The sequence below is a fragment of the Callospermophilus lateralis genome, chromosome 12 (assembly GCF_048772815.1).
Source record: "Callospermophilus lateralis isolate mCalLat2 chromosome 12, mCalLat2.hap1, whole genome shotgun sequence".
NCBI lineage: Eukaryota > Metazoa > Chordata > Mammalia > Rodentia > Sciuridae > Callospermophilus > Callospermophilus lateralis.
Window position 1 is genome coordinate 80,822,294 of NC_135316.1, and position 61,297 is coordinate 80,883,590.

The window sequence follows — 61,297 nt, forward strand, 5'->3', positions numbered from 1 at the left end:
CTTGTCTGCATATAAATTAAACTAAGGAAAAATCTTGGGTGGAAGAACTAGCTCTTTTAAAAGAAAAAAGCCATAAAGAGATGATAAATGTTTGAGGAGATAGATATGTTTAATGAGATTTTCACATCATACAATGTGCACATGTATAGAACACTACACAGCACCCATTAGTGTGTACAATTATTATCATTTTATGTATCAGTTAAAAACAATTAAATTTAAATTTAAAAAACCGAAATTCTCAATACCTACTTCTATCCTAAATTTAAAATTCTAAAATAGTCAATATCTTATTTTAGTTGGTAAGAGCAATACCAATTATTCAAGCCAAATGAAGCTATTGAGGGGAAAAAAAATGTAAATGCTAGTTTGATTTCTCACCCTCATGGAAATAAATCTTTGTAGCAGTGTTAAAAAGATATAAGATTTGTTTGTTTGTTTGCTTATTTGTTTTGGTTGTATACAAAGTATATTCACACCAATTTGTGTCTTCATACATGTACTTTGGATAATGATGACCATCACATTCCACCATCATTTCTAACCCCATGCTCCCTCCCTTCCCTTCCCACTCCTCTGCCCTATCTAGAGTTCGTCTATTCCTCCCGATGCTTCCCCTTCATACTCATGAATCAGCCTCCTTATATCAGAGAAAACATTCGGCATTTGGTTTTTTGGAGATTGGCTAACTTCACTTAACATTATCTCCTCCAAATCCATCCATTTATCTGTAAATGACATGATTTTATTCTATTTTATTGCTGAGTAATATTCCATTGTGTATAAATGCCACATTTTTTAATCTATTCATCTACTGAAGGACATCTACGTTGGTTCCACAATTTAGCTATTGTGAATTGTGCTGCTATAAACATTGATGTGGCTGTGTCCCTATAGTATGCTCTTTTTAAGTCTTTTGGGTATAGATGGAGGAGAGAGATAGCTGGGTCAAATGGTGGTTCCATTCCCAACTTTCCAAGGAATTTTCATACAGCTTTTCATATTGACTGCATCAATTTGCAGTCCCATCAACAATGTATGACTGTGCCTTTTCCCCCACATCCTCGTCACTTATTGTTTTTGTATTCATAATAGCTGCCATAGAGATACATGTTTTTAAAGTTTTTATTGCTCTAGGAAAAATAACTTTTTTTTGAGCTACTGTAGATTGAATCTAGGGGTGAGCTACAACTCCAACTTATTTCATTTTAATTATGTTTGAGACAGGACCTCCCTGAATTGCCCAGGCTGGCCTCAATCTGCTGATCCTCTTCCTTCAGCCTCCCACTTAGTAGGGATTATGGGTATGGACCACTATACCTGGCTAGAATTTTATTTAAAAAAAAAAAAAAACACTAGCAATTAGAAACTCAAACATGCAAAAAAAGACTGAGAAATGCAGACTGTTCAGGAATATGATTTAATAACAAAGAATTTCTGGGAATCATCATTTGATTTTTTTTTACTGTAAAGATGCAACCCTTGAAGTATTTTTTTAACCAAGTCTTATAAAATAGTAGTAGTTTTCTTTTCTCTAAGAATAGTATCTTTACCTATGAACTCTTTGAGCTGATGCACTTGTTGAGCGCTGGGTTTCTGGTCATCATCTCTAACATTTTATTTGAGCAATCAGGCTCAGATGGGTCAGCCCCAAGAATAGACATCCTGGTGATGGAATTTCTGCATTTAGATCTTTCCATTAAACTGTCTGCATATTGCCAGAAAAGCATTAGATGTTCTGGAATAAGAACCCTCCCTCCTCCACCTTGGTCCCCCAGACAATGAAGGATGTCCAATTATGAATTTGTGTTGTGCAGTGGATTTTATCAGCAATCCATCACTTCTTCACATATATTTCTTCTTGACCACCCCAGTAAATGAGCTACACAAGAAAGAGAAAGAGGTAGTGTTTGGTGTTATAGCCAACCAGCAGTAAAGATATTCTCTCCTCTTTGTTGTTGTTGTTTTATTTTTGAGACAGGACCTTGCTAAATTGCTGAGGCTGGCTTTGAACTTGTGATCTTCCTGCCTCAGCCTCCCAAAATGCTGGGATTTCAGGAATGAGCCATTGCATCCAGCTTTCTCTTTGTTCTTGTAATCTGAAATTATAAGGACTTGGAAAGCTTTTATAAGTATATACTGACTACATAAATATAACCCTATTCTAATAATGCATAAAATCTAATCACTTTGCTGATTTTTACCAAGGGGTTCTTTCACATTCAACTTATAGAATCCTTCTATTAAAAAAATAAAAGCAGTGTTTAAGCAGAAGATCTGTAGTATGACTCACTGCAAAGCCACACATACAGAGTGGGACACTTCCTCTGATTCCTCTGTCTCAGCAGAATCCCCACCAGGGTCTCAAGGCCACTCCTGCACATTCTTCTGAGAAAACTACTCAGTTTTCATCAACTCACCTTGTACCAGCAAAGAAATCTCACTTGTCAGATCTAATTTTTGCTCCCATCAGGTCTCCTGTTGGTGATGTCTATCACTGTGCAAGGAGCCTGGATAGAAAAACTTTCATTCATGCACCTACCTCCTCAGGAAGCAGGTCCCAGATGAGGACCATCGACATTTCCAAGAACAAAACTATTAGCTATCCATAGGGGTAAGAGCAGGAGTGTCCACACTCTGCCCCCTATCAAGGAGGATAATGGTGATCCAAACCCACCATACCCCAGAGCATAAACAACTCTGAGAATCTGTGTTAGAGCTTGAAGTTGGCATGTCCCTCAAGGCTCCTGTGATGTGGAGTTCACTCTGCCATGATAACTTTATACAAAGCATGTGCTGGGAACCCACATACCCAGTTCTGTTCTAAAAGCCATTTTAATTCCATTATAGAGCAAGAGTTTGATACACAGCAGGTTCTTAATATCATTTGACTCATTAGGACTGAATGGATACAGTCCTAAAGCAGACTTAATTTCTCTCTCTCAAGATGGTTTATTGGAAATATGTCTTCTTTGACTTTGTCCTCTTTTTTCTTTATCTCCATTTACTTTCCTTAGCTCCAGTTACTCCTTTAGTTATTAAAGAAGATTGAAACAGAAAATTATTTTGTTATGGACAAAGAGGATGTAAAGAAATAAATCCACATTGACTAGAACTGGCAGTAAAGGGAACACACACACACACACACACACACACACACACACACACACAGTGACAGAGTGAGTCAGGGCCTTCCCAGACCACACTCAGGCTGGGTGATTCAATAGGAGGACTCCCAGGACTTAGAAAAACTATTATACTCACGGTCACAGTATATTAAAACAAAGGAATTCAAATTAACATTAGCAGCAGGAAATGGTGTGGGGGGCAAAGTATGCAGAATCCAAATGCAAACCCAAGGAATCCTTTCCCAAAGTGATTAGCTTTTCTAGATAAGATGTGTGAAGGGTTGCTGACCAGGGAAGGTCAACTGGGCCTTGATGTTCAGGGATTCTACTGGGGGTCAGTCATGTAGGCCTACATTGCCTGTTATGCTTGACTGAGCAATTCAGACTCAGAACCTGAGAGCAAAACAGGTGTCCTCCATGGATCACCTTTTAACATAAATTATCTGATGAAATTGATACTGCAGGGTCCAAGGCCTCAGGCATAAGGCACACAAAGGCACTCTTATCAGAGAGACTATTCCAAGGGTCAGAGCTCATTTCCCAGGAGCTGGCTATTCAGTTGTTAACCTTGACCTGCACAGAAAGATTATTGTTTTAAGGCAGTCATGGTCACGGTCAGAATCTTATAATAAAGAAAAACCTTCTTTATGCTTCTTTTGCTATACTTTTCTACCTTCAAAGGACATCAAATAGATGTCTTTAGTCAACTAATTGGCAGATTAAAACATGACACAGTTCAATTTTTCTTTTAATGGCATGATTCAAAGGAGAAGAATAGACTTTAGTCAACCAGCCCTTCAACCTGCTGAAACTATGTAACCCAGATATCATCTAAACTCATTCCACTTCATAAAATCTAGATAAAATCTGTGAGAAAGGAAAACAGTAACCTGTGACATCTGGGAGCAGGCCTCGTACTATTGACCAGGTTTTGGTATTGCCGGGGGCTGGCCTGTTATTTAAAGCTAGGCTTTGGGGTTATCCTATTAAACATAGCAGCTGCATAGAACACGCACATCAGACAAGGCTCCTCTGTGACTATGAAGGATTAAGACAAAAATACAACCACTCTGAAATGGTGTCTGAACAGGGAGCATAAATGTTGTACCACATACAAAAACAGCCAAACACCCCCGTATCCTGGCTAATATGAATGACTTCTTAACCGATTGTTGAGAGCCACAGCCGAAGGGGCTCCAGCAAACTTTCAGACTGCCAGCTGATGATTGGCTCACAGCGGCCCCAGCAACACCTAGCTGATTGGCTCCTCTGTGGAGATGCTCATTGAGCTGTTTCCCTGCCCTTTCAGACTACCAGCTGATGATTGGCTCACAGCGGCCCCAGCAACATCTAGCTGATTGGCTCCTCTGCGGTGATGCTCATTGGGCTGTTTCCCTGCCCTTTCAGACCACGGAGCTACTCATTGGGGGACTTTTTTGGCTCCGCCCATGCAACCCAGCCAATCGGCCTCAAGAGCAGGAGGATTGTGGGAAGAAGAGGTTGTGGGGGTGTGTGGCTTGTGGGAAGCCGGTGGTGGCAGTTGGGCTCTGAGGGTTTTATTCCTGAGGAGCTGTTTTGTTTATCTTGTGTAGTTCTAAAAATAAAGTTAGTTTCTTTTGACAAGTGGCTCCTGAATTGTGCCCAGCCAGACTGCGGCAACCGATAGTTTTAGTGTGGTTTTAGTCCTCTCTCCTTCTAGATGAGATTTATTAAGAGCCTCAATTGTATAATTATGTTTACTTCCTGACAGCACCCAATTTAGAGCAAAGTCCATCTTCTATATATCCACTTCCAAAATCAATTAACACGGGCCTAAGTCCCATAAGTCCTTCCCTGCCGCAGTCTGGCTGGGCACAAAATCACGAGCCACTCACAGCTTTGTAGATTCAAACAGCAATTCTTTATTCCCGAACTCACACCGGCGCTCTACAAACACGTTCTGGCGAAAAACACGTTCTGGGGGAAAATCCCAAATACTCTCTGAATCCCGGGAGAACTCAATGGGAACTACAGGAGTCGGCACGCCTGAGGTAGCAGGATACGCCCTATTCCCAGCAGGGTACACCTTAAACCTGGAACCACCCTAAACCCAAGGAGAGCCCTAAACCCTGATCCACCCTAAACCCGGATCCGCCCTGGTCCTTGAGCAAGGTCACCTTACATGCAATGTCACTGCAGATGACCTGGGCAAGTCCATTTCCACGAGTCCTTCCTCTAAGCAACATGGGGTACGCTGGCAAGGAAATTGTCATACCTACTTGGCTAATGGCTCTCAGCATCTCCCCCCTTCTGATTAATTAAACAACAAGCAATGTGGCTTAAGGACCATGCCTGGTAGGTTGTCCAATTCAACATATGGTTCTTACCCATCATGGGAAAAACTGACCTCTAGGCGTCAGCCTCCTGTCTTAGGTTGATACCACTGCAATTGGATCATACCTGTCACTGACTACCGGTTCAGCATACAGCCCCATTGGGGGGGTGAGGTTCTTTGCCTCACCTCTGTTGGCCCCCAAATTTGGCCTTGGTGCCAGTGTGGGGGGGTGAGGTTCTTTGCCTCATCTCTGTTGGCCCCCAAATTTTCGACCATCACTACCAGAAGGGAGGAAGATACAGGAATGCCACGACACCAAGCCAATTGACGGCTCCTTTGGAAAAATTGCATCACTGGTGACACCATCAACAAAGATATGCCAGCTCTACCACAATTAACATGGGGTGCGCTGGCAAGGAAATAAAAATTGCATCACTGGTGACACCATCAGCAAAGATATGCCAGCACTACCACAATTCGCTGCACCAAATGATGGTTACATAGTCCAGGCAAGTTCTGCAAGCAGTTCAAAGCGGAGGAATCTATCAATATGTCCGTTTCCTCCCAAAGTCCGTTTCCTCCCAAAGTAAGTTGACTCCTTGATTGAGCATTACTTGTTAGGTGATATTCATTGATGCATCAGTTTATACAGTTTACTGTGATAGCTATCATAGAAGCTGTAGTTTGGTTTTATCTTTGTCTTCACCGGCACTGGGATGAAGATAGGAATTCTGGCAATGATGCTAAAGAGACATTATCCTGAAAAGAATTAAATATAATGAAAAGGAAAGGTGAAAGTAAACAAACAGATCTGTTAACCTCCTTTAAAAACAATCCTTAACAGCTGTTTACCTAATTTAAATTAGTAAACAAACAGATCTGTTAACCACCTTTAAAAAACAATCCTTAACAGCTGTTTACCTAAATTAAATTAAGCCATTTAAATCACGTGAATAAAAATAAAATAAACAAGAGGAAGTGAGGGGAAAGGGGGAAAAATATAAGGGGGAGAAGTGAATTACAGTAGAGGGGATAGAGAGAGAAGAGGGGAGGGGAGCGGGGGAGGGGGGATAGTAGAGGATAGGAAAGGCAGCAGAATACAACAGACACTAGTATGGCAATATGTAAGTCAATGGATGTGTAACTGATGTGATTCTGCAATCTGTATATGGGGTAAAAATGGGAGTTCATATCCCACTTGAATCAAAGTGTGGAATATGATATATCAAGAACTATGTAATGTTTTGAACAACCAACAATAAAAATTAATTAAAAAAAATAAATAAAATAAAATAATTCGGATCCATTTTTTCATGAGCGCTCCTCATATATGATATATGGACATACGCACACACAACATACAACACAAAACACAAATGTGCACACAAACGTACAACACATAAGACAATAGAAAAGGCCTTGTAGCTTTACCTAGGTGAAATCTCCATTGCAATGTTTAAAAACTCCACATTCAAAAAATAAAACTGATCAGAAAAACATTAACCTAGGTCTGTATGAGCTCAAAAATAAAAATAGAACCTTATGATGTGGAAAAATGAAATAATAAAATAGATATTGAAAAAAGCACCCTGGTTAATCACTGTCACAGATGTAAGAATAGCCAAGCTGGAGCTCTGGATATCAGCTGTTCTGGATTTGAGTCAAATCATCTTCTTTTTGATCTGTAGAAATTGTTTTGGTTAATCTCTCGGAATCCAAATCGGCTGCTGTTCTCCCTGTGGAAAAACACAAACAGAACCCCGAGTCCAGACAATCACTGGGTCAGGACCTTTCCATTGTCCTGTTAGAATATCTTTCCAAAGTACTTTAGGCTTATGTACATTTTTTGGATACATATGCCTTTCCACAGCACTAAGTCCTGATGAATCCAAATTTAAAAAGTTTGGAGTAAAAAGCATTATTTTAAGTTTATCTTTGGGGGATATATACCCTTTTCCAATTCCCTCTTTTTGCTTTAATAAGTACGTTTAATTGTTTGATGAGTACGTTTTAATTGTTTGATGAGCTATGTTTCAACTATGCCTTGTCCCTGTGGATTGTATGGGATTCCTGTTATATGAGTAATACCAAATGATGAGCAAAATTGTTTAAAAGAGGTAGAAGTATAATCAGGACCATTATCTGTTTTTAACTGTTTAGGAACGCTTACAGTGGCAAATTTTGTAAGCAATGAGCTATAACATCTTTAGTTTTTTCTCCGGCATGAAGGGAGCCCACCAAAAATCCGGAAGAAGTATCAACTGTAACATGTAAATATTTTAATTTTCCAAATTCTGGCAAGTGTGTGACATCCATCTGCCAAATATGGTTAGGTATCAGTCCTCTAGGATTGACTCCAAGATTAACTTGTGGTAAAAGGTCACACAATTTTGACATTGTTTTATTATATGTCTGGCTTGTTCCTTAGTTATTTTAAAATGCTTTTGTAAAGTATTAGCATTGACATGGAACCTTTTATGAAAATTTGTAGCTTCTCCTAGTGTAGAGAAAATATGTATGTCATGTGTAATTTTATCTGCTAAATCATTGCCCAAACTAAGGGCTCCAGGCAATCCTGTATGTGCCCTGATATGTCCTATAAAGAATGGATCTTTTCTGTCCCACATTAGACTTTGTATAATGGAAAACAAAGAGAAAACCGTAGAAGAAGGGGAAATCCTACCAGCATCTTCAAGAGATACTATAGCATTAACTACATACTGACTATCAGAAAATAAGTTAAATACAGAATCTTTAAACATCAAAAAAGCTTGTAAAACTGCATTATGCTCTACCTTTTGAGCTGATTGTTTGGGTACTAAAAATGTAAAAGTTTGATCAGGGGTAACTACTGCTGCTGTACCATTATTTGACCCATCAGTGAATATATTTGGAGCATTCATGATAGGGGTTTTTCTTGTCATTTTTGGAAAAACTACAGGATGCTTAGACCAAAAAGACAACAAAGGATTAGATGGTAAGTGATTATCAAATGTAACATTAGATTTACACATGATTATTGCCCAAGTATTTAACTCATTAGCTAACTCATCAATTTGATCCATAGTATATGGAGTAATAATTTTATTGGGAGAAATTCCAAACACTCCCTTTGCTGCTTTTATTCCTTTGAGAATTAATTGTCCTACAGCCTCAGGATACCTAGTAAGAATAGTGTTAGGAGAATAAGATAAATGTATCCACAATAATGGACCTTCTTGCCAAAATGCTCCTGTAGGAATATTTTTTGTTGGTAGTACAATAAATAATAAAGGCAAACTTATATCAATTCTATCCAAATGTATATTTTCCATATATGTTTCAATAATTTTTAATGCCTTTCTTGCTTTAGGAGTTAACATGAGGGGTGAATTTGGATCTGATTGACCTTTTAGAATATCAAATAAAGGTCCCAACTCTCCTGTTGGTATGCCTAGATAAGGCCTTATCCAATTTATGTCTTCCAATAACTTTTGAAAGTTGTTAAGTGATTTGAGTTGATCTACTTACTCGTATTTGAATTTTTGGTGGATGGACCATGGTTGAGGATAATAGAACTCCTAAATAATTAATTGGAAGATTTAATTGTACTTTATCTATTGTTATCTCTAGATTATAATTTTTTAATAAATTTGTAAGTTTGGCATAACATTCTAGCAATGTGTTTTTATCTTTATGTGCCAATAACACATCATCCATATAGTGAAATATTTGTAGTTCAGGATTTTGATTTCTAAGTGGCTGGATTGCTTTGTTAACATATATTTGACACATAGTTGGTCTGTTAGCCATCCCTTGAGGGAGTACTTTCCATTCATATCTCTGATCAGGACCTTCATGATTTAATGCAGGGATAGTAAATGCAAAATGTGGACTATCCACGGGATGAATTGGAATTGAAAAAAAACAATCTTTAATATCTATAGCTAAAATATGCCAGGTTTTTGGCAAAGCAGACAATTGAGGAATCCCTGATTGAGCAGGTCCCATAATAACCATCTCATTTTAATGGCTCTTAAATCTTGCAATAATCTCCATTTACCAGATTTCTATTTGATGACAAAAATGAGAGTATTATGGGGAGATACGGAAGGTTGTATATGTCCTTCCGCTAATTGTTGTTTGACCAGATCATGGGCTACTTGTATCTTTTCTTTAGTCAGGGGCCACTGAGGAACCCACAGTGGTCTTTCTGATTTCCAAGTAATTTTGATTGTCTCAGTGGCCCTTTCTGAAAATCCAACCCATGTCTGTCTGTTCCTTGATCTATTTGTATTGGTGCTGCTATACCTTGTCCTTGTTCTCCTAATCTTTTTTCTTTCCTAAAACCTTGTGTAGCCCTAGTAGTGGGCGCATTAGGATTGATCTTATTTGTTAACGTTAAACCTAATTGATCTAGAACATTTGTCCCCATAAATTTATAGGAAGATGATTCAATATATATGACTGTATAGTTCCTTCACATCCTTCAGGATCCTTCCAATCTAATATCATTGCACTTCTATGGGGATTAGTCGCCACTCCTAGGCCTCGAAGCGTTTGAGTGGCTTGTTGTAATGGCCAATGTTTGGGCCATTCTTGATGAGATATGATGCTAAGGTCAGCACCTGTGTCCAGTAGCCCATTAAACTCATGTCCTTGAATATTTAGTTTTAGCATTGGGCGAGAATCTAAATTTAAAGACAGCTAGCCCAATCTACACCTGTGGAGCCTAATCCCCTGGAACCTCTTTCTACACTACGACTAGAGAATTTATTATGTAGGCTGGGTATTATTAACAACTGTGCTATTCTTTCTCCAGGTGAAATTACTGATATACCTCTAGGAGAACTAGCTATAATTTTTATTTCACCTACATAATCAGGATCAATTACCCCAGGACTTATCATAAGTCCTTTTAATGTAGATGAACTACATCCCAATAATAAGCCTACTGTCCCTTGGGGAAGAGGTCCTTTTACTCCTATGGGAATGATTTGAACTCCCATCTCTGGCGTTAGTACTGCTCTGGCAGAGGCGCAAATGTCCAACCCTGCGCTCCCTCGGGTTGTCTGATGAGGGATTTAATGGACAATGTGTCCTGGGCACTACCCTGATGGTGTTGCTGGGTTCCTCCACTGCCCCGTATATTTGTGGTTGTGGGCCCCGGAGCATTGGGCCCCCTAGTCCGTTTTTTGGCAATGGAGCCTGATGCCTTTCTCCACGATATCGTGAGTAAATACCTGGTCCTTGTCCGTTTTTTGATAAGGGAGTACCCTGTATGGTGGTTTGAGAATGGTATTCATTAGCCCAATGTCTCCCTCTACGGCATCATGGGCAAATACCCGGTATTCTATTTCTTTGATACCTAGTTTTGTTAAACCCTCCTCCTATGGGGCAACTCCTTTTAAAATGTCCTGTTTGTTCACAATTATAGCATGTTTTTGGCCTGGCATCTAAAGCCTGTTGTACTGCAGCTGCCAAGTCTTGCCCTTGTTCATTAATGTCTCTACATAATTTAATATATGTGTTTAAATTTTCATGTCTCCATGGTCTAATGACCTCTCTGCAGCAACGATTTGCTTGGTCATAAGCCAGTTGTTTTATTAATGGCATTGCCTATTCTGTATCTCCCAAAATTCTGGTAGCCGTTTGAATAAGCCTATCTACAAAGTCAGCGTAAGGTTCATTAGCTCTCTGTATTACCTTAGATAGCTGACCTTGTAAATCTCCATGTCCTTGTAAAGTTTTCCATGCCCTAACTGCGTCTGCAGCAATTTGTGCATATATAGTAGGATCATATTCAATTTGTTGCCGTTGACCCTCATAAGGTCCTTTTCCTAACAACATATCTAGATTTCTTTTAGGGTAACTGGCTGCTGCATTTCGCCTAGCTGTCTCCGTGCAAAATTCTTCATTGGCAACCTTCCATAACAAATATTGTCCTCCATTTAGCATAGATTTACACATGCTAGCCCAATCTGCTGGCATCATGTCCAAGTTAGTAATGGACTCGACCATGCTTACCGTGAAGGGAGCTTGGGGACCATAGGTTGTTACAGCCTCCTTTAACTGCTTCACTGTTTTAAAATCTAAAGCACGGTGAATTCGCTGCCCTCCTACCTGTTCAAGTACAGGGCATGCTAATCTTTGAGGTCCTGTCTCAGGATCCCATTTATCAACTACGGGGTTTGAGGGCCACTCAGCTGTCTCCATTGGTGGGGCTGTTGGTTGAATTACGCCCTCTGGTGATAAAACGGAGTTAGTAACAGCCTCCTGTTGTGGCCTTTTTCCTAATAACCCCTTTTCCTTTAAATTTTCTTCCTCTGTCTGACTAGTTCGAGAGACCTTCTCTTTTGCTTGATCTAAAATGTCTTTCTCCATGGTCTGAACCTCTAACAATTTACTTAACACCTTTTCGGTTTGTTTTTTACTAATTTCTAATCTAGTATAAAGATAACGAAACCCAATAAGATAACACAAAACAAAACCGAAACTGAATGAAACAAAGACGGAATAAAAAATCATTGTATCAATTTTCTCTTCCTCGGGGCTGACAAATTTCAAACCTTTAGCCAACCATTTTTCCCAGTTTGCCTGAGAAATTTCCAGGGATAGGCAGCTTGAAACAAAAACAAAATAAATTAAAACAAGAACGCACTGTTTTTTGAAATGGTCACCCATTCTTTCGCTCTTCCTCAGGGGCGAACAATTTCACTTACCTTCTCTTCAGATATTCCGCATACAGGCCACCAAATGCCGCAGTCTGGTTGGGCACAAAATCATGAGCCACTCACAGCTTTGTAGATTCAAACAGCAATTCTTTATTCCTGAACTCACACAGGCACTCTACAAACACGTTCTGGCGAAAAACACGTTCTGGGGGAAAATCCCAGATACTCTCTGAATCCCGGGAGAACTCAATGGGAACTACAGGAGTGGGCACGCCTGAGGCAGCAGGATACGCCCTATTCCCAGCAGGGTACACCTTAAACCTGGAACCGCCCTAAACCCAAGGAGAGCCCTAAACCCTGATCCGCCCTAAACCTGGATCTGCCCTGGTCCTTGAGCAAGGTCACCTTACATGCAATGTCACTGCAGATGACCTGGGCAAGTCCATTTCCACGAGTCCTTCCTCTAAGCAACATGGGGTACACTGGCAAGGAAATTGTCATACCTACTTGGCTAATGGCTCTCAGCACTTCCCAACACCCTCTTAATGTCCCATAAGTCCTTCCCAACAGCCTCTTAATGAAATGTCTCATAGCTCCACTGCTGTGTGTTTTACCTTGCTTCAATAACTAATAAACACGAGTTTTTCAAACTTCACGTATGTTGTTGGGTCTTTGATCAGAGGGCATTGCATTTGATTTGAACCTGGATTCCACACCTCTAGTAGAAAATTCAATACCCTCTTTAAAATATCCAAAAGTTCCCAACAGACTTACAGCCTCAAGGGTACCTCTGGGTTCTGATCATTTGCTTTTCCTAGTTTGGTTTAGTTCATAGATTCTTTCAACATCATTCTTTGTCTTGCTCTGTATATATTTGTCTTCTTTTGTACTAAGTTAACAAAATGGATATTAAAGCCTCTTTTCTATATTTAGAGCTAAAACAAAACAAAACAAAATAGAAACAACTTTTTTTTGGCAAACTGGAAATTTAGGCTTCTTATATCATGATGCATATACAACCTCAAATGTGACATTCAAAACTCTGTCCTTCTGAGTCCTTGTCAATCCACAATATTGTTTAGTTTCTCTCTCCTCACTTTTTACTACTCCTCATTCCCTACTCCACCAGTGCAGATTTCTGCTCATTTCTAATGTAGTGACAATATTCTTTCATTCATTTGTCTCCTATCAGAGCCTTGGAGACTCATCTTAATTCTAGATGGCTTACCATCTAAAGCCATTCCTAAAGCCATGTAATTATTATGAGAAGAATTTGATGTTTGGTGTTAAATTCTACCCCACCATCCTAATGTAAATAGAAAATAAGATAGTTTACTGAATAATCCACTAGCTTCTTTATAACATAAAAAGTACAATCAGACTAGAGCAAAACCAAATCCAGATTAGTAAGAAATATCACCTGAATTGCTTCTAACACTTACCCCAAGAGATTTTTTTAAAAAGTGAGTGTACTTGCTAAAGACTGAATACTTTATGTGGAAATAGGAAAACTTCAAAACCTGATTATGTATCTTCAATTCTGTTTTTAAAGATTCTCTTTTATACTAAGGATTCAGTTTTTTTAAATGTTGCATTTGTCTATCAGCCACTGTATTTTGTCTGCAAGGAGAAATTATGCTGTTCTAAGAACATCACAGTCATTGATCTTTTGTCAAATTTATGCTTGTCATATAACAAGGGATTTAAAGGAAGAGAAAATGCAATTATCTCATAGATTGATGACCTAACCTCATGTCAGACTCTTGAAACATTATTATCACATTAGCCCTCAAAATAATGTGCTCACTAGGAGTTTTATTTCACTGAGTCTCTATCGATTTCAACATGAGCTCGGAGCAATTAGGTGACAGCACCATGATAACCTAGATCATCAGTTCATGAGATGGATGCCCTGACACCTATCTCAATTCATGGCTAAAGTAATTTGGACATGTCTCACATTAATGTCATGCAACATTAAATGTCATTTAATGGTTTTTCTAATATCTGGTTGACAATATCATATAATAAATGAAGAGAATATATATATATATATATATATGTATATATATATATATATATATATATATATATATACACACACACACACACACTTAGCATGTGGATAAAAGTAACTAGGTAACCTGAAAATGAATATAGTATAATTTATGATAAATTTTTTTATAAAATTCATCAAACTAAAATGCAGGCTTCTATATAAACTTTTTTTTACAAACTTTTTTTTGCATAATCATTCATGAGTTGTAATCACAATGGATGTTACATACTTACATACCTAAATAGGCATATATCACTCCTAAAGCCCACTATATAGGTAGACTTTTCTTCTAAGCACACTCATGTAATCAAAATAATGCCATATATTATTGTTTTTGTGAGTGGCATTGTGAGACAGTTAAAATAGTATTTATATTTACTCTTTTCTATACTGTGAAGTAAATTTGTAATTATGGAAAAATAACTTCATCAATTTATGGAAGACAGAATTAGATGGAAGAAATAACTCAGGTCTAACAAAACCATTCTTTGCTGATCATTGAAGAATTTTAGCAAAGAGAGAATATCAAATATCATTATGACTGAGCATGATGGTGCATGTGTGTAATTCTAGCAACTCAGGAGGCTGAGGCAGGAGGATTGAAAGTTCAAAGCCAGCCTCAGCAGCTCACCAAGACACTGTCTCCAAATAAAAATGAAAAACAGTTGAGGATGTAGCTCAGTGGTAGAATACACCTGGGTTCAATCTCCAGTACAAAAAAATTATATCTATATATCTTATGAACATTTGAGTGCCAACTTTAGATGAGTTACTTCAGTTAATTCATACAACCCTAAGAAATTGATCCTGTTATCACAGTTTTGTCTTACAAATGAGAAAACAGGTTCATAGTGATTAAGTATTTGTGACAGTGAGATGAGGTAAATTTGAACTCAGGTACCCCAAAGTCAGGGGTGCTCAGCTATAGATACATGATTCATACAATATTTTTATCTGGATTATGAATACTGCTGAAGGTATACAGAAATTTACAATACAGAAGTTTTAAGATAATCAATATCCACATCCTTAAAGTTTTACGGGGTACTTCCTAGCATCTCTTTTTCTACATCTTTCACATTAAAATTTCTCTCACTTTCCCCAAGAAATGCACACTTCTACCTTCCTAAATCACACTTTAGTGCATTATTCAGGATATAAAAACCTCAAGAGTGTCAAATAAAAGAACAACTCAAAATATTTGGTGGAAGCCTCTTCCAAACCATCATAAAGCAAGCTTAGAACTTTTGTCTTTCCCCATCTAGACACAATGTTTCAGGTAAGACCTTAGAAAAGAGGAATACTTTTTTGGACATTACTAAATCAGAAATATTGTGGCATGCAGGGAGTATGTGAATAATGATAATTTTTATTTGAAAACTTTCAGCTACCTCTTTAAATTCTTCATTATTATTAAAGAATGCTTATTTATTTGTGGTTTGAGACAGGGTCTTACTATGTTGCCCAAGCTAGCCTAGGATTTCTGTGCTAAAATGATCTTTTTGCCTCTGACTCCCATGTATCTGGGACTTCAGACACATAATACCATTTTTGGCACAAAGACATTACGTTTTAGAAGAGACTGACAAGAACAAAAGTTAAGTATTCACCAGCTGGTCCATAACCAATTATTCTTAGCCTGGAATGCTCAAGTAGAAATGACCAAATCAAAGCTCCTTCAAACATGCTAACTGGAACAACATATATACAGATGGAAAGATAATGGAAAGTCCTTGTGTTTGAAATGCTTTTAGCTGGGTACACTTGGGTTGTCCAGATGGCTTAAAGCACAAAGACGTAGTATTTACAGAGAAACATATAATGGCCCAGTAGAAAAATGTCAGTGTCAGCTGTATGCTTACATAAGTATAAAATGGAGAGAGGGCATGACTGAAATAGCTGTGCTTGTGTAAGGGCTAGCTGGCATACCTCATCTAGAAACCTCATTGCTTGGTCATAGGTCAGAGTGTGTTCTTAGGAGGTAGAGGGGAGATGGGTTGGCAGTTTCAGACATCTTATTTCCTTGTGACTGGGTAAAAGTGCTGATTCTTGTTGGCCTGATTAAAAAATCTGAGACTTTGTTTTTATCTCAGTAAGATGTATTAAATGTTAAAAATTATTTTCACGTTTTTAAATATAAGCTATTATTTTCTGCTAATCTCAAAGCACTGCTTCAGCATAAGCAGATCCAAGTTGTATGGTGAATACACTCCACACAGTTACTTGGTATTTAGGAAAATCCCTTTGGCAAGCCATCTAGAGTTAAGATGAGCCTCCAAGACACAGACAATAAAGGACAAATGAAAAGAATACAGAATTAGTTGTTGTTGTTTTATTCTAAAAACACAAAATTAGGGAAAAAGTGAATAAAAAATTACAAATTTTAAAAAGCTGATATACTACAGACACCACAAAATCCAGAAAAAAACCCCATAATTCTTACATTACTTAGGTGTTTGAAAAATATCATGATACCTTTTTTTGACTCTTTGCTATTAAATAAAATTTATGGGAGAACAAGGATTTGAATTGAGCGTCTGCCCTAGAGTTTAATCACAGTAACAGCTTTAGTTGGTTGCAGAAGCCCCTGTAGCCAATTAACTAATTAGGCTGTAAACAACTAGTTAAGCTGTAACAAACTGGATGGCCAACTAAGCTGTAGCTAACTAAGTTCACTTCTGTTTTTCTAAAAACGCTGTCAGATCACATGTTGATTGAATTTTTATGATACTATTCTAGTTGTAGGATGCTTATTCAAAAAGTATTTACCCAAATTTAGAACATATGTAATACAAGTAATAATCATTAAATATAGGATACATCTTTAAAACTGCTTTAGTTATAATTTACATATTATAAATTTCACTCATTTTGAATATTCTATTCAATAAATTGTTTTATATTTACTGAGGTAGATATCCATCATTACAATCTAATTTTAGAACATTCTAACCTAAAAACTTTCTGCCCATTTATAGTCATTTACCATTACCAACTCTAACCCTTAGCAACCATTCATGTACTTTCTCTTCAAATTTGCCTTCTTAAAAAAAAAAATCACACAAAAGACTCATACAAATTCATGTCTGATTTATTTCACTGAGTACAATGATTTTAAGGTTCAGCTATGTTTATCATATATCAATACTTTACTCATTTTTGTGGCTGAACAATATTCAATTGAATGGATACACTGTATTTAAAAAATCCATCCTTCAGTTGATGAATATATGGACTGTTTTTACTTTTGATCTAATGCTGCTGTGAACATTTGTGTACAAGTATTTGTATTATTAAAAATATTATACATATTCTATTTTCAGAATGGTCAGAGGTCAATACCAATTCCATTCAAATTTTAATTTTTAACAATGTAAGCTAAAAAATTCTGTCTACCTAAATAAATTAAGTAGCAGCAGAAGAGGTTTTATAACAGCATCAAACAATTCTTTGAATCAAGAAAATTGAAGACTTGCTCTCAAAATTCCACCTAAGAATGGAATTGCTAAGTTATATGGTACTTCTATGCACCAACTTTTTTAAGAAAAGAAAAATTGTTTTCCAAAAAATGATTGCATCATTTTACATTCCTAACAGCAATGTATGTGGGTTTCAGTTTCTGAACATTATTTCCAAACCTGTCACTTTTATGATTATTATTATTATTATTATTATTATTATTATTGTCATGTTAATGCGTAAGAAATTATCTTATAATAGTTTTAATTTGCTTTTCTCTAAAGACTAATGATGTCATCTTTTCATGGGATTTTTGGTCATTTATACATCTTCTTTGAAGATTTGGTCATTTCTACATCTTCTTCCTCATTTTCATTTGTTACTTTTTTAAATTATTGAATTGTAAATGTTGTTAATATATGCAAGTCAAAAATAGTGATTTGCAGGTATTTTCTCATATACTGTGTTACCCTTTCCTGATAGTATATTTTTTAAGAGCAAAAGTGTAATTTGATGAAGTCCAATTAAACTTTTTTTCTTTTATCACTTAGGCTTTGGAGGTCATATCTAAGAAATCATGGCCTAACATGTTCATGAAGTTAATTTCATAATCTGGGAAGTTATATTTTCTTCTAAGAGTTTTATCATTTCAGTTCTTACATTTAGGTCTAGGATCTATTTTTGGTATATGGCATGAGATATGTGTGCAAATTCACCTGTTTGCTTAAATATCTGATTGTCCCATTTGTTTAAAATATTTTTCCCATTGGATTTTCTTGTCACCTTTGTTAAAACTTAGTTGGCTATAAGTACAATGACATATTTGGGGGATATTAATTCTAATATAATGATCAATTGTATTCCATATGTCTTTACTCACACTAGCACCACACTGACTTTATTACTGCAGTTTTATAGTCAGTTTTGAAACTGGAAAGTGTACGGCCTCCCATTTGTTTTTAAGATTGTCTTGGCTATTCTAGGTCATTTGCATTTCCATGATTTTATGAATTTTAGAATCAGTTGACCAATTTCTGCCTAAGTCTTCTGGGATTTTTACAGGGATTATGTTGAATCTGTGTATCTATTTGAGGAGTATTACCATCTCAATATTAAATCTTTCAATTCAAGAGCATAGAGTATCTTTTAAATTAAATTCTTTGGGTCAGGGCTGGGATTGTGGCTCAGCGGTTGAGCACTCCGCTAGCCAAGGACGGGCCTGGGGTTCAATCCTCAGCACCACGTAAAAAAAATAAAGACATTGTGTTGAGTCCATCTACACCTAAAAATAAATATTTAAAAAAATTCTTTCAGTCATATTGTGTAGTATTCAGTGCACAGATCTTTTACTTATTTTGCTAAAATTATTTCAAAGTATTCAAAGTACCTTATTCTTCCTGAAGTATTGAGAGTGGAATTCTTTTTTTTTTTTTTTTGTACCAGGGATTGAAACCAGTGGCACTTAACCACTTAGCCACATTTAAATTTTTTAGTCAGTCTTTTAAATTTTTGAGACACAGTTTCGCTAAGTTGCTGAGGCTGGCTTTGAACTTGTTATCTTCTTGCCTCAGCCTCCAAAGCCACTTATATTATAAGTGTGTGCCACCCTGCCCAGGTTGTGAATAGAATTCTTAATTTCATTTTCAAATGTTCATTGCCAGTGTATATAAATATTATTAATTTACGTATGTTTAACTTGCAACCTTGATGAACTCATTTATTACTTCTAGTACTTTTGTAGTAAATTCTTTTGGGTTTTCCATATATAATGACTTCACATATAGAAACTTCTATTTTAAGCACTAATCTTTATGGACAAAAGAAATTTTAAAAATTAGAATTAGACTTATTTTTATGCAGAGAAGTATAGTAGATGATCAATGAAAGTTTTCCAAGAATAAAGAAATGTTAAGATAAAATTTCACAGAGTGGAATGAAGTGGGAGTTCAAGGTATGAAGTAAAATTTTCTCCTAATAAAGAAAATTGTGTAAAAAAAAAAAAAAAAGAAAATTGTGTGCATGCAGTATTAAGACTTGATGATATGATTTTAAATTGGTATTTTAGAACCCATCAACTACATTTAAAAGTTACGTGACTTTTATTTTAAAATGTCAATCTTTTCAACTAATTGAGATTACACATTTTGATGATCAATCTAAAATTGTGACAGAAGGTACACAACTACAGTTTGTTTCGGGAGTTTCTGTAGGATTGGTTATTAAAGAAAAATCATTTCAAATCTTTGTGTTGATACACACCACCCTATCAGGGTTTGCTCTTTTAAAATAAATGTTACCTTTCTGAGATTTGAGGGAACTACAAAATGACTCCCAATTTTGAAAGTAACAGATCCTCCTCCCACATCATCCAATAACCCCTATCGTTAATTAATTTTGATTGAGGGAAGCAATAACTCATCTGGAACAAGCCACTGCCTTAATACATGTTACGTAATCATATTTAAACATTTAAGGAACTACAAATAGAGTTTTTAAAGTCAAGCTTATTCAAAAGTATTAATCTGCCATCTATAGCTTTTTACTAACATTAAGAACTTTTGAAGAGAAGTAAAGCATGTTTACTTAGACTTTTCCCTTTTAGTATTCTATAAGCCCATTGATAATGCCTTATCATCAGAAATCTTATGTATTTTTTATTTGTAAAACGATTTAATAAAAAACTTGCATCCAAACCTTACAAAGAATATTTGTAACTCAAGAATATTAAAATAATCCAATCAAAAATGAATAAAATGTGTTTTTTTATTTTATTTTTTTCATCTTTCATACGTTTGATTCAAGTGAGTTATGCACTTCCATTTTTAGCATTCTATAAGCCCATTGATAATGTCTTATCATCAGAAATCTTATGTTTTCTACGACATTGGTACAAATGTTCTAACCTATTGAGACCCTTAGGCGGGCAAACCATTCTCTGGGTCCTGTAGTTATGAGGGCTGGGCTCCGGACCTGCTGATCAGCCTTTGTTCCCAGGTGCACAGCGCCTGCGGCTCCCTCCAGCGGCCACAAGCTGTCACGATCCACTGCTCTTTTCCTAGAGTCTCCAGATGTCTCCCTTTCCTGGGGCTGGTAGAGATTGCGCAGGCGCAGGGGCGGCCGACGTGGCCGCGGAGACCCTGGTTAGGGGGTCGTGTTGAGTGGCTGACCCACGAGGTTCTCCTGGGTTTCCTCGCTCCCTCCTCTCGCTAAGGTTTTATGGTGGTTCCTGGGTTCAAAGCCGACTGACGTCCTCCCCTGCACCGTTTGGAAGGTCAGAGAGCGCAGAACCTACTCTGGGCGGGCTGGTGACGAGTGCGTGGGAAAGACGCCCGCGTGGGCGTCACGTGGCGGCGAGGAGGCGGCGCGTGACGTGGCGCGCGCGGCCTGGAACGCTTTGTGAGCCGCCGACGCGCGCGGGCACTCGCAGCCTCTGGACTGTGGCTTGCGGAGCCCCGGGTTGCGGCGGCCAGGCGGGGAGCTCTCTGGGCGGTGCCGTAGCGCCCGAGGTCTGGAAGGCACAGGTGGGGCGGCGGCGAGCGAGTCGCCCCCGCGCGGACCCCACGCTGCCTGGCTGGTGGCCTGGCGCCCGGGGTCGGGTGGGCTCGGCCTGGCGGGCAGGTGTGGGAGGGCGGGAAGCGGGGCCTAGGAGGCCGGCCCGGTGTCCAGGTCTCAACGAACTTTCGTCACAGGGTGCCATTTCTGGGGAGAGCAGTTCGAGAAGTTCTTAGTGAATCCCCATCCCCTGTTTAAGGAACCGTCGGCCTCCCTTCCCCTCCGTCTTATTGTCGGGATGGTGCGCACCCTCCCGCCCCCGCCACTCCCAGATCGCGGTCCTCCCGGGTTATCAGTTGGCTGTTTGTGCGGCCCCACCTCCGCTCTTCACCGGGGCTTCCCCTCCCTCTGCGTTCTCGGCCTCCCGAGTCGGAAGCGTGTCTTTTGCTCAAACTCCACAACCAACAGTAATTATATTGGGAATGCATAACGTGGGGTTTTACTCTTTCGAATACTTTGGTTGATGTTTGCTAGGGACTGAGCGCCGCAGAGGATCTCTGACCTAGTTGTGTGTCTGGAAAGTTTCTCTCGGAATGCGCGCTGTAATGACAAGGCATTATTGCGTTACTGTAGGGTTGGCCCGTTTCCCACTCCCTTTTCCACGCCGGTGGATTGCTGTAGTAGTCTTTTGAGGACCCTCGAGGTTTCCTTATTTGTTACTGCTTCAACTATTTAAGAGTTTAACATTTTTTGAAGTTGACAAAAGAAAAATAACGGCAATATATAAGAATATTCTCCCCACCCCCCGTCAAAGAATGAATATTCCAGTTTCTGATTCCCTCCCTTTTGTGTTCACTTAATTTGGTGGTTTCATATGACCCCTTTGAAACAGGAAGCCTTTATACTATGTGGTGCTTATTGAAACAATTTGCCCAGCAAGCCAGAATAGGGTAAGATGGGGTAGGATGTTACAGAGGGAATTGCATACAGATAATACAAAAAAACCACTCTCATTTCATTTCTCCACCCCCCTCCCCACGTCAATAGGAGGAATGAGTGATTTTTTTTTTTTTAAGATCTGTTGCGCAGAATGTTGAATATAGCTAATTGACTGTTGTACATTTCAGTATCAGATAAAGCCTCAAATGTTTTCATTTCAAAAATTATCAAATATTTGAGGTGATTGATAAATTAGATGTAATCATTCCATATTAAAAACCCAAATATACCATCACTTCATACCCCATAAACACAACTGATTTGTCAATATATAATTTAAATAATAAAAAGTAAATTGTAAAGAAAAAAACCCTGTTTCTTTTTAAAAGGGCCAGATTGGCTGGCAGGCATACATTAGACTAACTTCTGCTAGCTCTAGGGAGATTAAATGCTGTATTATTAAAAAACTATTTGGCGATTTTGCTTGTTAAACATAATTGTTTACTACCTTCATTATTTATGGGATTGAATTAAGTTGCCAAGTATTTTGGTTCAGAGTTTTACCTCTGCAAGCGCGAGGGGTTTTTAAGGCATATACATATAGTTATATGTGAAATTAAATGCCTTTTTTACTTATTTTATTAGAAGGTTTAAATAATATAACAAGTTTATCATAGTATTTGGAAATAGATTTTGATTTGTCATGACTATTATACTGGTGAAGGTACTCTATTTAATACCTTAGGTTGACTTTTCAAAGACTTTTCCAACACTGAAAAATTAAAGCATGTGAAATCATTTTTTACCTTTTCAAGATACTCAATAACTACTTAGGAATATGATAGGCCCCTGCTTTCTTGCTATTCTCTTACTCTTATCTTTCTTGTACCTTAAGAGGGAGGTGGAATGTAGAATGTTTTCCCATGATTTTGGAAGGAAGAGGGGGTTTGGGTCTGTGTAAAGGGAAGACATTTTGATGACACAGCAATAGGTGTAATTCCAGGGAAAGGGGGTTATCAGGGTTCTTTTGTTTTTTTAGGAGGGTGGGTACTGGGGTTTGAACTCAGGGGTCCTCACCCACTGAGTCACATCCCCAGCCTTTTAGATATTTTTAATTTAGAAATAGGTTCTCATTAGGGCCTCGGTAAGTTTTAGCCCTATTGTTGTATACCACAAGCACATAAACTTTCTATCTATCCATATTCCATCTTTCAAAATGGTTCTTCCATAATTTTGCTAACATCAAGATTCACATTATTATGAATTATTATCTTGAATTATTCACATTCTGGTTATTATGACACTAATCAAAACCGGAACGTAATATCCAATGGTTATTTTTTGTTTCTAGTTTAGTCATCTTGTTTTCCCCCGGAGTTAATAATTGTCTTGTTAAGTATTTCCTTAATTATCCATGTATTTGTCACAAAGTAAACTTTGAATCCTCTTACAATTAATTCTATTATTCTCATAAATTAAAAGTATATTAAGTCTTCTGTCAATTTTAGTTTCTTGAAGAAATCTTTTCTGGAGTTATTTCTACCCTAATCTGAATAGGTTGCATCTTGAGAATTTTCCATCATGAGTCTTGGTTGGGATTCCTTTCTCCAAACATGGAATCCCAGAAACAGGATCTAGTAGCTGGGCAGTCATTTGGCTGGGCTTGAAGTGTTTTTACTAAGAATTATGAATAAATTTTACCATTTTATTTTAAATTTTACTTGTTGCCTTGAGGAAGTTCCTTAATACTCTTATTTTTCTTTTTTTAAGCCTTTTAAGAGGGTCCCTTTGAGCCCAGTTTTCTGAAATTTCATTGTATGTTCCTGATGTGAATCTTTTTTCATCCCATCCTTATGGGTCTTTTTAAATCTGGAAATTTATGTTTTCCAGTTATGGTAAATTCTGTGAATTTTATACTACTCTTTCATCCCTTATTTTTTTTGGCTATTCTTTTTTTCTGAAAGTTTTAGTTTTCAGATGTTGAACTTTCTGGATTTTCTTACCTATTTTTTCTTTCTTTTTTAAATCCCTTTGCTCTGCTTCCTGGACATTTTTTCATGATTTTGTAGCCTTTTTTTATTTGTTTAGTACTGGGGAGAGAACCCAGAGTTGCTCTGCCACTGAGCTATATCTCCAGTTCCTTTTATTTTTTGAGACAGGCTCTTACTAAATTGTCTAGGCTGGCCTTGAACTCATGATCTTCCTCAGCCTCCAAAGTAGCTTGAATTACTGTGCCACCACTCCCAGCCTATAATCTTTATTTTTTTATTCCTCTACTAATTTTTTCTTTCTAGCTATATTTTTATTTAATTTCCAAACACTCCCTCTTTTGGGTGCATTTTCATCTTATTTTTATTTTATGGATTCAGTATTTCTGCATGTTGTTATAAATGATAGGGTTTAATTTTTTCCCTGCATGTCGTTCTTTTCATCCAAATGCATCATTTTTATTTTTATCTTAATGTTAGAAGTTTCCCTCACATTTTGTGATATTTGACTGTTTGCATGTGTGTGTTTATACACACACAGAGAGAAACACAGACTTATTCAGGGGAGATATTTTCTAAGACCCTACATGGATGCTTGTTGTCATGGATGATACTGAACCCTATATATACATTATTTTTCCTGTACATATATGTCTGTGATAAAGTTAACTTAAAACTTAGGCATAATAAGAAATTAACAAATGTTGATAAAATAGCAAAATTATAATATATCTTGATAAAAGTTATATAAATGTGTTCTTTCTTAAAATACAGTGGAGTTTATTCACCTTTTTGTTGATGTGAGATGGTACATTGTCTGCGTGATGAGATGAATGACATAGACATTTAATGTGGTATTATTAGGCTACTATTTAAGTTCTGATGTATTGATAGACTCTAGATGTATCCTCTGCTTTGGGTGATCCTGGACCATAGAATCATGACTATGTTGATTATTGGATGTCAGGAGTTGATGACGTCCATGTTTAGGGTCCTTGGTAGTCCCGGAGGTCTTTTACTGAGACTGTTCAGAAGAACATGTAATTAGAAATTTTTGTATGGCCTTCCATATTTTATGCCACAGTGCTTCCTTTGCACTTGTAGGACTTCTTCAAGAAGAAAGTGGTTTCACCGGGTGCCGTGGCCCAAGTCTGTGATCCCAGTGGCTCAGGAGACTGAGACAGGAGGATTGAGAGTTCAAAGCCAGCCTCAGCAAAAGTGAGGTGCTAATTAACTCAGTGAGACCCTGTCTCTAAATAAAATACAAAGTAGGGCTGGGGATGTGACTCAGTGATTGAGTGCCCCTGAGTTCAATCCCTGGTAACCCTCCCCATCAAAAAATAAATAAATAAATCAAATAAACAAACAACAACAACAAAAAAAAACCAGAGTGGTTTCATTGCAGTTGAAGAATTGTGTTGGATGGTATCCCATTTTCCTTTATTGACTTCTTCAACTCTTGTAGCAGCAATTTCTCATCAGCATATGCAGTTTGGCCCAAAGCTAATGTTGAATCTGTGTAACTACTCCTTATTTGCATTAAGTGATTTTTGATGTGTGTGTGTGTGTGTGTGTATATATATATATATATATATATATATATATATATATTTTTTTTTTTTTTTTTTAGGGAATCCCTTGCTATAGCAAGACTTACTAAGTCTTTCTATAGACTCAGTGCTTTCTGTTGCAACACACTGCCAATTAGTCAGGACACATTGTGTTCATGTCTTCCACCCATAAATTTAATGAGTTTTCTGTCTTAACTCAGCACTTATTGCACACTGTAGCTGTAACTTTTGAATTTAGAGATATGACAGTAATACTGGCATGAATATCTTTTTCCTTCTTTTTAAATTGCATAGATAGAAGAAGATTCATTATTACCATAGATCTTGGCAACCTCAACATTGATTTTTTTTTATTTATTTATTAAGTTGGGAACTTTTTCACTTATATTAAGCACTTTTACAGCTTCTTTTTGATACAGCCAAATTTTTACCAACACAACTGCTTTGTGCTTTGGGGCCATTATTAAGTAAAATAAGAGTTACTTGAATACAAGCACTATAGTACTGTGGTTGATCTGATAACCAAGATGGCTACTAAATGATGGGCAAATACATGGATATGCTGGCCAGAGAGATTATTCACATTCTTGGTGGGTTGGAGTGAGATTTTGTAACACTACTCAAAACAGTGCACAGTTTAAAACTTATGAATTCTTTCTGGAATTTTCCATTTAATATTTTCAGAACATGGTTAACCTTATGTAACTTAAACCATGGAAAATGAATCTGCAGATTAGAGAGAACTGTACATATTTTGGCGCGCGCACACACACACACACAAACACACACACACTCCTACCTGCAAATGGAATTGCTGGGTCATAGAGTAAATGAATGTTCAGCTTTAATAAAAATTGCCCGTTTTCCAAAGTGGTGTGCCATTTTTTCCAGCAGCAAAGTTTCTTTCTTTTTTTTTTTTTTTTTTGTGGTGCTGGAGTTTGAACCCAGGGCCTTGTGCATTCGAGCACTCTACCAGCTGAGCTATATTCCCAGCTCTTCATTTATGTTTTTCTAACAGTTTTTAAATTTTTGCCATCTGAAAATCACTGTGGATTTTAGTTTTATTTTCCTGAGAAATAATGTGTTGAACACCTTTTCACGTGGCTTTTGAGTCTTTGTGTGTGTATGTGTGTGAAAAATGCCTGTTAATGTCTTTTTCTCATTATGAAAAATAGGCATGCCATTTTAATCATCTTTAAAGTCAGTAAGGTTTGGGGAGGGAATAATGCTAACTATACATAATTGAAATTTTTCTCATTTGTCCTTTCTAAAGTATGATTCAACTCATTTTTTTATTAGCTAGAGATAATCTGGATTTATATTAGCAATGAATTTCAGAATGAGATTCTTTTGTTCCAGTGCTAAATTTTGACATAGAGAACTATTTCATTTATTGTAAGAAACAGGAACAAAAAATTACTTAATAGACGTATTTTGATGTGTTCTATTCTGTTTTTAATTAATAAGATATTTGGACCCAAGAGCCTTTATCTGTTCATCAGTTACATATTGGATGCTTTCTCTGTGTCAAAACTAAGAGTAAGCTTAGGGGATGCCATAGTGAACAAGACAGAGAAAACTGTCCTCTTTAAATATATTCAGGTAGATGAGGTGGATACTAGAGAAGTAAACAGTTAAGCAAGATAATTACGAATGTTTTCTATTTTGCAGTTATGGAGCAAGAGCCACAAGATGGAGAACCTGCTGAAATCAAGATCATCAAGGAAGCATATAAAAAAGCCTTTTTATTTGTTAATAAAGGACTGAATACAGATGAATTAGGTCAGAAGGAAGAAGCAAAGAACTACTATAAACAAGGAATAGGACACCTGCTCAGGGGAATCAGCATTGTATCAACTGAAGCTGAACACACAGGCCCTGAGTGGGAATCTGCTAGACAAATGCAACAGAAAATGAAAGAAACACTACAGAATGTACGCACGAGGTTAGAAATTCTAGAGAAGGGCCTTGCTACTTCTCTGCGGAATGACCTTCAGGAGGTACCTAAGTTATATCCAGAATTTCCACCTAAAGACATGGGTGAAAAGTCACCAGAGCCTCAGTCCTTTAATTTACCTCCTCAGCATGCTGAAGTAGATGGAAACACTTCAGCCTTAAGTGCAGGGTTGGTGGCTACACCTTCTTTGTCCTTACCATCTCCAGGCTGTCCATCAGAAGCTCCTCCTGCTTATACTCCTCAGGCTGCAGAGGGTCACTACACTGTGTCCTATGGAACAGATTCTGGGGAGTTTTCGTCAGTGGGAGAAGACTTCTATAGGAATCATTCTCAGCCACCTCCTCTTGAGACCTTAGGGCTAGATGCAGACGAGTTGATTTTGATACCAAATGGAGTACAGATTTTTTTTGTAAATCCTGCAGGGGAGGTTAGTGCACCTTCATATCCTGGGTACCTTCGAATTGTGAGATTCTTGGATAATTCTCTTGATACAGTTCTAAACCGTCCTCCTGGGTTTCTTCAGGTAAGTTAGAGGAAAACATAAAACATGATTTCAAATATATTTAGACATCTACATATCATATATATATAAAATGACATCTTTGCATCATTTTTGACAACATTTATAATGTATCTAGGATTGTAAGACAAGTGAAAAAATATTTAAGTTCTACTTTCTTCTTAAATGTATTTATGAGCTTTGAACATCTACATTTCTGTTTGATTTTCTTTTCCTTTCATTTTTTTTTCTTTTTTTAAGATAATGAGGTCTTGTTTTGGTATTTGTGATGATAGGACCTAAGGAACATCAGAGTGTTTATTATTATTATTTTTTTTAATTTAATTTAATTTTTTTTTTTTTAGTTTTTTTGGCGGACACAACATCTTTGTTTGTATGTGGTGCTGAGAATCGAACCCGGGCCGCACGCATGCCAGGCGAGCGCGCTACCACTTGAGCCACATCCCCAGCCCAGAGTGTTTATTCTTAAGTTTTTAATTCTTTACCTGGAGTTACCTAGTAACTTTAATTTCAAGTTATGTAATATATACAAGTTATGTATGTAATTCATGTGGCTGTGTAATTGTAAATATCCACAAATGTTATCAAGACCCAGCTGAGCGTCTGAACTGGGCTAGAATCAGCACTGTCTAGAGTAGTAGTCCTCAACTAGGAGCAATTTTGCCCCTCGAGGAAACTTTTGAGTACATCTGCAGACATTTTCAGTTATTGCAGCTAGAGAGTGGTTGCTGCCAGCATCATGGTTAAGGATAGGCATGTTGCCAAACATCTGCACAGGACAGCTACTGTAAGCATTAAAAAAAAAAAAAAAAAAAGATCCAGCCCAAAATCTAACATAAAGTTAGAAACTACAGATGAGTTTACCAGAATGTAGTTGGTCCAAGTGCAAAGACTGCCACTAAATCATAGTTAATGTTAGAGGCATTGCTGTGGATTTAGTGAGGTATTCTGAATGTGATAGTTCATTAAAACCTGCTTTTAAAAGGTTGCAGGTAGAAACAAGGGAGATAGACTCTTGAAATAAGAACTTGTTATACATTGAGTATAACAAAGGAGTTTGCATCAATGAGAAATCACTATTTAAGCAAAGTATTTTCACCCAGAGTTCAGATTATGTGGCTTAGTTATAGCACTATTTTTTTCTTATGTATACTAAGTTCTTTTTTAAAGATATGTAGCTTTTACATGGAGTTAACTTGAATGTTGTTTAAAGAACCTAGAAGTTATTAAGGAATTAATATTTTTTAATTCAGGAGAAATTAGTTGCCAAAATATAATGATGAAGAGTTAATTGCTAGAATTTTTCAGTTATATGTGGCAGCATTCTCCCCACCCCCAAAATCTCTTGACTGTTTTTCCTCCATTGAGACTAAATCTCATCTGGATTGAATTATCTTCACTTAGAAAATTGGTATGTTATAACTGATGTTATTGAAAGTTGCCCCAACCCCTTAAGAGTTTTTCTTAGAAAGAATTGGGGATATCCAGTTCAAATAGTCAAGGTGACAATGAATTTTAAAGAAATTGTAGTAAAGTACATAAAGATTTTCACAAACTGTGGTCATTTTACAATAACCTACAATTTTTTTTGTCAAAATTATAATCCTATTACTTTGTTAATATTTTTATTTTCACTTGTTAATTTTATCAAACCAGTAACAACTGAAATCAAGGAAAGCATGTTTTTTTCTTGGTACATATTAAAATACATAACTACTCAGATATTAAGAGTTTGTGAATTACCCAACGTCATTTTGGAAGACTGTACTTTTTTTGTAGCTGTCTGAAGTTTGACTTTTATAAAAGAAGTGACTTTGGGATGAATAGAAAAGAATATGTGAAAGAAAAAGAATTTTAAAGTGCTTATTAGGCCCTTTCTAGGAGTCACTTGAGTATTCTAGTTCTTACATGTTTTTATTTTGTTGGTTAGAGATGATGGTACTGTATCAGAGTTTTCCGTCTTTCATATGAAATTTCTCATGCTCTTTGACTTACATTCATCACACATTGTTTTAATAAATTGGCTTTCCAATTTTCTTTATGATAATAGTGTTCTGGAAGTTGTGCACAATAAAATTTTGGTTACTGAAAGAATGTCAACATATTAGAAATGAATGCATTTGGAAATTCTGATTTAAAATTAATCTCGTGAATTTAGATAGCCATGATTTGAATTTAAGTCAAAGTGTATAAACTGCCCTCCCCAGATTGCATTGCAGGAGCACTTTGTGTTATTTTGTCTTAATTTCATAATACATAGTGAGTACACAAACGTATCTTAATCTCTTCTAGCTCTGTCATGGTTGGTTCTCTTGGGGTTTAAAAAAAATATTTTACGTTATGAGTGCTAGGTTTTTAATTAAAACAGTTCTTTTCTGATTCAGACTGCATGATCTCAAATCCTACCTTTACTTTTTAATTGTTGACCCTTAGCAAATTAGTTAACCTGTTTGTGCTTCAGTGTCAATATGCAAAAAAATTACAATAATACTGCTTTGAAATAAAAACTAAGTGCCTATCAGTTGATGAATTGATAACATATAGTGTATATGCACAATGTAATACTATTCACTGCAAAAAAGAATGAAACCCTGTCATTTGTGTCAGTATTGATGGAACCTAGAGGTCATTAAGTGAAGTGAAATAAGTCAAGCACAGAAAGACAGGAACCAGGATTTCCCTGATGTGGAATCTAAAAATGTTGATCTCATGGAAGTTGAATGGTGGTTACCAGAGGGCTGTAAATGAGGGTGAGGTTGGGAGAGGGATGAGGTAGGACTGATCGATGGGAACCAAATTATAGTTAGGAGCAAGAAATTCTGGTATGCTATTGCATTGTAGGGTAACTACAGATAATAATATAATGTACATTGCAAAAAGCTAAAAGAAAGGATTTTGAAAGTTTTTAGCATAAAGAATGATAAATGTTTGAGGAAATAAATGTTTAACCTGACTTGAACATTGTGCAGGGTATATGTGTATTGAGATATTATATGGTACCCTGTTAATATGTACAGTTTTTATATTTTCATGTTATCATTAAATACCAATTTCATAGGATTGTTTTAAATTAGTAAATAACATGTGTAGTACTGGAAAACAGTTTGAGTTTGTACATTTCCACAAAGGATGTCTAATTTGAATAATTAATTCACTTTGATTCTTACATTTAAAGCTAGAAGCATATTGGTAGCACTCGACTATTTAAGGCCATCAGTTTTAAAACCATTATTAGGGGAGCAATAGCATTTTTAACGTTTTCTTGCAGGAACATCAGATTAGCAAATGATTAATTTTCATTAGGTATTTATTGATGTTGATGGTTCTATAAAATCTTTTAAAATGTGTTTTAGACTTTAAAATTTTTTTATAACAATTTTATTATAACATAGATGAAAATCTATTCCATTTATTGATAATTTTTTTTACCTAATTCTTTCAGGTTTGTGACTGGTTGTACCCTCTGGTTCCTGATAGATCCCCAGTTCTGAAATGTACTGTAGGTGCCTATATGTTTCCTGATACAATGTTACAAGCAGCAGGTTGCTTTGTGGGAGTTGTCTTGTCTTCTGAGTTACCAGAAGATGATAGAGAACTCTTTGAGGATCTGTTAAGACAAATGTCTGATCTTCGGCTCCAGGTAATTTGTATTATAGTCATTAGGGTAAAAAAATCTATTTTAACATAAGCACTTCTGCTTTTAAAGAAATTATTACAACATCTGATGTGATAAGAGTTAGAAGATAAGAATCTATATTTTTCTCTGTGTTCATAATTTCATGCTGGGAATTTGCTGTAAATAGTGGATAAGATTGTGGAATTCACATTTTTCCACTTAATATTGCTTTAACTCAGCTCTCACTGAGCTTATATGGACTTTAATGTCCTCTTTCCTTAAAATGGAGATGTTAAATGCAATCAATCCCAGATAACTGTCAACATTCATGATAAAAAATATTTTACCCCTCTTGGCAAACAGTATGTTTTAAACTTCATGGGGCTGTGGTAAACTTTAAAGCATTTATATTAATGGTAGCAAGTGGTTATGCTCTGTGAATGTTAGCTGTTGTTTCCTTTAGTATGTTATTGCTTGGTTGGAAAAATGGATTAATTGGTACCAAATGAAATTAAGGTAATTTTAGCCTTAGCTGATAAGTTGTTAGACATAAGACGTCTGATTGGTGTTTTACAAATAGATATCAATTGAGTAAATTGTCTTTGTTCTCATGGTATGTGAAGGCCAAATGAAAAGAAAAGAACATGTGATTTAAAATGTGATCATCCTGTGAAGTTTCCTTATTTAATCAGTTTCTTCTGCCCACACACTTAACCTTTCATTGGAAGGTTGAAATAGATTCATCTGAGGTTTTCCAATGTTTTTGCTCATCTACTGTTTGCCAAGAGGGGAATAATGTTTTTTTATTATGAATGTTGACAGTTATCCGGGATTGATTGCATTTAACAGCCTGATAGTATAATTTTTTGTTCTTCCCTTTGGTCAGCAAACATTTGGAATCCATTATTTAACCTGTTTTTTTATTAAATGGTGAGATGGGAAGTCATCAGGACAAATACAAAGATATATATGTTAGCAAACACATGATCACTTGTATAGAAATGTGTAGCCTTGGTGTGTTCATGGGAAAGAATTTACAAACTCAGGAAAATGAGCTGTACTTACATTACTGGGCTTTTGAAAAGAAATTAAATAGACTTTATGTTATAGTATATGTAATTTTCTCTAATTTTAGTTTTTGGTTGTATGTTATTTTTACTTTGCTATATTGTTCCAGAACCTCAACTGAAACAAAAGGTAATAGCTATAATTTTTATTTGTTTTGACTTTAAAGCATTCATTCAGCAAGGTGTATGCTGATAGAATACCTGTTATATTAAATGCAGAAAATAAAAAAGTCAGCTTTTAACAATGCAGAGTAGACATGAGTTTTGTTAATTGCCTCTAAACTCAATTTTAGTCTTGTATATATTTCCTAAAATTTATTATTGGTTACCTAATTAAATATAATTATCACATCTGATTTAAAGATAACATACTAAAATCTGTTACCATTATGCTTTGTTTTTTGAAATTTATTATAGATTATATGTGTAAACAACATTAGAGATTTGAGGTTTGATGATGAGGTAAAAAAGTTTAGGGAAGAGAAAAATAGTTGTTTATAGACTGTCAAACACTGGTTTTTGCATAATTGTATCATGAAGTATGATCTAATGCATCTGGAGGAAAGTCATCTTTTTAACAAATGGTGTTAGTAAAACTGGTTATCCATATGTAGAAGAATGAGACTAGATTCTTATCTTTCACCCTATACAAAAGTCAACTCAAAATGGATCAAAGACCTAGGAATTAAAAGAGAAACTATGCAACTCCTAGAAGAAAATGTAGGGTCAACAATCTAACATATAGGCACAGCTTTCCCAGTAGGATCCATCAAGCTCAGGAAATAATAATCAGAAATTAGTAATTGGGATTGCATCAAATTAAAAAAATTTCTGTACACCAATCTAGCAGGAATGTAAAGAGAAAAGCTACTGAATGAGAGAAAATCTTTGCTAGCTCTTATTCTGACAGAGGAGTAAAATCCAAAATATATAAAGAACTCAAAAAACATGGAAAAAATTAGTAAATAGGCCAATGGACAAAATAGACACTTCTCAAAAGAAATACTAACGGCTAATAAATAAATATGAAAATATCTTCAGCTTCCTTAGCAGTTAGGGAAATGAAAATCAAAACTTCACTGAGATTCATCTCCAATTAGAATGGCAGCCATCAGGAATACAAACAATAATTGATGCTAGAGAGGATATAAAGAAAATGGAACACATTTACACATTTGGTGGGGTTATAAATTAGTATAACCACTTTGGAAATAAGTATGTAGGTTCCTCAAAAGATAATGGAACCACCTTATGACCCAGCTATACCACTCCTTGGTATAGCTTTATCCTAAAGAATTAAAGTAAGCGAACCATAGTGGTTCATGAATTGCCATGAGCAGCACAATTCACAACAGTCAAACCATAGAACCAGCCTAGATGTCTGTCAGTGGGTGAATAGATAAAGAAAATGTTATGTACATACACAGTGGGGTTTTATTCAGTCATAAAGAATGACATTTTGTCATTTGCAGGAAAATGAATGGAACTTGAAAACATTATGTTAAGCTAAATAATCCAAACTCAGAAAGTTGAGAGTTGTCTGTTTCTTCTTGTATGTGGAAGCCAGAGAGGAAAAGGAAAAGAAAGGTGGAGGGGAAATCTCATGAAAAAAGTGGAGGAGAGGGACCAGAGGATTGGAGGAGTGGAGAGAAAGGGGAAATACTGGGAATGATATTGGCTAAATTATGTTGTTATATTGTGTGCATGTCTGAATATGTAACAGTGAGTCCCGTCATTGTGTATGATTATAATGTACCAATAAAAAAATATGGGAAATAAAAATGATAGGGAAAAGAACCAAAAACAAAAGTTAAGTCTGATTTGAGCTAAGGTTAGTCCTTTATGACCTAGGCCAACTGGCAAAGGGCAGAAGGGGAAAATGAATTCCAAATCCCTGGAAGAGCAAGATGCCCCTCTGACCAATTGAAGGAAGAAGCTTCTGCCACTTCATTAGACCAAGGCAACAAGGATATGCGTCATAGAGGAAAACGTGGAAAAAAGGTAAATGAAAGAGCAAAAGAGAGTGGGTGTGTTCTTTTATGATAGTACCTTTCGCCAGTTTCATGGGTTTCACATTTACTGAAACACATTCACTTATGCAGATTTCATTAGCAAAGACACTTAGAATCAGCTTTAATATTTCTCTTACCAAGTATTTGTTCCTTAAACTATTTTAAAAGGTATTCTGTGTTTGGGAATAGTTTTTCTCCAATACTTGAAAGATTTGAATAATTAATCATTAATGATGTGCTTGCTTTTTGTTTTAGATTGTTCTCTACTTTCCTGTATTTACCAAGAACTTAGGGCTGGGTATGCTACTCTTTCTTGCACTCTACCATTTTTATCAGTTCCTTATTTTTCATGGATGGGCAAACAAAGCTGAGATTTGGTTTCTTAAAAGTATATTTAGTAGTTTCTTCTATAATTGTTCAGGTTCTGATTATTAAATATACTCTGAATGGCATATTTGGATTAGAATTTAGTAAATTACTGAGTATTAGAATAGTGGGCATATGTATTGGAAAAAGTATAAATTTCTTATCTCAAGGAGTTATATAGTTGAAAGCACAGATAAGCAAAGAAATAATTTTTATTTAATGCGATCATTACAAGATTCAACCTAATCTTATAGGTAAGTGTGGATAGATGGGATGGATGGTATGGGAACCTCATCCTAGAGGACATCATGACCAAGGGGAGTCTTGAATGATAAAGAAAAGTTGACCATACAGTATGATAGCACACTAAAGGAGATTCTAGGCAGGAGTAGTAATATAAGTAAATCAATGAAGAAAACAGTATTTTATGTTTATGTATTGCAGGCAGTTCACTGTTGTTTGTTGCTGTATTGTTCATGGTCATTGCTTGTTAATTTTCTTTGGAATTAATGAATATCACATGAATAGTTCACATTTACTCAGAAAGTGTCACTATGACTAATGTTGAACATCTTAGACCACCATTTCCCCTGCCACTATAATCACTTTGGGAGTCTAAAATGATTCCAAGACATTTATTTTAATTTAAAAATTTTTTTAAATAAGCTAATCCCAAGAAACCAAATCAAAGGGTATAAAAGGATATATAGTGAATAGTAAGTTGGCCTCTCATTCCTGTCCACCAGTCACCTATCTCCACTCTTTCACATTGTTAGTAGCTTATTTTCCTTCCAGATTATATTTTAGCATAGTCAAACAAATATACTCCAGATATTATTTTAACATAAATTTTGGCATTGCTTCTTCCTTGTATATTTATTTGGAAATTCTTCCATATCATTAGATGTTCATTTTTATAATATTTCTGTGTTAGAAAAATCAAATGATATTAAAAAGGAATATACAGTTAAACAGCTTTACTTTTACTTCATCTTTTCCCTGTCCACACATTTCCCTTGCCACTATAATCACTTTTATTTTTATCTTATATATCTTTCCAGAGTTTCTTGAGGCAGACAAAACCAAGTACAAATGGTTAATCCATACCCTAGCCCCCCCACCCCCCACCCCCCCCCGCCCCGCTTTTTTTTTTTTTTTTTTTTTTTTTTTTTTTACTTTTACAAAATATAATAGATTTTCCTGTGAGGGGATTTTTGTTTTTGTTTTTTCCTTTGGAGGTAAACTTAAGTATTGTTCCATTTCAGTAAATAGAAAACTTCCTTAACCCTTATATTCATTCTGTGAATATATTATAGTTTCTTTAATGAATCTCTTACTGAGAAGTGCTTTGCATGATTCTGATATTTTGCTATTACAAATAAGGCTTCAATGAATAACTTTCTAAATCTGTTTATTCATTAGTGTGTAAGTAATTGGATAAATTCTTAGAAGTGGGAAAACTGAGTCAAAAGATAAATGCATTTGTAATTTTGGTAGATGTTTATAAAATGCCCTCCTAGGATTGTACTACAGTACAGCAGTCACACACATATCACATATTGGTGGTTTTGATTACTTGTGATCAACCAGACTGAAAGTATTATGGAAAATTCCAGAAGTAATATGTTTAAATTAGGCACCATTCTGAGTAGCTTGATGAAATTTTATGTCTTTCTTGCTCCATGCTTTCAGAGATATGAATTATCTTTTTGGCAAGTGTGTCTGAACTGTATATTCTACCTCTCCTTTAGGTAGATTGTAGCCATCTTATTTATCAGATGGACTGTTGCAGGATTGCAGTGGTTGGATTCAAATAATTCTTATTTTACCTAATAATTCCCCCAATGCATAAGAGCAAAGGTGGGTGCCAAGGAGAAGCTATAAAGTACTTACTTCAAGTAAAAAGGAGGGGGGAAAAAGTCAAATGCAAAGTTTCTAAGATCTATGATAAGAATAAATTTTCTGTGATATTATGAAAAGAACAAAAATTTATGCTCGTTTTGCTGTCACAAACTATATTTCTAACTGTACCTAATTAATAGGTTAAACTTTACCATGGGTATATATGTATAGAAAAAAATAGTATTTGTAGGGTTCAGTGCTATCAGTGTGGTTTCAGGCATCCACTGGGTGTTTTGAAACATATCTTCCAAAAATAAGGAGGGAATAGTGTACCTATTTCCTTATAGCCTGGTCAACAGACTGGTAGGTGGTCAGTCTTTCTGTATTTGGTAGTCTGATAGATGAGAAAAGATATAATAGAATATCTTAATTCAATTTTGAATGATATTGAGCATCTGTGCTTAAAAGGGCCTTCAGTTTTGTTTTCTGCGTATTGTTATTCAAGTACTTCATTTTTACTATTGGTTTGTTGATCTTTTCTCAGTTTTCAGGAGTTCTTTATATATTAGGGATATTGACCCATAGTTGAAGATAGAAATTGCAAATATTTTACCCAGTTTGTCTTCAGATTTTACTTACAAGTGGTTTTTCTTCTCCATGTAGAATTTGTTTTTTTGATTGATTTCAATTTTAGTTTTTCAAGTTGTTTTGTAATACTATGAGGTCTATGTTAACATGTTCCTCATTTCTCATTTCTTACAGTGAGTTAATTTGGCTTTGAGATTTGGGGGTTGGCCCTAGCTATTGTAGCAATAGGCTGTTACATTAGCAAAGCACATTAATTAATTTCTATGCTCCCCTTTTCCATTTAAATGGAAGGTCAGGTCATTCTATGTTTATATATTTTTACTTGTTTAAATTAAGACTTTTATTTGATCCCTACCAAAACCAGTTTATTCAGAAAGCTCTTACCTTATCAATTGAATCATTTAGCAGAAATCTTTTACTCTTAAGTACCATGTGTGCATTCTAATGTATAAGAATGAAATTTGTGTGAAGGAACACATAATCTGGTCAAAGAAAGAAAAAAATTAGTCAATTTAAATATTATTTGATAAGTGGTGTTTTGGAGTTCTAATAGTATTTAGTTCATTCCGGTGGAAACATTCACAAGAGCAGAACAATTTTCAGCTTCATAACAATTCTGTATTATTATTTTTACTATTATTATTTTGCCAGTGCTGGGGATTAAGCCCAGGCCATGGCACATGCTAGGAAAGTATTCTACCACTAAGTTACATTCCTAGCCTTTTTTATTCTGAGACATGGTCTCACTGATGTCACCCAGACTGGCCTTAAACTTGGAGTCCTCCTTCCTCAGACTCCTGAATTACAGGTGTGCACCAAAAACAATTACAGGTGTGCACCAAAACACTGTTCCATTATAGTATTCTATAATACTTTCAATAACTAGGCTGACTGGAGATATTTTTACTAATTATATCTATCTAGTATTTGTTGGCTCAGTATTTTATAAAATAATAATTGTTCCCTCTACTACTTAGATAACTTTCACATTTTAAAATATTTTACTATTTAGACTAAAGATACTTCAAATGAAGAAATTAATCTGAGTCACATTGTACCCTGTGAGCCAGTTTCAGAAGAAAAAGCAAAAGAATTGCCTGAATGGAGTGAGAAAGTGGCTCAAAACATTTTATCAGGTATTGTGAATTTTTTCTCTTATGGCCTGAAACCTCTATAACTACCGAAGGTATTGTTTATAAGGGAATATTTTGATTATAATTTGTATTTTGTTTTTAAATGACCAATTATAGAAATAATTAAAATTAGAATGAACTCCTCCAGTGTCTTAGAACCATATGTTGTCAAGTAAATATAAATTCTTGCTGACATATTATCTATTTTACTCTTGGGAAAACTGGGAGTGAAAAGCTTTAAAAATCCTCATACTCTCAAGTAGATTTGAATATAAAATTCCTTTCCCCTTTGAGATTTCTTCCCTTTCCTTGCCTATTCCTCCATTAGTGTGGTCTAATGTTTGTGTTCTCTCCCCTCAACCTCTCCCCTCAGTTTATATGTTGAAATCCAAACCCCTAAAGTGATAGTATTTGGAGATGGTGCCTTTAGGAGGTTAATCATGAGGGACAAGCCTTCATAAATGAGATTAGTCCCTTATCAGAGAGACTCCAGAGAGCTGCCTTGCCCCATTCAGTATTCATGGGCACAACTAAAAGGTATCATTTGGTGAACAAGGAAGTACGTCCCCATCAAACTCCAAATCTGTTGCCACCTTGATCATAAACTTCTCAGCCTCCAGAACTATAAGAAATAAGTTTTTATTGTTTATAAGCCAGTAATTTGTGGTATTTTGTTATAGCAGCACAACAGTCTAAAAGACACCCTCTAAAAAAATGAAAAGATATCCATCAATTTTGGAAGTATGTTAGTTAGCCTTCTATTACTCTAATGAAATACTGAGGCAATTTTCTTTAGAAAGAGAAAGGTTTATTTAACCTAGAATTCTGTTGGTTCCAGTTCAAGATTGGGTGGTAAAAGCACAAGATGCACTTGTGGGGAGAATAGGATATACATGGTGGAGCAAGAAAACAGAAAAAGAGGAAGAGATTGGGGTTTCTTCATGAGCCAGCAAGCTAATAAAGGAGGAGATTGGGGTTCTATCATCTCCTTTGAGGGTACATCCCAATGACCTAAATAACCTTTCTCCTCCCATAAGGCCCTACCTTCTAAAGGTCCATAGCACCTCCTAATAGCACCATTCTGGGGACCAAGCCTTTTAACACATGGATTTTGGGAGACACCATCTATATTCAAATTATTGCAAGAAGTAAAACAGCACTCCCTAACACCACAGCAATGCAAACACCAGAAGGTCTAAAGGTAATCACTCATCTATTTATGAAGAAGGCCTACTCTTTAGTTATAGTTACAAAAGGCTTCAGATCAATTATTCTGAAACCAGAGCTTTAATTGGTTTATATTTCACTTTGCTTTTGAATGTAGTGGCGTTCTGATTTATACCTTTTATTTTTTAAAAAAAAACCTGCCACTTTTCAATAAGGCAGATTAATGATAGAATACATGGGTATTTATTTATTTAAATGACTATCAATTCAGGATTCCATCTCCTTACAAAAGCAAAGGAAGTCTTCAACATAACCAACAAGCTAAAATAGAGAATTAGGAACTAATAACATATTTTCCCATTGCTAAAGAACTGTGATTGAGATTGAGAAGAAAAGATAAAACCCATACTTTCAAATATAATTGCAACAGTTAATATTAACCCTTGAAGGTATTTTTTTTTAAAGAAAATTTTAAAGAAAAACCTTCACTCTTATCACTGTGCTCCTAACTTTGCAGGCTTCCCAACATTAGGAGGTCAATATTCAGAAAACTTGCCTATCACCTTCACACATGTGGATAACTAGTTTTAAAGGTTATTTTCTGAAGTTTTTTGAGTTTGTGCTTCTGTAAGTTTGTTTCATATTGTTATGTAAAAAAAAAAAAAATCAAACACATAAAACAACAGGTGTTAGTTTACCCATTTTGCAGCTGTAGTATAGGGGCCTGCAGCTGGGTGAACCAGTTGCTGGCATGCCCCAGTTTCGCCCAAAATAGAGGCCTGACAACCCACACTGTGCAACATGGAGTGTGCCTAAGTGACCAGGAGAAAATCAGATGTGGACAAGGGTTTACACAGAAGGAATACTGATTGTGGAAACGCACCCAGCTCTCCCTGTCCCCATCCAGTCTGGCTGCTTCCCAGGACCAGTTAGGAAAGAGATAACTGGATGGGAATTTGCAAGAGTAGGAGAGGTTGAATTTGGAAACTGAAATGGAGAGAGACCTGGTCCACACGTGACGAAGTAGACTAAACATTAATTCCTCCACCCCACAAGTTGAACCTAAGGGAGATCAATGGGGTGCAGTCTTCCAGCATGGACTGGCAGTTGGTGGGCCCTGGAGGTGCACTGATTTAAAATCTCCAGATCAAATGGCATTCAGCAAAGAACCTGGAGCCTACCTAAGCCTAAACCCTTCTTCCAGGAGTTCTGTTCATAAGATTGCCTAACGCCATCAACCCCTCCGTGAGGGTGGAGCAACTATCACTCTAGATGACCCCACCTAACACTACTGAGAGGGGAAGCTGAAAATCTTTTGAACTCCAACAGAAACAATTCTTTAACTTTTCATCAAGATTTTTTTCTTTTCCCTGTTTAATTGTGACCTGAATGGTTCATGGACACTTACACATATCATATTTGGTTTTATTCCTCATTTTTGAAGCCAGTTAATCTTCATGGGTCAGTATTTTGAAGACTAGGATATTTCATTAGTATATTTCAGGGGTTTTTTTGTATTCTTATTTTTAAAAAATTTTATTTTATATATTTTTTCTCTCAATTATGTTTCCCATGATTCTCTTTCTCTCTCCTTCTACTAACAGCCAATCTCTATTGTTCTCTTTCACTCTTCCTTTTAATTTTTTTTACTTCTGTCTTTTCTCCTCTTCCCTGATAATATCCTACATCACTTCTATTTTATTTCTGTCCACCATTCAAAGTCATAAACCCTTTTGCAAATTTATTGTTTTTACTGCAGGCAATAATTAATTGATCATATCATTTCTGTTTGTTGTTTTTTTTGTGTGGTTCCTTTTTTATTTTTTATTTTTTTATTTTTTTAAAATTTTTATTGTTGGTTGTTCAAAACATTACATAGTTCTTGATATATCATATTTCACACTTTGATTCAAGTGGGTTATGAACTCCCATTTTTACCCCATATACAGATTGCAGAATCACATCGGTTACACATCCATTGATTTACCTATTGCCATACTAGTATCTGTTGTATTCTGCTGCCTTTCCTATCCTCTACTATCCCCCCTCCCCTCCCCTCTCCTCCCCTCTTCTCTCTCTACCCCATCTACTGTAATTCATTTCTCCCCCCCCCCTTTTTTTTTCCCTTTCCCCTCACTTCCTCTTGTATGTAATTTTGTAAAACCCTGAGGGTCTCCTTCCATTTCCATGCAATTTCCCTTCTCTCTCCCTTTCCCTCCCACCTCTCATCCCTGTTTAATGTTAATCTTCTTCTCATGCTCTTCGTCCCTACTCTGTTCTTAGTTACTCTCCTTATATCAAAGAAGACATTCGGCATTTGTTTTTAAGGGATTGGCTAGCTTCACTTAGCATAATCTGCTCTAATGCCATCCATTTCCCTGCAAATTCTATGATTTTGTCATTTTTTAATACAGAGTAATACTCCATTGTGTATAAATGCCACATTTTTTTTATCCATTCATCTATTGAAGGGCATCTAGGTTGGTTCCACAGTCTTGCTATTGTGAATTGTGCTGCTATGAACATCAATGTAGCAGTGTCCCTGTAGTATGCTCTTTTTAGGTCTTTAGGGAATAGACCGAGAAGGGGAATAGCTGGGTCAAATGGTGGTTCCATTCCCAGCTTTCCAAGAAATCTCCATACTGCTTTCCAAATTGGCCGCACCAATTTGCAGTCCCACCAGCAATGTACAAGTGTACCCTTTTCCCCACATCCTTGCCAGCACTTGTTGTTGTTTGACTTCCTAATGGCTGCCAATCTTACTGGAGTCAGATGGTATCTTAGGGTGGTTTTGATTTGCATTTCTCTGACTGCTAGAGATGGTGAGCATTTTTTCATGTACTTGTTGATTGATTGTATGTCCTCCTCTGAGAAGTGTCTGTTCAGGTCCTTGGCCCATTTGTTGATTGGGATATTTGTTATCTTGTTGTCTAATTTTTTGAGTTCTTTGTATACTCTGGATATTAGGGCTCTATCTGAAGTGTGAGGAGTAAAGATTTGTTCCCAGGATGTAGGCTCCCTATTTACCTCTCTTATTGTTTCTTTTGCTGAGAAAAAACTTTTTAGTTTGAGTAAGTCCCATTTGTTGATTCTAGTTATTAACTCTTGTGCTATGGGTGTCCTATTGAGGAATTTGGAGCCCGATCCCACAGTATGTAGATCGTAGCCAACTTTTTCTTCTATCAGATGCCGTGTCTCTGATTTGATATCAAGCTCCTTGATCCATTTTGAGTTAACTTTTGTGCATGGCGAGAGAAAGGGATTCAGTTTCATTTTGTTGCATATGGATTTCCAGTTTTCCCAGCACCATTTATTGAAGATGCTATCCTTCCTCCATTGCATGCTTTTAGCCCCTTTATCAAATATAAGATAGTTGTAATATTGTGGATTGGTTTCTGTGTCCTCTATTCTGTACCATTGGTCCACCCACCTGTTTTGGTACCAGTACCATGCTGTTTTTGTTACTATTGCTCTGTAGTATAGTTTGAAGTCTGGTATCGCTATACCGCCTGATTCACACTTCCTGCTTAGAGTTGTTTTTGCTATTCTGGGTCTTTTATTTTTCCATATGAATTTCATGATTGCTTTATCTATTTCTACAAGAAATGCCGTTGGGATATTGATTGGCATTGCATTAAACCTATAGAGAACTTTTGGTAATATCACCATTTTGATGATGTTAGTTCTGCCTATCCATGAACAGGGTATATTTTTCCATTTTCTAAGATCTTCTTCTATTTCTCTCTTTAGGGTTCTGTAGTTTTCATTGTATAAGTCTTTCACCTCTTTTGTTAGGTTGATTCCCAAGTATTTTATTTTTGGGGGGGATATTGTGAATGGAGTGGTTGTCCTCATTTCCATTTCAGAGGATTTGTTGCTGATATACAGGAATGCCTTTGATTTATGCGTGTTGATTTTATATCCTGCCACTTTGCTGAATTTGTTTATTAGCTCTAATAGTTTCTTTGTAGACCCTTTTGGGTCTGCTAGGTATAGAATCATGCCATCTGCAAATAGTGATAATTTAAGTTTTTCTTTTCCTATTTTTATGCCTTTAATTTCTTTCGTCTGTCTAATTGCTCTGGCCAGTGTTTCCAGAACTGTGTTGAACAGAAGTGGTGAGAGAGGGCATCCCTGTCTTGTTCCAGATTTTAGAGGGAATCATTTCTGTTTATTGTGACAGTTAACTTTATAGATGTCAGAGCAAGGACTGTTTTGTTTAAGGCTATATATTGTTTGCATTAGTGTTGGTTGTTATTTAACGTCTCCCTTTATGACATACTGGAAACCTTCAGGGACACTATAAATCCACAGGTTAGAAACTCTGCTGTCTCAGATCCATACTTTTAGATGAATAGACACAAAAAACCATGTGAAAAAAACAGGGAACAGATCGCCCCAAACAAACCAAAGATATTTCCTTAGCATAATCCACCACAGTAGGAAAAATGTCAGAGGAGTTTAGAATGTCCATCGTTAAAATCATCTGCAACATAAAGGACAATGGTAAGGGGTGAAATCAGAAAATACGGAAAGTGAAAGATCTATAAAGAGATATTCTGAAAAAAAAAATCAAGCAGAAATTCTCAAAATGAAAGAATCAATAAACCAAATTAAAAATTCAAAGCAAAGGATCACCAACAGACTAGCCCACTTGGAAGACAAGAGTTTCAGGTAATGATTTCAAAATACATGATCTTGAAAATGAAGTTGACTATGGAGGAAACCATGAACAGAACTTCCAAGAAATATGAAATAACATGAAAAAACCAAATTTAAGATTTACTGTGATAGATGAAGGGTCAGAGATACAAACCAAAGGAATCTTTTCTGTGAAATAGTATCAGAAAATTTCCCAAACCTAAAGAATGAAGTGGAAAATTCAATACAGGTATCTAACAGGTCTCTAAATGTATAAAATTACAACAAACCCACTCTAAGACACATTGTTATGAAAATGTCTAACATAGAATAAGAATAGAATTTTAAAGGCTGCCAGAGAAAAATGACAGGTCACATTTAGAGGGAAACAAATCCAGATCTCAGTTGATTTCTCAGCCCAGACCCTTAAAGCTGGAGGTCTTAAAATAATATATATCAAGCTCTGAAAGAAAATGGATGCCAACCAAGAATACTATACCCAGCAAAATTAAGCTTCAGTATTGATAAAATAAAAATCTTCCATGATAAACAAAGGTTAAAAGAATTCACAACTAGAAAGCCTGAACTAAAATATTTCATCAAAAAAATAAAAGTGAAAACCAGCAAAAGAAGAAATTACACTAAAAGAATAGTCCATCAAAAGAGAAACATTCAAATTAAAAATCAGAAATAAACCAAAATGATAGGGAATAAAAAATCATTTCTCAATAATAACAATGAATGCAGACCTAAACTCTTCAATCAAAATACATAAGCCAGCAGATTGGATTTAAAAACAAGACCCAGCAATATGCTGCCTCCCCAAGACTCACCTTATAGGAAAAGACCATCCACAGGATGGTAAAAGGATGGAAAAAAACACATCATTCACATGGATCTCATAAACATGCAGGGGTTTCTATTCTTGTACCAGATAAAGTAGACTTCTAGCCAAAATTAATCAGAGAGACAAAGAAGGACTTTTATACTGCTTAAGGGAATCCTACATCAAAAGTATGTAATGATCATAAAATATTTATGCCCTAAACACTGGAACATCTATGTACATCAAACAAACCCTTCTCAATTTCAAGAATCATATAGACCACAATTCAATACTGGGTAACTTTAACATGCCTCTGTCACCACTGGATAGATTCTCCAATCAAAAACTAAACAAAGAAGCTATAGGAAAAAAAATACAATTGATAATTAGACTTAAAAGATATGTAGAATATTTCATACATCAATGACTAAATACACTTTCTTCTCAGCAGCACACATAGCAACTCTTAGCAAACACATAATATTTCAGGGTCTTTGCTGGAAACTCAAATGCTGGCTAGTCATTCTATGTTGTAAAATCAGGATATATCTCTCTTTATGTGCTTTTTAATAGGAAGAATAAATAATAACTAGTGCACCAAATATACTTAAGTTATAAGTTAAAAAGAAAGGGACAGAAAATATTAAAGATTTACTCTAGGTAAAACTTCCTGATCTGTCATGAGACTGTTTCTACCTGACTCATGCAAACTCTATGTAAAATAACAAGTAACCAGCTGTCTAAATTGAGCTCTTTCACCCTAGCCTATGATTGGTTCCTATTCACTGTTAAAGGATGAATGAAAATTAGCAAACACTAGTCATAGGTTTTATGAATATGAAAAAAGAAAAAAGTTAAATAGCTGTATTTCAAATTTGCCTGTGTTGAATACTGGTGTAAAAAGGAAGCTGCCATATATTTTCAATGGAGTAGGGTCCAGTAAGCTAATTTTGGAGGTTGGTGACAGTACTGTGATTTGAATATACCGTTGAAGCAGTTTACATTAAACAGTTCTGAAAAATAAAATGTCCTTGGGATGCCATATTTTCATTATGCTTTTCAAGGATCTGATATAAATGAAAGAAGCAGAAGCTTTAAAGGTTGTAAGGTAGCAAAATAACATCAAGGCCATTTGAATGTACCTTCTTAATTCTCTAATCTCCCTCAATTCTATAAGTAAAGATGGAATCTAGGATTCTGTAAACAGTTGACATGAAGTGTGGAAGTGTGGTCACTTTCTGCTTACACATTCTAATATATGTAGAGCCAGCTACTACAATGCACTCATAGTTTCTCCAAGGTAGGTGTTTTTTATTATCATCATGTGCCTCTGGACTCTCAGGAGAAATTTTCCTTTTTGGTTAGTTCAGTCTGACAAAGAATAGTCACAAAGAAGCTCTTCTATTCTTCAGTACATTATTTATAGGACTCCATTGGCCCAGTATAGTCATCTGGCTATTAGGTCCACAGAGAACTTTTTCTAATAGAGGGGATACAAAATTAATGAAGCATAATCAAAGAGTAATCCTATATTCAAAGAACTTATACTTTAATGGGGGTATATGGTGATTAAATGCTAAAATAAACCATTTGTAGATTTTTAGGGGACAAAATCAAACAGGATAATAAAAAATTCATGTCATAAGATGAGAATTGCTGCCATTTCCTCCCCTCTGTTAGCCAAATATAGATATCGAAAACTGAATTATAAAAAGATCAATGTTCTAAAAATCGCATATTTTTTATAAAATTATTAAATACTCAGAAAATTCAGATCTGTATCATCTTGGATTTCAGGTGGCCTTTTACAAGGAGAGAAAGCTGTGGTTTGGGGTTTCCATTTTTAATAACATGTTTAAGGAGTTTAGTAATTGTGGACTGCAGTGATTGGGTTTAAGTGAAATAATTCCGAGTTACCTGCCAACTTTTCATTTGTTAAGCATTCATTCATTGTCTGCCATTTGTTGGCATTATTGAGTAGATAAAATTTAAACATGAATAGAATCAATCTATGTCTGGTACTACACATGCCATTTAAAAGTTCTAGATAGCTACCAATAAAGTATTAAGTTTATCTTCTATTGCTGTGTCTACAGTTTTAACATATTTACCTGTGTTATGCTATTGCCTGATAATATATTGCTTATTTTCATCTAGTATTTTGCTTTATTAGTCCTATGATCTTTCATTTATCTTATTTCCATTTATTTTCCTCAGTCACCAGTAGACTGTCTCCCTCCCCCTTTTTTACAAAATTTAATTTGGGGGTTATAAAATCTTCTTTGTTCCATTATCAGTTTGATTTCTCAGTCTCTTCACGTTCAACCAGTTTTTCATTTCTTCAGATTTTTCAACCTACAAGTTAGTAACTCTAAAATCTTTTTTTTTTTTTTTTTTTTTTTGTGAAGGACATGTTCAAGCCTTTATTGTTATTGTTATGGGAACCTGTTCACCTAGGTTTATGACTTGGGCCTCCCTCAGAATTAATTATTGGGCATGACTATGGGGTAGGATTAGAGATGGAAGTAGTAGGGTATTGACTTAATTAGGAGGAGAAACAAAAAAATTTAATCAGTTATTACTTGCCACTTTTTCTAACTTAAAAAAAAATTTTAGGTATGATTTTTCACGTGATCACTGGATGCTTACTCATGGACTGGAGTAATCATGTAAAAGTAGGTCATAGACCTTGACATAATATCCTAAAGTATTTTATATGGATAGCTTTAAAAGTTCAATGTTTTGGGGTTGGCCAAAAAAGAGATTGTTTAAATTTTAAGCTCTCTATAGAGGAGGAAATACTCTTAACTTCTTGCTTCTCTCACTCTACCTTTTCTTGGAAGTTTCCAGTGGCTGAGGACTTTTTCTTTTCACAAAGATGACCCTGGCATTCCATTTTTCCCTCTGCTTGTTGATCAAAGGAAAGAGCTAGGGACCATAGTAATGGGAAATGACAAATCCTCTAGGCCTTTCATCTTTCAAATTTCCTCTTCTCGTGCAGTCTTTCACGTTAAGTTTTTGTCAGTCAGATTTAGCAATCTAAAAGGTCCTGAGATCTAGGAGTTGGGTTTAGGATACAATGACCTTTAGCTTAAAGTAAGCAAGAATTTATGTGGTATTTGAAAGACATCCTTTGTGTTTGCATTGTTCGTGTCTTTCTCCCTCAGGATTTCATGGGAGAAAAATGGTACCCGGACCAAGGCAAAAAGAACAAGAATATCTGGGTCCTCCTGCCAAATACTATCTTAATGGCACCAAAACTCAAAATTAGTATCTAACAATAGTAAACTGTGGTAAGTAACAAACATATGGAGATAACTACAAGTTGTAGTACCAGCATCTAGTAACGCAGAATTCTGTCATGGAGAAATGTTAAACCTAAGTATTGAAAGATAAGTTTAGTTTGAAATAAGATGTGTAATCAAGGCAGAAAATTGTAGGTACAGATTTGGCTTGAAAATTTATGGCATTGTATTTGTGGGACCTAAACTCCTTTTATGTTTTTCTTGTCAATATTATTTATTAAAAGGCTTCAAGATATTTTATATATATATATATATATATATATATATATATATATATATATATATATAACCTTAATGCTATACAATTAATAATTTTCCTTTAAATAGGTGCTTCCTGGGTGAGTTGGGGTTTAGTCAAAGGTGCTGAATTTACTGGTAAAGCAATCCAGAAAGGTGCCTCTAAACTCCGAGAACGAATTCAACCAGAAGAAAAACCAGTGGAAGTTAGTCCAGCTGTCACCAAGGGACTTTATATAGCAAAGCAGGCTACAGGAGGAGCAGCGAAAGTCAGCCAGTTCCTAGGTAAATTAATTCTAGATAACTTTGCTTCTTTTTAGTAAATTAAAAATAATCTCTTAACCCACATTTAATCTAAATATTCATTTAGATGTTTTAATCTCAGAATTAGAAGCAGCAATTTCACCTTGCTATTCATGGTGGGACCTGTAGATCTTCAACATCAGCCTATCTGGGAGCCTAGAAATGCAGAATTTTAGGTACCATACACACTTTACTCATTCAGAATCTTCATTTTATAAGATCCCTAGATGATTGTTTTTTGCATATTAACATCTGAGAAACTGGTAAAAGAGTAGTTTTGATGTATTGAGAAGGAGAGTATATGTTATCTTGGAAAGGAGATCCAAATGTATTTATTATTTATTCTTTGAGCTTTTATCTAAGGAATATGACACATTGTTTAGTGGATCACAGCTCAGTAGTTGAGGGTCAAGAAAAAGGGATAGATATATTGTTTATGAGATGTTGGCTTAGTGATTCTGGTGCCAGTCTTGCCAAGCTATATTCTTCTTCCTTTATCCTTTGACAATCACAGCACTAAAATTTGATGTTGTATGAAGGTCACATTCTTAATGGATTACCATTAAATTAGTGAGATTATCTTCTTTGATATTTGGATACTAAATAGTATTCTTTGAATCACATTGAATCACTTTGAATCACAACCCTTTTGTAGACTTAAATATCTTACTATTTCTTGAAATATTTGGTGCTAGAGAGAAAGAGTATAAATATGCTTTGCTGAAAAACTAAAGGTACATCCAGTTTTGTATTGCAAAAGTCAGAAAAGGTGGATGATTTTCTTTTAAGCACAAGTGCCAAAAAGAACATGTATAGCCATGTATGTGTGGTAAGGTTACCAGTAGTAGATAAAAAGCACACTTTAAGCTAAATAATCGCCTTTGTTTGAAAACTAGCCAACCTAGCTTCTCATTTTCAAGTAGAAATGGTAGCATTATGTAATAAAGAATTTTACTAAATGATTGTGGTAAAATCAAGGGAGAACAGGTTTTCTAAATACTTTTTTTTTTTTTTTTTTTTTTTTTAATGGTCATATTAGTTGATGGAGTTTGCACTGTAGCAAATTGTGTTGGAAAAGAACTGGCTCCACATGTTAAGAAGCATGGAAGCAAACTTGTTCCAGAATCTCTTAAAAGAGACAAAGATGGGAAGTCTACCCTGGATGGAGCTATGGTTGTTGCAGCAAGTAGCATTCAAGGTAATAAAAAGGCCCAGAATGTTACACTGTGTTAGTCTGGAGGGGTTCAAACCTGGGCCTTTTGTATGATAGACAAATTCTCTTAACACTGACTGAGCTACATCCCCAGCCCTCAGCAATTTTAATTGGGAAGCTCTGTTTGCTTTGAGTTGAGATTTATTTACTTTTGAATACATTTACAGGATTTTCAACTGTCTGGCAGGGATTGGAATGTGCAGCTAGATGCATTGTTAACAATGTTTCAGCAGAAACTGTACAAACTGTCAGATACAAGTAAGTTGAATTTTATCACTTTAATGACTAAATCTTTTGTATAATTTGTTAAAATCCATGATGATAAAGATGATTATATGATTATTATTATTTTTTTTAAGAAAGAGGGAGAGAGGCAGAGAGAGGGAAAGAGGCAGAGAGAGAGAGAGAGAGAGAGAGAGAGAATTTTAATATTTATTTTTTAAATGGCGCACACAACATCTTTGTTTGTATGTGTGCTGAGGATCGAACCCAGGCCGCATGCATGCCAGGCGAGCGCGCTACCGCTTGAGCCACATTCCCAGCCCATAATTATTATTTTTAAGTATCTGATAAAACATTTTTTTCACTGTGTTTCTCAAATAGGGAGAAGAGTAGTATTTTTTTTTAATTTTTATTTATTTTTTTTAAAGAGTAGTATTTTTAACATAACAATAGAATTCTTGTAACTTTGCTTCACGTTACTAATTATAACAAATGTTTGCCATTAGTGCAAAGACTAGGCTTAATTTTTTTTTTACAAAACTTGCATTTTTTTATACTATTAATGACTTCGTTTTGATGGTGATGTTTGTTTGAAGGAATCAATTGAACTATAGTACCCTTTATTAATGTTATCCTACTGTTATACAAGACAAATTTATGACACATCTTGACTCTAGAACCACTGTACATTTGTATTAAAAAGCACAGATGGTATGTCTTCTATTTCATATATTAAGAAATGAACAAACAAATGGTTTGTACATGTTTATTTGGTAAGTGGTGTTAAGATTTCTTTCTAGTTTGGCTTTTGAGATCTCTGAGGAGTGTGTATAAATTCTAGTCCTGCCCTTCTAGGGCTTCAGGGTAGGTAATCATGGGTTTTTATAATGCAGCTTTTAGTATTACTTCTTTATCCTGGCAGATAACCCAGTACCTAAGTTTCTAACCTCTGACCACGTGGTGTCCCTCTCACAGGAACCTTGTTTATGCTGGCAGACATTCTTGTGTCTCTTGTCAGACCTGTATCTAGTTTATTCCTACTGAGATATTCACTAAGAGACCATTAACTGGAAGGAGAGTTAGGTTTGGTTGCATTGGTCATATGAGACACAGAGGAGGTAGTACAACAAAACAGAAAATAATAAAAGCATGATGTTACAAATCCACAAGAAAAGAGGTGTTCCCACAAGAGCTGTCAGGAAGTCTGGAGACATCAGGGTTACTCAACCAGTGTGTCAGGAAAGAGAAAGAGAACAGATTTGTGTAAAAGAGGGGAGGAAAGAGGATCTGTGACACTGTGACTTTAAGATCATGGACATTATCCTTTTAGCTAGGAACTGTGGATTAGCTAGTTTAAAGAAAATGTGTAAGAAAAGAATTTATTCACATGACTCTGGTGTGGGCTGTTCGGTTTTATCATGGTCAGCAACTGTGCAGTGTGTTGGACTTTTGAGTCAGCGAGATGAGGAACAAGAGGACTATACCACAACACAGGGGAAGTTTTAACTAGGTCAAAAGACCTAGGATACCACAGATTTCAAACAGCTTATGTGAGACCTAAAAAATAGATGTTGTGGCAGCAACTATATTTAGTTTATGACAGATGGTATTAAAGATGAGATTTAAAACAAGATCTGCTTTTATCTCTTTTTCTTTCTAATTATACTGCCTTTATAGTAAACACTAGAGGAATCAAGATCTAAAAACTATATCTAGTATGAAGGAGATGACTTGCTTTCTTGGCTTTGAATTAGTTCAGATTTTATGACATAGTTACAAAAGAAAAAACATTAATAATGTTCACTATTCTTGATCGTTTATGTTAATTATTCATTGGCAGTATTGGCATTCATATTTACATATTAGGCACTAGTCTATGTTCATTGCTTTTCATATGTGTATTTTAATATTTTTATTCTACAGATGAGGAAATCAAAGCATAGAGTTAAATACCTAGTTAAAGATTTCAGCCCTAGTAAATTGTAGGGCTAGGATATAAACCAAGTGTTATCATCAGAACCTTTGCTCTGCAGTGCAGAGAATAGTGCTGGGGCACTATGACTTTGTGTTGTGAAAGTTTAGTACCTAGAGTTTTTGTAGCATTACCTAATGATTTTAGACTCCCTTTGGTTTAGGAGATACCAAACTTAGTTTCCATCCTAAATTGGTTTGATCTGCTCGATTTGGATTTGGGGCATGCATAGCTTTGAATCAAAGCAACATGGCACAACTATTGTAGTGTCAGTTTTACCAAGAGTTGAAAAAGAAAATATAGAGTATATCTGAAATTCTTTTGATGGAAATGTAAAAACTCACCTTCCAGTTCACCTCTTCTTCTCACACTGACCTCTAATATTAATAATTTTTTATGCCCTTGAATTTATTTTGATTAGTCATTCAGAATTAGAAAGTTTCTTTTATAAGCAAGAGCAAGTCAGAAGTGCCTTTTAGGCCAAAAGTCAGTTATGTTTAGATTATCATTTATTAGCATAATTAGATAGTTGTATCAGAAGGTGTGAAAGTGCTTGTTGGGTTTTTCCAGGTTTGATAGTCTGTTAACGAAAACATACTAGGTTTTGATATAGAGTTTATATTTCTGATCTTAGTAATATGATAAACAAAATATTTTAACAGTGGTTCTAAATTAATTTCTGTGATAGTATATATTGGAATTCTTTTTATCCTTTCCTTCATTTGGATGAAAAAAAGGTGAGAATTTAGTTAAGTAGCTTTGTATTTGCAACTGTAGGGATGATTTTCAGTTATCGTAGTAATTTATTTTCAAATCCTCTTAGAAAGGATGAGAGAGGCAGTGGGGAATAAAGGATTTTGTCCAGGTAATCTTATTTTCTTTCTTTTTTTGGGGAGGAGGGGTGGGGAGTACCAGGGATTGAACTCAGGGGCACTCAACCATTGAGCCACATCCCAGCCCTAGTTTGTATTTAGAGATAGGGTCTCACCAAATTGCTTAGTCCCTTGCTGATTTGCTGAGGCTGACTTTGAACTCATGATTCTCCTATCTCAGCCTCCCTAGCCACTAGGATTATAGGCATGTGCCACCACACCCAGATATCCAGTTTTCTCACTGATGGAAATAAGTATTCAGCCAGTAATAACTTGGTGAAAGAACTGAAGACATGGAAAATCTAGTTTTTCTGTCTTTTAATTGAGTTCTCAGTTATTTACATAAATTTATACTTTTTTACAACCTTATTTGTTTACATTTATTATAGTATCAAAAAGCAGAGGAGCATTTGTGTTGTGTTATATTCTAATTCAACTGAGGAAAGTAAACCAAAGTAAATGTATATTATTATTTTAGTGATAAAATGTTACTCTCTCAAGTAATTTCTTTTAAATCTACTGTTATATGCATTATGCCTGGAAGAAAAACAAATACATAAAATCCATTATCTGATTTCTGGTGATATAAGCCTATATAGAGAGTTAGCTAGCTACATTCTTAACATTTTTTAGGTAAATGTATAGCACTATTAAGACTATTTTTGTCAGTTACATTAGTAGTTTTGTCTACTATAGGTACAATGAAGATAAGTAACTTTAAATCTGCTATACTAAATTGCACTATAGTACCTATTAATCATCACTCTTCTTCATAGTTTCTAGATTTCACTATTGAGCTTCTTTAGTTCCACCTTAAATTGTTTAAGGAGAATAATATAATTCCAGTAGGTTAGACTATTTTTATTTTCCCCTAACAATATTTTTATATTGAAATGTTTGTTTTTGAAAAATAAGCGTAATAATAAATATTTTCCTGCAAGAAATTTACTGTTGTATGACACAGTATTTTATTGGTTTGTTTATAATGAAATTTAATTAAAAGATCCCTTAAAATTTGCATGGGGTGAAGGGGTAACTCCAGTGGCAGTTGTCATTAGTACTTGAAACCAGTTCTCTATGACATATACTCAGGAGTTACATATCCAGAATCTTCTTTTTCCATGTGCTATCTATCCTGATATTTAAACACTGTCATTGTTTCCTTTACCTGTTTTTTTTCTTGTTTTCTATGTAATCTTAGTTCCTTTAACAACTGCATATATAAGGGAAAAATAGAAGTTTATCAGTATTATTTCCAAGATGTGGCATACAGAATTGAATCTAATATTCCAGCTCTATTGTGATCACATCAAATATAGTGGGATTTGCTTCCCTTATCTTTTTTTTTTTTTTTGCTTCCTTTATCTTGTTCATATTTTTCACTTGATAAAATAATGGCACACAAGTCAGAGTATGTTTTTTTTGGTATCTTGTCTTTGGACATTTGCTACTTGTACCTAAAATTTAGAGTTTTCATCTATATTGTTTAATTTTATTTTGTTGATTTTGACCCATCATTAAGTCAGTTCTTCATTTTAGCTTTTGCTTTTGGTATGTGATGTTAACCAGTCTTCTAGTTTGGGTTTTCAGTTTATTTGAAAGATAGTGACTTTTTCATGTATATCATTTTTCCTGAAATTTTCATGGATAACTTTTAATCACATGCTTGTTTACCTCTCCTGATTGATCTTGTTTTAGTATTTAATGTTTGTTAAGAATGATGAGTTAGTGTGCAAATCTAACAGTATTCTCATTTAGCCCATCTTTCCATTTGGGCTTATCAGACTGTTTCTCAGGATTGTTTTCTTCCACATCTATCTTTTACATATTGGTCCTCATTAAATTTTTTCTTTGTTCTGTCCTCTTTTACTTTTCATGGATACCATCTTATCCACACTTGTGGATATAATTATGACCTGTATACCAACAACTCTCAAACTTGTGTTTTTTGTTAACTTATGTCTTAATCTTTAGACTCAAACATCCAAATTACATTACTACAGATTTTTCTGTTTTTTTTTTTTTTTTTTTTTTTTTTTTTTTTTATATTCATCCCTTGCTCTCAAACCTTACTGCCTTAGAATAGACCTTCATCATTTCCTATCCAGCCCACAGCTTATTTCCTAACTGGTTCCTTTACTTCCAGTTGTGTATACTCTTCAAATTCAGAATGTAACCAGAGTTAGAGGAATCTTTCTAAAACATAAGTTGGATCATTCCATTTCCATTGGTAATTTTTTTTTTATTTTCCACCAATTTCAAGATAAAATTTAAACTCCTTAGCTTCATCTACAATTCCTTCGTAAATAGCCATAAGTTATCTACCTTTGATGACTAGGTTAAAAAAAGCTATTAATGCTTCAAATATTTCAGGGTAATATATCTGAGGATAATTTTGAAGGTGGCATATGAATTGATTTACATGGAAATTTTATTTGAAAGTTGTAATTGAAATGTTACAATAATTAGTAAAATCTAAAATCACTGGCAATATGCTATGTGTGTCAATATGACTGAACACGGGGCTGGGGATGTGGCTCAAGCGGTAGTGCGCTTGCCTGGCATGCGTGCGGCCCAGGTTCGATCCTCAGCACCACATACAAACAAAAATGTTGTGTCCACCGAAAACTAAAAAATGAATATTAAAAAAAAATATGACTGAACACATTAGGAAAATTTCTGAAAAGTCTGATTCATATAAATTCCTTTGATTTATTTAGAACATATTTCATATTCATTTTGTATTATTCTTCATTTGGTAATGTTAGTATATAAAATCTAACTTATAATCTTATTAAAGTTAATTTATTAAAAAGAGATCAAGAATAAGCTTTATATTCTTGCCAGATATATGCTTCCTATGAGTTCTTAGCAGTGTAGTTTGAATATGAATAAAAAATGTACTGAGAAGTTAATTATCTATGAAGAGAAGAATAGACACTTTTATGAAAACTGGTTGTAAGTCTTTGGGAAGCAGATGAGGAAGAGGTGAGCATATATTTAAAAATAAAACTGAAAGGTCTCTTAAAACATATTTAGTACTACTTTAGAATGTTCAAAGTGCTTTTATATATACATCATTTTATGAGATAAAGAAGTTGAGAAGCAAAGAGATTGGGACTGGACCACGGTCATATGGCTAGTTATTTGCACATCTGATATTAGAATCTAATTTTCTGATTCCTAATTTTATAACTGTTTTCCTTAGCTTAACAGAAACTTGTTGTGATAACATGGAATAAGAAGTGAAATCAACAGGGTATCAAAACAAATTGAGTTTTAACATTAAGGACAGTGTTGTTTTTAGAATTGCATTACACATAGAAATATGAGTCCAATAAGAGGTGTTAAACTTGTAGTAGAGTAGGAAACATTGTAAGTATCTAGCAGTGGAAGTTTATTCATCTGGAGTGCTTCCTGGACTTGAAAACCTGACTGTGGCCAAATTCTTGTTATGGTGTTCCAGTCCTAGAGAAGTAAGCTTTAAGAAAAACTGGTGTCACTAAGAGTTAGTTACTTTTTCAGTACTGAAACAGCCACTATCCCTTTTTCTTGTTTAGTCATAGCCATTGCCGCCTGACAATAGTATTTTCTGACTGGGGCTTGGTTGGCTATGAGAAGGTCCCCACTGTGTTCTGCACCATTAGCAAATCCTGCAGAATGCTGAGGACTTACAAAATAATAGGGACTAACCAGGCATGGTGGTACATGCCTTTAATCCCAGCCACTTGAGAGGCTGAAGCAGGAGGATCACAAGTGTGAGGCAAACCTTGGCAACTTAATGAGAACTTACCTCAAAATAAAAAAATAAAGCTGGGTTCAATGGCCCATGCCTATAATACCAGTGGCTCAGGAGGCTGAGACAGGCCTCACAAGATTCAAGATCTCGTGAGTTCAAAGCCAGCCTCAGCAATTTAGTGAGGCCCTAAGCAACTTAGCAAGACCCTGTCTCTAAATATCAAAAGGCCTGGGAATGTGGCTCAGTGGTTAAGTGCCCCTGGGTTTAATCCCTGATACCAATAAATAAATTAATTTTTAAAAAAAGGGCTGGGAATATAGCTTAGTGGAAAGTACCCCCCTGGGTTCAAACCCCCAGTACTATAAAAAGAGAAAAAAAACCAACTAGCTTCAGAGAGCAGTTACAGGAAGCTTTTTTCCTCACATACCTGGTGAGAAATCTCTTGGTAAAGAGTTAGCCCAGACTTAAAGTTTGAATGACTATAGCTTCTGTCTATATAATTAGTATAATGTAATTATTAACATCAGACAGAGGACAGAATGTAATCATCATTCAGAGCCATAATAAGATTACTCACACAGCACTGGGTTTGAGGAAAGCAAAGCACAAATAAGCCAATGGAATACCACCCACTGTTTAAGGCCAGGCTAATAGTAATAGGACTTGTTAATTTAAAGACAGATCCTGTGTTGATATATAGTACATCCAGATGTAGGTCCCAAAACACCTGTGCAACTTTCATGTGTCCTGGAAAAAGTGTAAAATTTTTCCCTTTGGTGGTTGATTATTGTTTAAACAATTCTCTGCTTAGGGAATTATGTAAGCAAGAAAAGCTTCAAAAGCTTGATGCTGCAACAAGGGGTACAGAGTAAAACAAATAATAGGGAGATATGTTTTAATATCCTTGTATAGGATTTCAGATTCTATTTTCTCAGATATAAAATTAAAGACATAGATTATTGACATTAATGACTGCTTTTGTGTATGTTTGTAATTTCTCAAGTACTTTGCTATACATTTGATGCTCAAGAAACTGAGCTGTATAGAGTGGGAATTAATCATTTCAGTCCTTAAATATTTATTGATGATCAGGCACTGTTCTAGGTGCTTAGGATACATTAACAAGGGAAAGATTCTGCTTTCCAATGAAGTTTATATTTTAGTGAGACAAGCAATAATATATTTTAGTGAGACAAGCAGTAAATAATAGTTATTGATAAATTCTATAGCATTTAGAAAATGATAAGTATGGAAGAACAAAGAGTAATTCAAAGAGGAATTGATTGGCAGTGAGATGGGGCATATGGATAAGGCCATTTGAACTGAATTAAATACTGAGAAAATAATAGTTGAACCTGCTTGAAGAAAGTGAGGCAGTAGCTAAAGGAAAATGAGGTCGATTCCAGCCAGCAGGGAGGTCCTAAGACCTTTTCTATGCTTGGTAGATTCAAGGAAAGGCAAGAAGACCTGTGAGTCTGTAGTAGAGTGGAGTTCCAAGGAAAATGTCAAAGAATCTCTGCTTAAAGGCAAACTCAGATTCCCATGGTTTAAAAGTCTTCACCAAAGTATAGTTAAGCTAAAATGTGAAACCATTTATGACTCTAGATTCTCTCTGTACTGCAGTTGCTTCAGTGAAATTTTTTCTTTATTATTTCCAGAAGGTGGGGGGAGTATGAAAAAAACCTTTATTATAATTTACATTTTATTATTATTCAGTAGTCTTTATTATATTGTTCCCAGCTAGTCTTATTTTCAAACATGGTTTTTACTGCAAGGGAAACTATTGCTTTGTCACAGTGTGATTTCATTTTGAGTTGTTAATTAAATTAAACCTTAAGGTTTGATTTTACTTTTTAGGGATAACATGGTAGTTACATAATTTATTAAATACTAATGCAGAAGACCTTATTTTATATTTATATTTCATCGTACATTCTCTCATTTTCATTTTATTTTGTAAGATACGGGCATAATGCAGGAGAAGCTACACACCATGCAGTGGATTCTGCCATCAATGTTGGTGTAACTGCCTATAATATTGACAACATTGGTATCAAAGCAGTGGTGAAGAAAACTGCAAAACAAACAGGACAAAAACTCCTTGAGGACTATCAAATACCTGGTGCTTCTCGGGGAGAAAGTCAAGAAGGAGCAGCAACTGCAAATATGAGAAAAGAGAAGGATGAAAAGACAGAAGAAGTAGAAAAGAAAGAAGGAAAGAAGAAAGATAAATAGTGGAAGTTCTGGGAATCACCTATACCAAAGCCTTACCAGATGGAGGAAATTCTATTTAATAGGCAAATGTGAAATTCCCTGCAAATTAATCAGTATTTTTTAAAATGCATTCATTCCTACAAAGTGACTGTCCTATGTTTTATGACATGTATTCCACTTACACAAGGAAAATAATCAGTATTCTTGCACCTGGCCTTTAGAAGTTTGCATTTATATTCTCAGTAAATTTATTGTTTCCCAAAATGCAGCCAAAATATTTTTGCAGTTAAAATAAAGCTTATAATACATGTGCTATAACCCTCATTAAACTTATTGTAAAATTATTTTTATATGTTATCTTTCAGAAAGTAGAAAATTATATATTTACATAAAATTTGGCATTTAGTAACCTTAGTTCTATTTATAGTGGGAAGGAATGACTTAACATACTGCCTCTTTTTGCACTAATTGTGGATCTTTTTAGACACTTGTCAGAATTTTCAGTGTGGAAGCTAAACAAAAACTATAATCTGAGCTAAAAGAATTCTTAGATAATATTTTAAAAGTGTTTTCAAAACAAGGATGAAGTTGGATCATGAAAAATGAGATTCTGTAAAATTATTTGGTAGCTTATATGTTGGTTCTGAAATGAGTTTTTTTTTTTAATTTAAAATCAATACAAATAAATCTGTAAATCTTTTGGATTGAGAATGGTATTGATTATTAAGAGCCTAGAAAAGTTTTCAGTATGACTGATATTGCATTAAAATTTGGAGTGATTATTATCAGCTTAATTGGACAAAAAGTACTCTAAAAAGTAATTTTGCCCTATATTGTTTCTCAGAAAGGCAAACACTTTGTTTAAAAAAATGTTTTTGGAAAAAAATATATGAGCCATTGAATTTACTGATGGTAAATATATTTTTATTTTTGGCTTTAGCCATTAGAATTTGTATTTTAAAAGCCAATAAGTTATTAAAAGGGAAGATCCTATTTGTGATCAAGGTAAACAATATGAAAACGTTAGGCTCAACTGGGTGTGTAGACACAATAGTTTCCACTTTGGGTATAAGAATATCCACCAATCTTAATTTAAGCTACAAATAGATAAGTAAATACTTAATGGCATTTTTGTTTACTGATTTTAAAAGATTGGTATTGATTTTCATAGCTATATTCTGTTGCAATCATTTGTAAATCTCTAGTGACTAGTTTGTGGGACTTTATTTGAAAATAGCTGAAGAAAGCACTTTGTGAATAAATTTGCTGAACTGCTTGGCCTTAAATGTATTCATTGGGCTTGTCTTTTAGGGACACAGAATTGGTGGAGCTTATTCATAAGGCCAAAGATAATGTACTAGTTGATAAGAGAAATAAAATTTGAATTGGTAAATAGCCTCCAGTCAGTCTTTGCTTTGTTCATGTTTAAGAAATGAAATGGCAAATAGTGGAGCCAAAGTTTGAAAAGTTACCTTAGATTAGAGGTCCACAGATATGCCTCATTAACCAAATCCAGCCAGCTATTGAAAGTTCTATTGGAGCATAGTTAAACTCATTTATTTACATATTGGCTATGGCTGCCCTCTAGTACCCTATGCAAGAGACTATAGGGCCCACAAGCCTAAAATATTTACTATCTAAACCTTTATGGAAAGAGTGTGCTGACCCCCATCTTAGAGCAAAGAAAATGGACCTTCTGTCCCCAAGGAGTTGGGCCACACCACCCTCCAGGTATAATGCATTTACCAATCCAAAAGCTCTCTGAACTCTTATTCAGGAGTTTTACAGAGGCCCCATTATATAGGCATAATTAAGTCATTGACTATTGGTAATTAATGTATCCCAGCACTCTCCCATCCTCTTAGAGGTTGGAGTTGGGAGA

General features: G+C 35.3%; 1 protein-coding gene across 4 annotated transcripts; it reads left to right on the forward strand.

The window, feature by feature from the left end:
• Window positions 1-20,657: 20,657 nt before the first annotated feature.
• Spart (spartin) lies at window positions 20,658-60,701 on the forward strand. Of its 4 annotated transcripts, none has more exons than XM_076872397.1 (9): window positions 20,658-20,884; window positions 27,275-28,083; window positions 31,523-31,720; window positions 34,615-34,764; window positions 38,584-38,707; window positions 48,971-49,165; window positions 50,223-50,381; window positions 50,564-50,654; window positions 59,163-60,701. In XM_076872397.1, exons 2-9 carry the CDS (start codon window positions 27,277-27,279, stop codon window positions 59,434-59,436), a joined length of 1,998 nt encoding a protein of 665 aa, XP_076728512.1. In that variant the 5' UTR covers window positions 20,658-20,884; window positions 27,275-27,276; the 3' UTR covers window positions 59,437-60,701. The 4 variants fall into 4 exon arrangements, with proteins under 4 accessions (XP_076728512.1, XP_076728511.1, XP_076728513.1 ...); XM_076872396.1 differs by lacking the exon at window positions 20,658-20,884 and adding an exon at window positions 20,974-21,134; XM_076872398.1 differs by lacking the exon at window positions 20,658-20,884 and adding an exon at window positions 20,974-21,119.
• The last annotated feature ends 596 nt before the right edge of the window (window positions 60,702-61,297 follow it).

Bases quoted from the DNA above. Each gene is read 5' to 3' on its own strand.
- Spart (XM_076872397.1), top strand. From the start codon at position 27,277: ATGGAGCAAGAGCCACAAGATGGAGAACCTGCTGAAATCAAGATCATC. The intron at 50,382-50,563 runs GTAATAAAAAGG...ATACATTTACAG, and splicing joins TGCAGCAAGTAGCATTCAAG to GATTTTCAACTGTCTGGCAG. The intron at 50,655-59,162 runs GTAAGTTGAATT...TTATTTTGTAAG, and splicing joins GTACAAACTGTCAGATACAA to ATACGGGCATAATGCAGGAG.